This window comes from Leptodactylus fuscus, chromosome 5 (assembly GCF_031893055.1).
Source record: "Leptodactylus fuscus isolate aLepFus1 chromosome 5, aLepFus1.hap2, whole genome shotgun sequence".
NCBI classification, from domain to species: Eukaryota; Metazoa; Chordata; class Amphibia; order Anura; family Leptodactylidae; genus Leptodactylus; species Leptodactylus fuscus.
In genome coordinates, this window is record NC_134269.1 from 149677191 (window position 1) to 149749279 (window position 72089).

Here is a 72089-nt window from a genome sequence, read left to right on the forward strand (position 1 = left end):
CATTTGAAGAATAAAGACAATTTTGCCAACAATAACTGTATAAGAGCAAACAAATGGGTGAAAAAGTGACCATCATATAGGAGATCCAGGAACACTGAACTGCAAATATAGAGCAGATACATGCAGATACCCACTCCATTCTAGGAAGATGGTAGAATGGAGTGACTGAAATAATTTATTCTGAAGTATAAAAATGGTCGGCTATCAAAAAATTATCCACGCTCATGCTATAAGTTTCTTTTGTGAACAGTTGTCTTTAACCTGTGTGACTTTATTCAACCTGAACATGACAATTCCTAATGTTTTACCTTAAAATAGAACAATGGAAGCTTGAGAAAATTTACTACAATTATGTACAATATTAAAAAAGTGTCAAAAACAGTGCAAAAGTAGTTTAAATAATTGCAATATGTATACAAATAGACAACACACATTCATAAAACCGTAAACAAGACATGGAAACGATCTCCTATACACAACACTGCTAGATTTCAGCGGACTCCACCGGATGGCCAAATAATGTTCTGTTTGATTCATAGGCTTCGCTGTAGCAAGAAATGGCAGTTTCGATTTGCGAGATCCACATTTTCTGTGAAATAGATTTAGAAAGCTTTTAACCGTATATTGAAATGGTGTAGATAGTGCGAGTGTAAATGCCCAAACTGTATATACCCAGTACGTTATTTGTATCCCAACACAAGCGCCGCTGTTGTCCATAGGTTGTCTGGTATTGCAGCTCAACCTCATTCAAATGAGACTATACTGCAATACCAGACACAACCTATGGACAAAAGGGGTGCAGTTTCTGTGGAGAAAACAAGCAGACCCTTTATTTTCTTTTTTATCATCCTGATACCACGTGACAAGCAAAGAATAATTTCCAGTCAGTTGTTGATGGTACAGTATAAAGCCAAGGCCCACTGTTATGTAGCATCTTTAGAAGACATACAATAAAACTAACCTTAGCGGATTCACTATTTGCTTGTAAGATAAAGGCAGCAATACTCTGCTGGTAGCGATTCTCATGCTGGATCAAAAATGCATGCTTCATTCCATAAACTGCTCAGAAAGACACAAAATAAGGGATGAAATTAGAATTTGTAGGTCTGTTGTAGAATGATATGCCTATACTAGAAATTATATTATATGCATAATTGTATAATAAGACTAAGATTATACATTATTATAATACATATAATTAAGACTAAGTGCTTCTGCACTCGACAATGTCTTAAAGTGATTTGGACATTTATGGCAGATTTATAGAATTTGTCTTTTTTTTAATGTAGATTGTGAGCCCACATAAGGCTCACAATGTACTTTTTATTCCCTATCAGTATGTCTTTTTTAGAATATGGGATGGAAATCCACGCAAACACGGGGAGAACATACAAACTCCTTGCAGATGTTTTTTTTTTTTTTTCTTTTTGCCCTTGGTGGGATTTGAACAACAGGACCCCAGCGCTGCAAGGCTGCAGTGCTAACCACTGAGCCACCGTGTGCTCCCTGGATCTGTCATAATTGTCCCACAGATGAGGACCACCTTTGGAATCCATATTTATCTTGAGAACCGGTCCTGACCTTCTGTGTCACTGCTGCAGTGAATGGACAGTAAGCCAAGCGTGTTCAGCTTTCTATGGAACTTCCAAGAATTCAACTGTAGAAACTGCTGAATGGTCAGCACAGTGGTTCAGCAGTGCACATTAATGTCTTGCAATGCTGGAAGCCTAAGTTCAGATCCAACCAAGGACAAAATGTGCGTTGAGTTTGTATGTTCTCCCTGTTTATGTGTATTTCCTCCCACAATCCAAAGACCTCCTGATTTAGATTGTGAGCCCTATATGGGACAGTGTTGACAATATATCTGTAAAAGTGCTGCACAATATAAGGATGCTGTGTAAGATAAGAAATCCTTTAATAGTCCCACCATGGGGAAATTAAGTAAGTACGCAGAATAACAATGGAGTACAACTACAGCCATGAGACCTAATCTGCATAATTATAGCGAAGAAAAACTTCAGAAAATATATTAAATAGCAAAATTTTGTGTGCAGTAATTGTATATAAGAGCATATTTTGGTCCATGTGTCCAATTATTAGTCTCCTTTCCCCACTTCTTCTGACAGTGGAATGCCAATTTGTCTTTTCTTTTTGCTGTCCAGCACCTGACTGACAAATATCATAAGAAGCTAACAGAAAAAAACAATTCGCTCGCTTTAGGACTGCCCCTGGTAATAGGGGAGAGAGTAGCTCTGTAGGTGTTGTTCTAGTGTCTGTTGTGTCAGTGAATAGCTGTCAGCACATAATACAGGACTGACCTATAGACTGACCTAGGAGTTCACTACTACGGTAGTATCAGCAAAACAACCAGCAGGAATTTGAGCTCTTGGCAGCTGCTCTCCACTTTTCTAAGAGTCTTTCCTTATTACACACACAGCATTCTGGGTAATAATATTCAGGATTTGTTAACACTGCAGTTTCTTGTATACAAGAAAAGGTTCTCAAGCTTTATCTTCATTTTGAACTTTATGGAATATTGATAAAGTTACCTGTGACATGGAAAAGGTCAATGCTTTTAATGGTCAACCTGTCAAGTGGAATTGGCTGGTCCAGGACCTTGCAATAGCCTCCTTCCTTCACAATGGACTGCAGCTCTGGGTGTAAAGATGGATACATAGTAGTAGCCTCAATGTTTGAAGATTTCTGTAAGACAGTTATGTCACTGCTGTTAGTATTTCACTCGTCATTGTAGATACATAATACTAACAAAATGTATAACTCTTCTAACCTATAAACAGTATAACACCAATCTGCATATGGAAGTATTGCCACCTATTAATTTAATGCACATGTTTATTATGCTGCATAGAATCTGGGAAATCACAATGTTGTTATATTCAGTAAAGAACATAATACATCTTTATTGAACATCAGTCATGTTAATAACAAATATTATGGAGAACAAAAGGAAAACATAAAAAGAAAGTACATGTGGATATGTTATCTCAAGTATTTCAAAGTACTGCCCATACATATAATAATAATAATAATAATAATAATAATACTTCACGTCATCAGAATATATTTTATCATCTATAGTACTGCTATAAGTAATAACAGCAGTCAGACAAGTCAATATCTATATAAGTATAAGGCCCAGCTCACATCTGTGTTCAGTATTCCTATTGGGGAGTCATCTTGTGGACCCCCCCTGGACGGAATACCAAACGCATTAAGTAGTGGTTACCTAAGAAAGACTATAATGGGGTCCGTGTGGTTTGCATTACTTGTCTCTCCATATGAGTCATGTGGACATGGAGCAGAAAACACACGGACCCCATTATAGTCTATGGGGTTCGGGGATTTCCTGAAGATAACCGCTTTTTAATACGTATAGGTTTCCGTTCAGGGAGTCCCCAAACGGATTCCCCGAATGGAATACCGAGCACAGATATGAACCGGGCCTTACAGGAAGAAAAAAGTAGATATATTGTTCCAACCACAGTACTGCGCTTTAGTTTACAAAGGATGTCGTCCTAACATATAAAGCATAAATATCAGTGACAGGAGATTACTACAGTGATGTATTTCAGTTACCCGCTTGTTTCTTTTAATTTTTGTAATCATCAAAAAGTCATCGAAAAGAAGCAGATATACATCCAAGAGACGCGTGCTGTCTGCAAAGAAAACCAGTACAGACACCTTGGTTAAAAGTCTCATTTGGCAGCATATCAGATGTAGAGTACAACAGAATACAGACCTGTCAGGGTAAGCCTTCCCTCGTACAGGAGGTGTCTATTGAGTGAAGAAAGCATGGTCTCTACATTGGTGTCTTTAAAATAGTGCTTCAGGCCCTAAAAAACAGAATGATAATACAATAAAATACTAAGGGTGGGTAAGGCAGATACACACAGCGCCATTAGGCTATGTCTAAAAGAGCGCCCTTTTTCATAGCCATGAATTTGTGAAACTGTGCGATATATGTGAAAGTAACAACTTCTGCACCTTCTTACAGCTTAGTTCACCTTTCCCTACCTAAAGGGTCTCCCTAAAGAGTCTGTGAAAATGTCCATAAAGTCCTAAAAAATAAATAAATAAATATATATATATTTAGTGTAATGTAAATGGAGGACAGAGAAAGAGATGTACAGTAACTGCAGTTTCTCCGTCTGAGTGTGCGAGGGAAGAAGAAGCAGAGGCGGGACATTTGTCTGTCTCTAACAGCAAGGCATTCATGTCATTAAAGAAAGAGTCCATCTACTTCTACCAAGGATAGAGGGTGCAAGGGGCCACAATCTGAAGTTAGTTGGGGGAAGATGTCAGAAGTGATGTCAGGAAGTATTATTTCACTGAAAGAATAGTTGAAACCTGGAACAAACTTCCAGCAGATGTGGTTGGCAAATCTACAATAAATGAATTCAAAGGGATTTTCTGAGACACTGGGGGCTTCTGAGGAAGTGAGTGCAGGTCCTGATCACCAGACAAGCCCGCACCTGCTACACACACCTAGATCATCACAGCAGTGATCCCAGCTGCAGAAGGGACAGGTAGACAAACACATTTTTTCGATTTGTTTTTTTCTTTAAGCCTCTCCCCTGCATTCTTCTATGAGTGGAGAAAGGATTTTATGGACACTGATGGGCTGGCAGCATTGTACGGTAGCTGCATAGGGAGAGTGAAGAAATGCTTGATCACTAGCATTGTGAAGGGTTTTGCTCAGGTTGTGTTCACATGTTGCGTTTTTGTACAAAAATCATAAAATGGTATGTGTTTTTGAACAATGTGCAGGTTTTACAAACCAAATGCATTTTTTTTAAGCAAGAAAACAAAGCCTTAACTGGGAAGTGATGTATCATGGGACCAGATTGTGTTATTGTGCTTTACAGACATACATATATATCCAGATACACATATCCTTATATACTATACGTATACAGATACACATGCATAAACATATATATAGTGCACATATATATGGATATATATATATATATATATATATATATATATATATATACACACAGACAGTGAGAATATTGCATGAGGGGGTGTACTGGGCATGATAAACTGCTAGGAGGCGCAGTGCACAGATGCTGGGAAGGGCTTCATGGAAAAGCACTGACTCTCCCACAACCAGGCAGTGTAAAACAGGAAGCATTGCATGAGCCTTATAATATGAAGATGAAGAATGGTAACAATGCTCCAAATACACGTAAGGGTACAGTTTATTCATTCATATTCCTGCCTTTAGTCACATTTTCTTGGTCCTGGAAGACCCCTATTAAGCATGTTTGGGATAAACTTGTGTTACTGACAAAATGGAAATAGTATAAGGGAAGAATATGTGGACCCTGTATGTCTGCCATCTTTCTTTAATCTTTCTACGAGAGAATAAGCGAACATTTCCAGAAATTATGATGTGAAAGAAAAGAACCAAAGTGTACAAGTTAGACACATTTCTGGCTGTGATATACCTAATGTACATTTACAGCCGCCAAAGGGGAATTATTTTTTTCTCCTCTTTAATGAAGACAGTGAATGGGGGCCTTAATAGTCATACACAAGGATTATCCAACATGAGATGCCATAGACCTTACCGCTGACATCTTTTTCATTATTAAATGGTTATTCCCATCATAGACATTTGCAGCACATTCATTCACTGGGTATGTTTAAGGCTGGTCTTACACGACCGTAGTTTAAGACTGCAAATGGTCTGCAATTGAGGATTTTCAATTGCAGACCATTTGCGGACACATTATATTCAATATGGCCTCTTACATCACCGGATATATTATCCGTGGTGTGCTGGGCCGCAACCGAGTTCCTCACTTTATAGAACATGTCCGTAATGGCCGGAATTCATGGCACTGCACAGACTCGCCCGTAGAACTCTATGGACGAGTGCGGCAGTTTACGGGCATCTGCAGAGTCTATGTTGCTGATCAGCAACTAGTGTTGCTGATCAGCAACTTGCGGACCGTAAAAGCATTACAGTCATGTAAGACCAGCCTAATAAGTAAGCATGGGTCACTGCTGGGACCATCAACTATCTCTAGAATGGGTGTGAGACCCTCGCCTATTTGACATTTATGGCTTAATCTCTGGCCAGTATAGTACTTCTAGTAGGATTCTCCAAAGATAATCTAATCATAGGGTGCCATGGTGCTGGAAACACTGCAGTCAACTGGATTTTGGGGAGAAATTTGGAAACAAGTTTCCAATTCCCCTGCAGTAAAACGACAGGAGAAATAAAGCATTACACCATTGTCACTGAAAGCATTGAGCTGTCTGTATAAGTGCATAGATGTGCGGAGTCTTCAAGAGTGAAAGCCAATGTAACAGATAAACCTCCTAAATGACTGACCTCTCCCATATAACTTCACAATCCACTAACAGGTAATTTTTTTCTGAACCAGATTATTCCTTTAAGACGTTAAATTACCTCTGGGATGAAGAATCTTTTGTCTCTCTCCCATAGACATGGCCACACAATTACATCCTGAAGTTGCTTGAATTTCTGTGACTTATCCAGCAATTTCACTCTTCCTTCAAGATCTCCTAGATAGATTAAAGAAAGCTCCGAATTAGCATCATAGGAGTGAGGAGAAAAGATTTGTGTCTGACTACAGTGAACGGATCGGACTTCAGACACCGCGTGAATGTGGCCAACATTACATCCTTTATCCTTACCCCTGAACAGTGGGCAGCAATAACAAGACAATTGAAAAAAATCTTAGGAATTAACAGATTAATTAAACATGTTAAATATTTGTCTTATGACCTTTAAGGGGATATTCACACATGACACATAGGTTGCAGAACTTTATTAATGTGAATGTAGCCTGTAAAGTCCTGTGCTTGCCACCAAATCATTTTCAGTTGGGGAGATCTCTCCAATAAATTTGCCACATCTGGACATTCACAAATATCATAAATACCATATCATTGTATTACCATTGTATTGTGTTACCAGTTATTGTAGTTTATTGATAACTAGCTGGTACCCGCGACTTCGTCTGCGGTGATTGTAGCAGTGGATATATACAGGCGTGGGTAAGGTTTTCGTACTGTGTATAAGGTATGGGATATGAAATGTAAGTTTGTATCTTGTTTTTGCTGTAATTCAGAGAATATGTGAGACTTTTGTGTTGAAGTTAATTTGGATTTGAGCTGCTATACGGTGTTGTGAGAAACTTTACATAGTGACTTTGGGACAGAAGTATTTGAAGTTAACCCTTTCCCGCCGATGGCATTTTTTGATTTTCGTTTTTGACTCCCCTCCTTCTAAACCCCATAACTTTTTTATTTCTCCGCTCCCAGAGCCATATGAGGTCTTAATTTTTCCTGGGACAAATTTTTCTTCCTGATGCCACCATTATTTATTCTATATAATGTACTGGGAAGCAGGGAAAAAATTCAGAATGCGGTGGATTTGAGGAAAAAATGCATTTCTGCGACTTTCTTACGGGCTTTGGGTTTACGGCGTTCACTGTGCAACCAAAATGACCTGTCCCCTGTATTCTGTGTTTCGTTACGATGCCGGGGATACCAAATTTATATGGTTTTATTTACATTTAGACCCCTTAAAAAAATCCAAAACTGTGTTAAAAAATTATTTTTTGAAAAGTCGCCATATTCCGACAGCCGTAACTTTTTTATACGTGCGTGAACGGGGATGTATAGGGCGTATTTTTTTGCGGGGTCGGGTGTACTTTGTAGTTCTACCATTTTCGGGAAATGTTATTGCTTTGATCACTTTTTATTCAAATTTTTATCAGAATCAAAACAGTGAAAAAATGGCGGTTTGGCACTTTTAACCATTTTTACCGCTACAGCATTTACCGAACAGGAAAAATATTTGTATAGCTTTGTAGAGTGGGCGATTTCGGACGTGGGGATACCTAACATGTATGTGTTTCAGAGTTTTTAACTACTTTTATATGTGTTCTAGGGAAAGGGGGGGTGATTTGAATTTTTAATCCTTTTTATTTATTTTTTTTATATTTTTTTTACATTTTTAAATTTTTTTTTTTGCATTTATTAGACCGCCTAGGGGTATTGACATGGGTGGGCGGTGTCGCGGATTGTCAGAGCGGTGGGGGTCGGCAAACATGGCTGCTTCGGAGAGTTAAAGAGAGCCTCCTGGAGTATCGTTAAGGTGAGGGGCAAAGTGGTAAAGTCTATGTATATGTGATTGTGTGGGGTTAGGGGCGAGGCTGAAGAGGGCAATATGAATTTTGTGGCTTGCTATGGTCCAAAGTGTGTGAGATTGCAGAGATGGTGATGTGAGTTTGGGGTTTGTGGGGGTCCTGGCCCAAACGTATGTGCGCTGTTGTGACGAAAAGTAGCCTATTGTTTAATCGGGTGTATTAACTATGTTTGTGGAAAATTTCAGCCAAATCGGTGGAGCGGGTTTTGCGTGATTGAGGAACAAACATCCGAACATGCAAACATCCAAACACACAAACCCACAAACTCACAAACTTTCACATTTATAATATTAATAGGATATCGCAGAGTGGGAATGCCGCGCATGAGTGTCTCGTAATACATAGCACAAATGGAACACCTTCATCCTTTCAGATCTGTATTCATTTCTATGTTCGCTTTGTTCTAGATGCTATATCCAAATTCACTGAAAGTCATGAATTTCCCATGGTTTTAATGTCCATTATATACCCCGTACTATTGTTTTATATAAAAGGAACTGTTAATATGTGTCATGGGAGAAATAACGCATGCAAGTGTCCTATAACTAGCAAATAATGTCCTGTGATATATTACTTCCTCCTAAGCAGAGAAGTGCATTGTATTCGGAGGTACTTTTAGTACAGGTCAGTTCCATTGTCGAATGCTTCTTTTCTGTTGTTTCTAGTACATTTGCCTACATTAATCCCACTATAACATGGCAGGTTACGACAGTGCAGCTCATGCTCTATCTGTGAGAACTAGGATGGCATTTACAGATCAGTAGATAAAGTTGGCGGACAATTTGCCCTTGAGACATTACAGACCTGAGATACTGGTTTGTGGTGCCTTAAGATATACAAAGGAGTGGAGAATGATTCCTATTATTTATAGAGCTTTTCTAGACATTTTCCATAATACATCTTTCTCCCTGTGATGTAACACAGTGATTTTTCATCAGTCCAGTTGCTCAACTCTGTATTCCATCTATTGCAACCATGGACCAGTATTCATCACTTTTATTATGCGTCTTTGATATTGATCCTATTTCTAATTTAAGCTCCAGTTACTTCAGGTTCACACTAGCACTGTCTCTCCTTTGTTCAGATCTGTCGGTTAACCCCAATGGAAAAGCGGACCACTAAAACAGTGGTTATACACAGAGCCCACTGGACATCATTGACTATAAAAGGGATCATCGAGTATCCATTCTTTTTAAACAGATACCGGCAGATAAAAAAGTCCTCTGGACACTGCAACGGAGTATCCAAAGCCGATGTGAACATATCCTTAGAAACTATTCATTTCTAATACAAGCTAATGTGTACAGTACATTGGTCACAACCATCTGTTAAACCCTGTGCAACCATACTGGTCAAACCCCACCGACAATGAGATATGCAGAAAATCCCTTTAGGGGTAAATTCATTGATAACAGATTAGTGGCAGAAATTTTTGCTACTATAAATTAGTTCCAATATCTAAATGAGGTTGTTCCTGTGATAAATATTCATGAGACAGTCAGAGAACTGTACTGTATGTACAACAGTGAGTAACTTAAATGGGTTTCCTGGGTTAACACAGCTCGATGACTTATGCTAAAGACATTAATATCAGATTGGTGGGGCTCAGACATCCAACACTCCCACTGAACAGTTGTTCCTCATCAGCCACTAGTGACAGATCTACTACAGAGAATGGAGCTGGAAGTGTTGAGTCCTGTGTATTGGCTATAGTGCTTCAGTTCTCAGCAACATAACCCAGCCATGATAGAGATAATGGAGCTGTGTTTTAAGCTCTGGTCTCTGTGTAAGTTCTGGGTAATGGCGGCTGCTGAGAACAGCTGGTGGGGGGCCAATATTGGAAGGATACCAATAACTTTAAGTTTTAAAACTCCTGCAATGTAATATAGGATTGCTTAAGGGATATAACAGTTGTTAACCATTATAGTAATATTGTTCTGATGCAATACATAGGCAGAATACAATGTTGTTATGGCTGCACCTTTACTCCAGGATCAGCAATGTCAATTAGGAAAGGCCAATCAAATTATAGAAAAAAGAAAGAGTGGCAATAAAGCTAGGTTGCAATAGACAATACACACTATACGGTAGTGCAAGGCATATGCAAGCGGTCACAAAGAAATCTTCTATGGTGGTGCTCTACATCCCAGCAGAAATTAGTAGAATGTCCACATAAAAGAAGAAGAAAGAAGTGGGGGGCACTCACCCATTTGAAGTTATTTCATAAAACTTAGTCCTTTATTGAAGAAATGAGGATAAAACAAACCAGGAGGGAGGAATGACATGCAGTGACAGTGAGCTGAATTTGGCGCACTATCGGCTTTCATGTTCTGTGCCCTGGGTAAAGCGCTATTGGTGCCAGGACCGTAGCTCTTCACTATCAGAAGGGCATTTGACAGTCAGTCAGGAACGCCTTTCTGACGGTGAAGAGCTACGGTATCGGCACCGATAGCTCTTCATCTGGGGCACAGAACATGAAAGCCGAAAGTGCACCAAATTCAGCTCACTGTCGACTTTCTAGCGGTATATAAAACTTCATGTGCCCAAAGTGGTGAAGGGTTCTCTTTAATCAATAAAACAAGTTGCTAGCTATCATTGATTTTTTCACTCACTTACGGAACCTTCAACTTTCTCCTTCATTGAATAGACAGACACTTTCTCTGCTGCATCATTGCTTTTTTTCCATATGTTCTTGAGGAGCAGTGGATATCGAGTCAGTCGATGTAATGGTGCTATCAGCAAATCTGAGAGGTGCAGCCGCCTACACTGTTCCTGTTGTTCACACCACTAAAAACACAAAAGATAAGCATATTGCATCACAAACTGTTGACTGAGTAGAGGAACAGCTACTTGTTAAAGATATTAGGAATAGCATGCTAAGCCTAAGCATATCTTGTATAAGGATACTGATGGAGCAACTAGTATTATTAGGATACCACACGATGCACAAGAGAGGGTTCATGACTAATGGGAAATAATAGTTATGAAATGTATTTATTTTTCTTACTTGTATAGTGCCAACATATTCCACAGCTCTTTACAGAAATTGTAAGTCATTGTTCCACTGTATAGGTCTGACAATCTAAATTCCCTATCAGTATGCCTTTGGAGTGTGGGAGGAAAACCATACAAACACAAACTCCTTGCAAATGTTATCTTTGGTTGGATTCAATCCCAAGACTACAGCGCTGCAAGGCAACAGTGCTAACCACCATACATACTTTTTTCCATGGCACATTGGCTATAAAATAATCTCCATACACTGCTGTTTATATAAATCAACTTTTGATATGTCTGTTAAGAGTATTTAGTAAAAACTGGACAACCACTTTACAAAGGACCCTTTTAAACAAAAGCATTGACTTGCTTCTTTTAGTACTTATATCCTCCAAGAAATACCATTTTATCAGGTAAGGTCAGAATGGGGAATTAAATACTGTTAAGTAACATCCAGTTTTCAATATATCCTTACATTTCCAGGAGGAACAACAGAACAATGCAGAGTTAGGCTAGGGCTACATGGCAACTTTGGCTGCAACTCTCATTGTGTAACCAAAGATCTGTGTGATGCCCCGTGACTGCTTCACTAATGTAAGTAAATGGAGTCGTATTGCACCTACTAGAGTATTGCGACTGTGACTTTTAGTCACAAAAAGTATCCTTATGGATTTTTTTTTATTGCAGTTGCAAAACCCTCCAAATTTGTACTTTAATGAAGAAGTTGCAGGACAATGCTGCAATATTTGGTTGTGTGACCAGAGTCACTGCTAAAGTCACCATATAGCCTTAGGCTTATGTGGAAAACAAGTCTTTGCCATAACAGATTATATCAACAGTGTTGGTTTACTGCAGCTCAGTTCCCATTAAAGTACTACCCAGTAGATGAAACTGTGTGCAGCTCCTTCTATCCGCTAGACAACAAACAGAAGACTATCAATGTAGACTGCCACTTGCAAACGTCAAGTGGGGATCAAATTTTTCCTAATACAAATACATTTGACCTTTAAAATCAAATACATTACCTTTATATAGGCTGCAAAATCTTCTCTTTGCTTTAGTGTCTCCAGGTAGATAACAGCAGATGTGTAATTCAAGCAGTATATCTGATGACTTAGGCAGAGATTATCCTTGAAATACTGCAACATGAAAAAAAACTTGGTTATAATGCTAGCCTAATATGGTGACATGACTCACATTACACACACCACTATGGGAGGCCTGGCAAGACATTGTAGGGCCCACCATCCCACACAAACCACTCTTTGGTGATAAGTAGCAAGGTGACATAACTATCATTGAAATGTGCACCACCCTCTATTAACTTAGTCTTAGTTTCCATACCAGGTTATATAAAATGTTCAACATTACCATGGATACTGTGAATAGCAGAAAATCCTAATTCGCATAGTGTATGAAGCTGGAAGCAGACGGTTTTGTGCCCTGTGCAGTGACCAGGCTGGGCTATTTCATGTCTGGTCTGCACCATCTGCTTCTGGCTCCATACATTGCTGGGAGGACAGCTAATCGTTGCGGGGTCCAGGTTTTGGCTTCCCATAGTCTTATATTAATATATATATATTACATTAAAGTCTTAGATAACAATCTGCTGCCAACTGTGGTTAAGTGAGACTGCAGTTAATAAAACCATGGACACCAGGGACTTACTGTATACAGTAAACTGCTAAGCTCCCCCTAGAGGTGGCTGCAGGCAGCCAATATATTATCATTTAAGCCTTGTACACAAATGGTATTTGAATCTCTATATCAGAAAAAGGTTTTAAGTCTTACAGATACATAAACAAATTAATCAGCTTTGAAATTTGGGTCTATTTATATGGAAACACAAACAAAAGAAAAAAAAAACTTATATCACATAAACTAACCTTTGTTAATAAGTCTGCTAGTGATAATGAGAAGGATGTTGTGGATCCCAGTTCTCTGCTTTTAATAGTGTTAAACAGGCTGGTGGCAAAATTCAGGCTTTCCTAATAATAAAAATAATATAATAATATTCCAATTAAAATATTAAACAATTCTAGATCTGTTGGTTTTGTTTTCATGAATGAATGTAACAAACCCATTGCCAAACCTAAGTAACACCATGGCATAGTATAAGTGCAGTATTCTACAACCTACTGCTTCCAGACACCGGGTATAAGAATATCTTCAATGTAAGAAAATAAATTACCTGATTCAGTTCTTCCAAATTGGCAAAAAGCCTGACTGGATCCACATCCATCAGATGATCACTATTCTGTAAGTGCTTTAGTGCATGAAGAAATATCTATAGTATAAAGTGGAAAAGTAGTAAATTAAATAATTAATATAAATGGAATTTTTTTAAAAATCAGACAATGTGATATGAAACCTTTAATTAATAGGATGTTACACAGAAGACACAAAGGTTGCTCTCCCATAATGATGGAAACGAGACTGAACTGCAATACCAGACACAGCCTATAAACAAGAGTGGCACTGTTTCGATCTAATACAATCCCTTTAAAATGTCAGTTTTTCTTTGTAGTCTTTAGTTGAACTAGTCATGTTCAAGTAACAAGTTTATGTTTTGGCTTATTAAAAATACATCAGTAAAAGGTATGTTGGGACAAGAGCAACAGTGTCAAGAAATATATTTTCTATCAATAATCTTAGATTAGGGATCCAGACAATAATCTTTCATCATTTCATCTCTACAACATAATACAATTAATTGATATAACACAAAACTCACCATTTTAAGAACTAGTAAATGTTCTAAAAAGTAAATGCATTCCGAAGTAAAAAGTTCCCAGATGGAAGCTTGTCGTTTTCCGTTTGAAGAATTTAATATTTGCTTATTCTCGATGGTCTGCATATTTCTGAATTCATCCCAGGTTTTATCCTATAGTTTAAGAGAATGAAACAATTGTACTAACCAACTGTGCTAATTCGATTCTGGAGAGTGATCTCTGACATTGTATACACATTATCACTACAGCATCATCCCCTCATGTCTGCCAGTGTATATACATCATTACTACAGCATCATCCCCTTATGTCTGTCAGTGTATATACATCATTACTACAGCATCATCCCCTCATGTCTGTCTGTATATACATCATTACTACAACATCATCCTCTTATGTCTGTCAGTGTATATACATTATTACTACAGCATCATCCCTTCATGTCTACCAGTGTATATACATGATTGCTACAACATCACCCCCTCATGTCTGTCAGTGTATATATTTTATCACTACAGCATCATCCCCTCATGTCTGCCAGTGTATATACATCATTACTACAGCATCATCCCCTCATGTCTGCCAGTGTATATACATCATTACTACAGCATCATCCCCTCATGTCTGTCAGTGTATATACATCATTACTACAACATCGTACCCTCATGTTTGCCAGTATATATACATCATTACTACAGCATCATCCCCTCATGTCTGTCAGTGTATATACATCATTACTACAACATCGTACCCTCATGTTTGCCAGTGTATATACATCATTACTGCAGCATCATCCCCTCATGTCTGTCAGTGTATATACATCATTACTACAACATCGTACCCTCATGTTTGCCAGTGTATATACATCATTACTAAAGTATCATCCCCTCATGTCTACCAGTATATTTACAGTATTACTAAAGCATCATCCCTTCATGTTTATCAATGTATATACATCAGTACTACAGCATCATCCCCTCATGTCTGTCAGTGTATACACATCATTACTACAGCATCATTCCCTCATGTCTGTCAGTGTATATACATCATTACTACAGCATAATTTCCTCATGTCTGCCAGTATATTTACAATATTACTACAGCATCATCCCCTCATGTCTGCCAGTGTATATACAGTATTACTACAGCCTCATCTTATCATGTTCATTACTATATATACAGTATTACTAGTGTAGCATCTCATTTTGTATGTCATTGTATATATAATATTACAGCATCATCATATCATCATGTCCATTACTGTATATACAGTATTATTAGCGTAGCATCTCATCATTATGCATGTCATTGTATATATAGTATTGCAGCATCATCATATCAGTCTGTGTCTGTTGGAAGACCAACAAAATGTAATATTTTATTAATGTACCTTAATATTATAGAATTCGTATTCAGTGAAATCTGGAACCGTGAATGAAGACAGGCAGTTCTCCAGGTCAGAACTTTGCTTTTGTTTTCCTTTAATGAACTATAAAACATTATAAAATAAACATAAGTTTCGGTCATTATTTATTGACACATGATACAAGGGAAATGCTATCTGACAAGTCACTGAATGTGATGGATTAAAGAGGGTGTCCAGGATAAAAGGCAATTTCTACACCACTCTAAACACCCTCCCCCGCCTACTTTCTAAATTACTTACTTTAGCAAAAATGTATATATACCCGTATCCCTGGGGCGGTCACTTGACTGCCTCAGACATATTTTCTGATTATCTGGTGACGTTCCGTTTCATTGTTTCCGGAAACAGAATGTCACCAATACTACCCCCCACCATTATTCCATTTCATACCATGTGTGATATCTAAGAATGCAATAGATGAGTATTTTAATGTGGGGCAAAGACTAATTTACAATTATAATATAATCTAAGCTGTGAGCGCTATATAAATAAGTGCTGTGTGAAATAAGAAGTACAGCACAGGACTAGAACCATGGTCACCCAGGAGTTCTCCTCCAATAGAAAGCCTAGAAACAATGAAAGCAGTACCAAAACAATGTAGATTTCTTGAAATGACTGGAAAAATAATGGCATACTCACAGATGCTTTCTTAGAGAAAGGCCATTTTGGTTTCTTGGCATCTATTTAATAAAATAAAACAGTTTACTACAACATGGACATAGATATGTACAAGATGTTGGGGCAGATTTATTAAGATTGGTGTTTCATGCACAGGGCACTGGCGCCTGGTGCAGGGCATGCTGATTTATTAAGAGACTCCAGCCTAGCCTCTTCGTATATAAGGTAGACTTCCATGTGCAAGAACTTATGCAGATTTCCTGTTCTGATGTCAGAAAACTTCCTTGAGTTATAATTAATATGTTGCACACAATGCGGCGACCAAGGCACAGAATGGGTGTTGCGGTGCAGATTTGGTGCAAGAAAGGGCCTTGCGCCAAAGGTGTACCACAATACCATCAGAAAACTGTTGTATACGGATCACTAAATTCCCTCCATTGTCTTTTAAAAGCCCCCTTTTTATCTCATACAACCCCTTTAATGTAGTCACTTGTGTTTTATTCTCAGATTTCAACTTTACACTTAAGTAAAGTGTTTTCTTAAATTGCATTAACTCATCGTGATAGAGAGTAGGGTTGTATATTCAAGTATGTTATGTTATTTATTGAGGATTTTATGGACTTGGCAAAAGAAAGTACCACGTTCATTCTGCGATCTTTGAACTATCCATTGAGCTACTAGGCTGGCAGTTCAACTCTTGTCAGCAAAACTGTCTGTGATCTCAGTAAATTCTAGAATAATTCCCCGGACAAGTAATACCTTTTATCAGATAGTAGATTACATGGGTCAGCTCTGGAACTTCCTCTATCGTGAGTTTGCTGATACTGAGGGGATGGGGTAGGGGCATACTGCTACTCCAACTGGCTCTTCAGTTCAGACATTTGACTCCTAGGCTATCATTATTCAATGGATCTGGATAATAAGTAGTATCTACCAAAAATTACATCTCAAGTTATGGCTGTAGTCATTGACATTTAATGTTTCATTAGTCATACCACTGTTAGGAAGCCATGGGGTCTGATACATATAGTCAGAAGCACCATCTGAAACCAGTAGATCTCCTGGGAAAACTTCCAGTCCAGGTATACTTAAGACCACAGAACTACGTCTTCGTTCACTCTGCCTTTGGAAACAGAGAAAAATATTATTTCATTTATTGATATAACAGCAGTATTATCCACAAGTCTGTTAACAAATTCTATAAAAATACTGTGAGATTTTACACTGTGTGGGGGCACTGTGTGACATATTGCATGGAGGGTCCACTGTGTGACATTATACTGTGTGGAGGGGCCAAAATAGGGTATTATAGTGTGTGGAGGGGCTACTGTGAGACAATATACTTTTCAGATGCCACTGTGTGGCATTATAATGTGGGGAGGGGCCTCTATAGGGTATTAATGTGTGTGGAGGGGCTACTAAGAGACATTATAGAGTGTGGAGGGGCCACTAAAGGACATTATAGTGTGTGGAGTCCACTGTGGGACATTATACTGTGTGGAGGGTCCAAAATAGGATATTATAGTGTGTGGAGGGGCCACTGTGTGACATTATACTGTGTGGAGGGGCTATTTTGTAACAATATGATATATGAAGGGAGCTATTGTGAGACATTATATTGTATGGCGACCACTGCGGAACTTTATAGTGTGTAGAAGAGCAACTATAGGGCATTATAATGTGTGGAGGGTCTACTTTGCGATATAATATTCTGTGGAGGAGCCACTTAGGGACATTATGTTATGTGTTCCCAGTGTTCCAGTGTCCGCAGTTCCCAGTGTTCCGCAGTCTGTGTGCGCCCCTGATTGTATGGATATGCAAATGAGCATGCAAGTGCTTTGGGGTGGGGCCTGATTTACCAGATTTGGTGTCTCTTCCTGTGTTCTTGACATTTGATGACCTTCCCGTTATTCCTTTCTGGTACTAATATTTGACTTACACAAAAAGGAAGCTATATCAATGCAATACGCAGAGAGTAGAAAGCACAGCACCCATCTGACAATAGCTAAGACCATTCTAAGAAACTATATTAATACGAAATTGATCCACTTAATACTTTTCACCAGATCTTGTCAGCAAGGGGTAGTAGAAGAGTACAAAGCAAGAATGTAAAAGTTCAGGTTTTTCATTAGGCCGAGACTGTGAGTAATTTCTACTTTGTTAATTCTCCCTGATTGACATGTGTTAATTAACTTTATACAAAGGTACATGAAAGCTTTGCTCAGAATTCTTCACAAAAGATTTCTATGAATAGGGATTATTGTGTGTTTTTTATTTATTAAAATTCCATCTAAGATGAAAAGACCTAGAATTCTTACCTTTTGCTTGATAGCCTTCACTTGACACTCTGAACCTGTTATCTAAAATCTACTTTTATAACAACTTACATAATTTTAAGATCAGCCAAGTTTGCATATCAGTTTAATTCATGTTGTCTATAAATGTATTCAGGTCAAGGTTCAGGGCAACTGTCTCTGATGTGACAGCTGATAAAATGTGATATGTTACTTTCTAGTCATTGGGAGAATCATCCACTTTCAGACCCAGGCAGTTGTCTCATCCGGATTGATGGAGGAAAGAGATGAAGAGACATCACCAGTCTTACCAACTGATTTTGCCTCATGGCATTGCCGGTGCCACACGTGATTGTTATGTATGCCATATCCCTAATACAAAGAAGACTGCTTTCCTTGGGCATATAATATCATTTGTGTAACATAGACATATACCAGTGCTAATTTAGTATTTTATAAATAGCATGTACTCACCTCTTAAAGGGTTTCTATCATTGGCTCTAGTAATTTTTAACTAAGCATATATTTGCATAGTCTTTAGAAAGGCTATTCCAGACATACCTTTTGTATAGTAATCCTCTCAGCCGTTTTTGAATTAGCCCACTTTTATTGATATGCTAATTAACCAGGCTGATGAATCATCATCATCATTATCATCATCATCATCAGTCTTCCCTGTTCTCACTTCCCCCCTGTTTACACACAGCACACAACACACAGTGCTCAGTGAACTTCCAGTGCTCTGTGCTGGTTAATTAACATATCAATAAAAGTGGGCTAATTCAAAAACGGCTGAGAGGATTACTAAACAAAAGGTATGTCTGTAATAGCCTTTCTAAAGGCTATGCAAATATATGCTTAGTTAAAAATCACTAGAGCCAATGATAGAATTCCTTTAAATGTCCCATTGCTCTGGGTTCATTCAGACCCCGCCGCTCTGGTCACTGGCACTTTAGTGATGACATCACATGATTGTAGCAGTCTTAGTAGTCATGTGCTGTACATATACATGTGACCGCTGAGGATGGTGATTGGCTGCAGCAGTCAAGTGAATGTGATGTCATTGCTGCAGGACCAGAACAGCGGTACTGGAGAGGAGGGAAATTAGCAACGTGACTATAAACTATTTTGAATGTTTGAAAAACCTTAGAGACCCCTTTAATGATTTTTGGTGAAACATGAATACAGGATTAATAAACTAAAAAAAAGCATTTAACCTAAACTTTGGAACTTGGGTGATAGGCATAGATAAGCGAGAACAATGGAGGCGTTAAATACCTTTACATTCCCTAACAATAGCTCTGAATTGATTCATCGGGTTACATGAGGCAAATATTGTAACTGTTCTTACTAAGCAAACACAATTATGGATTAGGTGAAAGAATTAAGCAAAATCCACTTCCAATCCGTACTCTTAAAGGCATAGAAACTAATTTCTGGATTTAAGTGTCTGTGCTGTTCAATATGTGAAGAACAGTACATCTCAAAAGAAAACAGGAAAATCCAGTTGTCAAATAAGCATAAGACTTTTCTGTTGTATTTATATACTGAGTAAGTCCTAAGGACACCCACACCTTTGAAAATATAAACCACCCACCCGAGCCATGCAAGTGTATTCTGCTGTATGGATCAAGAAGACTGACATCAGATGAGTCAGTTTTGTGTTTTGTCCATTTTACTTTCCAATGGTCTAAATATTTGTAATGTGAGATGTTAAAGTTGCCTGGAATGACATCTTATTGTGCAGGTTCTAATACAAGTCTGATAGTTTTTAGTATAGTAAAATCACAAATGGTTAAAGAAATACTGTGCAAAAATAAAGATATCCTGTACTTTGCTTTCTCTATTGCAGGGCCTGAGTGATTGGTGACTGACATAGAAATTTGCTAATCTTTACGTCCCCGTGAAATTCACACCTTCCAGGCCCTGAACTAGGGATAATTCAATGGATCAGCTTCATTTATGCTCAGAGTGCTCATTTAACAAATCACCCCTGAGCAGAAGCCTAGTGATACGTGACAGTATAGACTATCTGGATGACCACTGACCCCTTATACATCAGGTTAATGGAATGCTTACAATGTGTAACATAAGTTTTTTATGTAATGGAGCCTCAATATTCTCTTATCCATACAGCATACAGTATGGTGGTGACTAGGCTTCTCATATCATCATTCTCATATATGGATATGTTCAGCAGACCAGTCTCCAGATATATTATTAGCTGTTATTATTAGAGTATATGTTCATAGCATAGCTGTACCAGCATGTACTTTGTAGACCTCAGGTACTGAGAAGGTGTATGATAAGAGATTACATGCTACATAATGAAGACGTGATTATAAAGATACAGTTTTGTATGTCATATTGTTTCTTAACCTATTATACTGAACACTGTCTGAAATGATAACGCACTGAATTACCTGTAGGGTTAAATGAATCTGCTTATAAAGTATTATTTTTCATTATTTTGCAATATTGTAGAACAAAATCTCCATTGTTAAATCTAAAGGCTTCAAAACTAAAATCTCTCACCATCTCCTTATTACACAGTCCAAGTATGGGGCCAATTGTTGGGAACATATGTGCATTAATTCCATTAATTAATTCGCAATAACTAGGCAGTGTATATGGTGGCGATCAGCTGCCAAATGAGCAATACCTGTGTGTGGACTGGTTGCATGTTTTATGCAGCATAAAGATACCAGATTGTTACCAACATATCACAATGTGTAAATGTGGATGTGATTCTGTCTGAACAGGGAAACACTGAATTTCCCCATGGTGGGACTATTAAAGGATTATCTTAAACTGTAAAGAGAAGGAAACACTGTGGTATTGATTGTTTGTTCCCCATGTAGTTTTCATTGACCTGCTGATAGGCACATGTCCATCTGACATGGATAGGTGTAAATGAACCTTAAAGGGGTTGTGTCACTAGACACCGAATAAGGGATAAATGTCAGATTACTGGGACTCCTTGTGATATCAGGAATGGAGAACATAAAGCCCCCCTGAATCCTCCCTGTGCACCTATGTGACAAGCATTCCATTCACTTCTATGGGTTGCCAGGCCCACATTCTCCAGCAGTTTACTGTAATCTTATGTAAGGAAAAGTAACTTCCCTGCTGCATTACATGAGCTCAGCTAAGCTGTTAAAACAAACTTGTTGCTTCTTTTCCATTCCAGTAGAATTCTAATTATTATAGCTCAGAATCAGTATAAGACAGACAATGCATTTTAGATATGTAATTCTCCTAGGCCCCAATACAAAATCTACAACTCTTATAATACTGGTGTCTTCTTATGTAGAAGATGGGTCTTAAAGAGGCTGGCCACTATCAGACCAATATTGAGAGACATATGTCATTGTTAGTATAATAAAAGTTGTACAATGTTCCAATATATTTTCTGTATCAATTCCTCAGGGTTTTCTAGATCTCTGCTTATTGTCAATCATTCTGTTACTTTTAGTGGATAAAGTCAGACCATGGTCATGTGATTTACGGTCCATGGTCATGTGATGTACACAGAGGTGCACAGCTCGTTACCAGGCAGATGTCTGATTATTGTGCTGTGACTATAACGACATGTACACCTGTGTGATCACCACATGACCATGGATGTACATTACATGTTTTATCCACTAGAAGTAACAGAATGATTGGCTTCAAGCAGAGAGATCCATGCGGAATTGATACAGAAAGTATATTGGAAAATTGTACAACTTTTTATTATACAAACAATGACATTTATCTCTCAATATTGGTCTGAAAGTGGACAACCCCTTTAAGGCACCAGGGGCCAGGTGTGACTGCAGGTACAGTATCTGTAACCCCATAGCTAGGCCACCTGAAGTAATATATTTACAAAGTAACTAATCTTTTCTGTAGTTTATATCTCTGTATAAGCCGTGAAAGTGTATTTAATGGGTGAGATAGCATAACAGACCAGAAATATGATATGCTGGACTCATTTGTGGAACACACCCCATCACTTGTATGTTTAACTCGCTTATCATTTTCTATTGTTTATTTGTATGGATAACTGTATTAACAAGAGTTATATTGAATAAAGGATACAACGGCAAAGAGCATGTGCATACACATGGATACACTACTAATCACAGCTATTGTACAATGTACAAGACTATGCCGTTGAACTATATGGTCTCTTCAAATAACTGATCAGTGTGGGTACCGGGCACCCCACTGATCTAATATTGATGACCTATGCTAAAGAGAGGTCATCAATATCTTAGTCCCAGAAAACCGTTTTACCTATTAATGCAACAAGTTATCAGATTTATACTGAAGATAGCTACATCTGCACATGAAGTGAACTAAAATCTATGACAGTGTATAGAGAAGACTTATACTGCATTTATTGATGTATATGCAGCCAAGCAATGGTAAGGCTCAATGAATGAGCATTACGATATGAAGAACTTGGTGCGGCTGAGAATGAGGGGTGTTCTCATGGTTTGTTGGTTGCTGGCAAGATCTCCAGCACTTACGCCGAATGTAATGGCTGCCAGCTGTATGTCTGTTGTGTACATAAATAACTGGATAGTCCGCTTCACATTCAGACAGCTATGTGTTTTATAATTCTGGCAACTGATCAGCAACAAGTGCAGTCTGTTTGATGACGGGAAATATTTTATTTGCAATGCTCCTTCAGCTACCATTTTACTTCTGTGTGTGTAGCCTGTTTATTGTCAGTGATTTAATCCACACAGCTCCTGTAACCAACAACACATTGGTTCCAACTGCGTCTACCAAGAGCATTCATATCCTGAAAACGGCAGTGGTGGGTATATTATATTTTCCTCCTATAGGGGCAGTACCTAAACTACTCTGGATGCTTAGGGACAAATTTGACCGGAGGTAATAACTGCATGAAGTTTAATGTTCCCCAATTCTTTCTGTAGGTTTCCTCCTAAATGCTAAACAGATAGACTCCCTATAAGGGTCCATTCACATGGAGTTTCTGTGCGCGGATTCTGACGTCAAAATCCGCACCCAGAAACTCGGTGTGAAAGGACCCTAAATCAGGTGCTAGCGTGTATGAGACAGATTAGATTGGGACCCCACTGGCGGCACGGCCTGCTGTGAGACATTAGTATCCTTGTACATCACAGCTGAATGTGTTGGTGCTATATAAGCTGTGGGAACTTAGTGTATTAAGACATTTTGCCACACAAGCCAAGACTTCAACATCGTTTTCTTAGATTCAGCAAACATAAAAATACTGCGTGACAATGTATCTCATTCCAAACATTTAGTGACATGCACATTGGGCAGGTGTGCCGTGACTCATGGAGAAAAAAAAATCATGTTTTTTTTCCACTTACCGTGACTGGTGGAACGCCTTCATCTGAAAGACAAAGCAAATATGAAATATTTATCAGGTCTGATTTGTTGGCAGGGGCAGAAATATTTGGTTTTTAGTAGAGGAGGCAGAGAAGTACATGCAAGGGAGATGTGCTCTGCCGAATCTTGGCAATTTGTAGATTGTTACGACTTTATTGATCTCTATTCATTACTTGTGCACTTGACATTTGTATAGCAGTCTTGTTTGTGGTAAGACTACTATGGTTCGGTTTGACAATAAATCATTATGACATGATTATGTTGCCAGGGTATTGCAGTTGTCACAGCTTTCTGCTGTCTAGCCAAAAACTAAAACAGAGCTGGCAGTTAATAAGAAAGTAGGACGGTGCCAGAATAACTGAGCAGTATGTGGTCTCATTCTTTTGTCTACCTGTCACATGATGACCCACTTTATTAGAGACACAATGTTCTGCATTCATCTATTCATTCATTCTCCATATATCACTACAAAGTGAATAATATATCATTCGACCTGTACATAATTCATAAATCGTGGCCGTTACAGTAACAGTCTGTCTTTGCCATATAAAGTGATGTATATAAATTGTAAGACCTAATATTGTTCCTATCTCAATGTAACGCCTGAGTTCCCAAACTTATTTCACAATGAGATCCTTAAGGGGGTCGCCCTGGCAAAAATGGACAAAAAAGATATTTTTTAACTTCGCTGAGAAATATAAAAAAACCAACTTTCACTAGATGCCTTCCAGCGCAGTCTACTCCTACCGGTGTAAGTCCCCGCCGCATATAAACTGCTGAGGCCGATCGGTGGCCTCAGCAAAGGGCACATGATGTCACTACCTCTGACGTCCCGGGGTCTCTTCCTGAGGCTGTTGAAGCAGCTGATTGGACTCATCGGTCACGTGACCACTGAGGCCAATCAGCAACTTCAGCAGAAGGGATTTGGGACATCACAGCCAGTGAGCAGTTTCACATTGAGAAGACACCAGTACAAGAGGACCGGACCACATCCCGAACAATTTAACAGGCAGTTGTGGCCAAAATTTTGGTTGGTCTACCTGACCGTGGTTTGGTTTTTACAGCGCCCCTGAGTTTCCATTTGTTAGTCACAGTTTGAACACTGCTGACTGGCATTAGCAAATCATTGGATATCTTTTTCTATCCCTTTACTGTTTTATACAGTTTAACTACTTTTTCTTGTAGATCCGTGGAAAACTGTGTCAACTTCTGGGAATGTCACAGACCAAATTCACCAGGGTATGTGAACTTTTGAACTGGGTCATTCTGATGTTATGGTTTGTCAATATGTTTAAAAAAGAGAAAACACAGAAATTTGACAATAAATGGCTTCACCCAACCAATAAGCATGAGTGGAGAAAAAGTTTTCATGGTATCATTCATATTCTCTGAAAAAAGGCAACCCCCCAAGAAAAAAAAAAAAATCTATCGGGTTATGTAAACTTTTTAGCTGTTCTTTCTGGACGTTCAATGCCATTTCCTAATAAACATAGCGAAAATGAAGCAAGAAATGTTGTACCTTGGCACAGTCGTTGAGTATTTCAGGACCTGCTTTTGGTTCCGTTGCATTTATTCCATTGTAGTTGTCATCAAGAGACTTTTCATCAGCAGGGTCTACAGAAGGATCATAGGTATTCACATGCTCTTCTATGTTTTGGGGCACACAAGACACATTGTCCTGAGGAGATGACATGACCAGTGTAACATTATGAAGTGATAGACATGCTCTATATTCACAAGGCTATTCTAACTAACTTACCATAACACATTCCTCCTTGTGAACTGGAAACTTGGAGACATCAAAAACATCCTGTAATGATGTAAAATTTCCTATAGTATTTTTCCTCAGTCTCCTCAGTGTAGGGGAAGTCGATATCCTGCCGGGTGCTTGTCTATCAAACTGGAAAGGTGTACTGTAGTTACTATCTGTCTCCAATAAAACAAGGGGTGGGATATTTGTTTTTTTGTGCCGTTTCTTTTCTGATTTAGTCCTGGTATTTTCCAGGATGAGCTGTTCATTTTTTAAACTGGGTTCAACATTTATTCCATTTAGACTTAGTTCCTCAGTCTTTGTATGTGAATCAGAAGGAGAAGATAAATTCACATCAAAAACTTCAACATTATTGTCTTCAGTTGTGTATTCTGTAACCAAAATGTCTTCTTCGTCCATGTCTTGGAAACAAATGTGAACTGGCTGTTGTATTTTTCTCATATTTCCATCATATTCCTGAATAAAGGGAAAATGCCATAGATGAGCATGATGAAGTGAGAACTCTCATGTTAACTTACTAATTCTATAACCTGCATCTTCTATGATGCACATAAAGGAATTTCCTAAGGGCACAAATATCATATACATTACATATTAGAACAAGTACACTAGCCTACTACAACCTACTTTAGGCATTATATATCAGTGGTTAGCACTGCAGCCTTGCAGCACTGGGGTCCTGGGTTCAAATCCTGCCAAGAACAACATGTGAGTTTGTATGTCCTTCCTCTGAATGTGTTGGCTTCTTCCCATACAAGAGGTGAAGAATCCAGCATCCACGTTAATAAAATTTGAAATTCTTTATTGTCTCAAAAAATTAAAAAGCATTCGTCCAACAGACCAGAGGTGATCCCCACCCCAACACACCGAGAAACAAGAAGTACTGATAGGGAAAGATATTATATACAGTATATATATATATATATATATATATATATATATATATTAGCATTATATATATATATATATATATATATATATATATATATATATATATATATATATATATATATATATTAAATGACTCTTTGTAAAAATTGGAAAGAACATAATTATAGCAGCCCGAGAAATTGGAAAGAACGTAATTATAGCAGCCCGAGATGAAAGGCGAGTTGTGTTTTGCTATTTATACAAACAGCATGTATTAATGACTATGGTATGTATTACTATTGATTATTGTAGTATAATATAACAAGCAAGTCTTTGTACATATAATTAATGCTTGAGAAATTGGCACACTTCTCCCATAGCCTGTATTCTTTTTCAACCTTTCACAAACACAGCACACAGACATATCCTACCCAGACATGTAGAGTCTAGATACACCGGCTTAAAGACAATACTGTGCAACCTGCACAGACATCATTTTCAATACAGTACAGTTAGTACAGCTCATGCTTGACAGAGAACCTGGGGCAAGTAGGTCTGGGGCAAGTAAGATTTTTGTATAATAAGTATTGTGTATTGGAGTTTAGATGACAAGTGAGAAGTAACATATTTATTTAAAAACATAACTTTGAAACCAAACCTTTTATTTCATGCTATACGTTTTTTGCCCAGTGAGCATTAATAGCAATGTATGCAATGGTATTGCAGACAATTATATTTGTCAGGACATTTTTGTAGCTTACACTATCTGCACCACAGACCTGGTGTGAACAGAATCAATGGTAGAACTTCTTCACGCATTGATATTTCATACTGTGACATAATTTATTTAGTGGCAAACAACAAATCTTCTGTTTTTTGAGAATAATTCAATTTTCTCTATGCTCTTCTGATGTCAGATGATGCTTGTGAGTCCTATCATGTCTAAATAGACTATTTAATAAAGCCTAATTAAATCCTGCAAAATCATAAAGTACATGAAAGGAAAAATTATTTCTAATAAAATCTTCTAGGTCTAGACGTCATATTATAATGTAGCTCACATGGATCACACTTAAATTTAATAAGTTGTATTCCCTAAAAAGTAACTGTTACATTTTTAGTACAAGTGAATATACTTTGCAAAGGGGCAACACGGTGGCACAGTGGTTAGCACTGCAGCCTTGCAGCGCTGGAGTCCTGGGTTTGAATCCTGCCAACATCTGCAAGGAGTTTGTTCTCCTGTATGTTTGTGTGGATTACCTCCCATACTCCAAAGACATACTGATAGGGGAAAAAAGGATCATTGTGATACTTGTATGGGGCTCACAATCTACTTAAAAAAAGAAACTTTGCAATATAACTTATCAAAGAAAAATGCTTCTCTTTCCACTTATCAAGCTCCTTTTCTTCCCTCCTCCTTCTAAGGCTAAAGCCCCACAAGCTTTAAACTGCTGTATTCACTACTCAAGTCTGTCTTCAGTGTAAACATGCAGTACTTTACAAACATCTATGGAGGGGGGAGAGGGAGGTGGAAGAGGGAGAAACAGGAAAACAGGAACATACGGTATGTCCTACTTCACATAACAGTACGTTTTGTGTTTCATCAGGGTTCTTTATTTACATCAATACTCTTTAGTATTGTTAAAAATCTGCTAACAACTTCCTCTCAGCTCCTGCAAAATATTTGTGTTTTTCATGTGCTTCCCTTTTGTCCCCAGCCATCACAATAAGACAATATTACAAATTTTCCTATATTAGCTTGTGCTATTTACTTACAGTCTACAAAAATTACATGACAATTCCTCTTTAAACTATATCGTATACTCGTACATTTAGCTGCATAATAAGTAGCCTATGTTTCCTTTCCAGTTCCACTGTATGTGTGCGCCAATTGTGAGGCTAATCCGTGCAGGTGTTTTGGCGTGATTGAGGAACAAACAGTCAAACACACAAACTTTCACACTTATAATATTAGTAAGATAGGATGCATACAGATTGTATAGTGTAGTCCCAAAGATATTGTCTTAGCCACCTTACTGACAAGTGGAATACATACAAGGGGGTGGACAAAAAAATGGAAAAACTTGACTTTTTGGAATCATAATGTTTAAACATGTTCAAATCAAAACTTGACATATTTAATTCTTTTTTGTTTTTTAATTCTGTTATTTGATGGGTTTTTTTTAAACAACCTTTTTTTTAACACAAATTTAAGGAAATTGATTATAACCTTCTAGAAATGACAGACCTCTCAGACTTTCAAGGAGGCCAAAGTGTTGGTGCTCGAATGCAGGCCCTAGTGTAACAGGAAGTGCCCGAATGTTTGGTGTTTCAAGAGGTAATGCCTCAAAAGTAATGACTGCTTTTGAAAGAAGGGAAAACGTCCTCAGCCAAGCACAGGTCTGGTCGAAAGTCGAAGTTGTCTGAGAGAGACCGTCAGACTCTAAAGCGAATTGTTAGAGCGGATTGCAAGACCACAGCTCCTAAAATCACTGCAGAGCTCAATAGACACGTACAGAACCCAGTTTCCACAAAAACTGTTCACAGGGAGCTTCACAAATCTGGATTCCATGGAAGAGCTGCAATTAGAAAACCTCTGCTCTCAAAGACAAATGTTTCAAAGCATTTAGAGTGGTGTAGAAACCACCAGAAATGGTCCCTCGAGCAGTGGCAAAATGTGATTTTCTCTGACGAATCATCGTTTACCCTTTTTCTGATTTCTGCCATGTTTACATTTGGCTCCCAACCGTCAAACACGGCGGGGGTTCAGTGATGATCTGGGGTGCTATTTCTTGGAAATCCACAGGCCAATGATTTCCCTTCATGGACGAATTAACATCCATCACTATTTAGGACTTTTGGCCGACCAAATTCATCCTATGGTTCAAGAACTGTTTCCAGAGGGGGATGCCATCTTTCAAGATGATAATGTACCAATCCATAGAGCAAGAATTGTTAAAGAATGGCACGAGGAACATTCTAATGAAGTTCAGCATCTCATCTGGCCACCACAATCACCAGACCTCAACATTATCAAACATTTATTGTCGATTTTAGAGATTCAAGTAAGAAGTCGATTTCCACCACCATCGTCTCTAAAAGAACTGGAGAGTGCTTTAACTGAAGAATGGGCTAAAATTCCTTTGGAAACAATTCACAATATGTTTGAATCAATACCTCGGAGAATTGAGGCTGTATTTGCCGCAAAAGGTGGACCAACACCATTTTAAAAGATATTTTGATGATTTTTCAAGGTGTTTCCATTTTTTTGTCCACCCCCTGTAGGTTTTCTATGCAAAAGCATATCATAAAAATAGTGAATTCCTGCAAAGTCTAGATTTGGCGGATGAAGTTTAAATGGAATCTGAGCTTTCACATAAATTATTGCCATATTAAGGCTGGGTTCACATCAGTGCTGGATTCTCCTTCAGAGACTTTGTTGCAGAAAATGACGAAAATTGGCAGAGAGAAAAGTCCTAAGATATGTTGTGCGAATTTGTGTTTATATGGAAAGATCAGGTGTTGTTACTTATGTTAAAGGGATTCTACCATTAAAACATGTTTTTTTTCTAATGACCACGTCGGAGTAGCCTTAAGAAAGGCTATCCGTCTCCTACCTTTTGATGTTGTCTCCGTACAGCCCTCCGACGTGCGAGTGAACTCATCCAGGCTGTACGGACCTTACTGAGCATGCGCAGTACACTCTGTTCAGCAAATACTTGCGGAGCGTACTGCGCATGCGCGCAATTGCGGCCTCGCAAATATGGCCACCGGCCAGCATGCGCAGTCGGCTCTAACAGGGTTTCGCTGCCAGAGCCGACTGTGCATGCATCACCCATGACGACGAAAGAAGAGGACTCAGAAGGGGAGGAGGCAAATAAGGAAGAAGGCGTGGATGAATTGCCCAGTTCCGGCAGCAGTGAGGTCGCCTCCATCTTTTGTCTTGTTGGTATGTCATATTCATTTTTTTGATCATTTTTTCACTTATTGTGTTTGTGAATGTTTTTATAGATTTTTTCTATTAAAAGCTATGTTTTACACTTTGAATCCCCTTTTGCTTTGCTGGACATCATTCAGTTTGTTTTTCCAGAAAAGTCCTCCACTGCTTTGAGTTTCAATCGGGTTTGACGGTCTCTGTTTCTAACCTCTTTTAGTGATCTGGCTCTCTGTTATTTGGTTCCCTGGCAGACATGAACAACACAAACCACAGTACTAGTGTGAACCTAGTGTAAGCATTAGGTTGTTTTGTAACAACTGCCAATCATACAGGGTCACCTTTTATGAAACACATATACTGTAAAAATAGCATTGAAAAGTGCTGTACTATTTTCATTGAAATACATCTCCTTTCCATTATCATGCCAGGTTATACAATCTACAGGTTGCATATTTGGTTACCCGAATTAGAGTGGCAGCTTGGTACCTGTACATTATCTACACTTATCACTAGTAAATGACTCCTAATATCTTTTCATGTCAATCTCCTGGTTAATGACCCATTGAGTCATTCACTGTCTGTTTGCCTTCATCGTCTGCTTTTTAACCTATGTCCATCTATCTCCTGCCTTGGTGTCTGTTTGCCTTTGATGTTTGTATTTCCCCTTTGAGCCATATATTTGTGTCATCCAGTCTAGCAAGATAACATTGCCAGTTGTGATTTCTATTCTTGACATGCCTTCTAGCACTATTACCTGTTTTCTACCCACCAACAAACTACAATATGATTTTTAGTCTACTTACAATGGTCATACAATATTTGATACTATTGTGCCAAAAAGACAAAAATGTTGTGGGTACGATACAATTTTTCTGGTTAGCCGATAAGGGTATCATACCTACAATACTTGTGTCTTTTTGACACATAAGTATCAAATATTGCATTTTGTTTTCTGGCTAATACTACTTTTTCCTATGCAATGGTCATGAAAAACAAGGGAGAAAAATATGTAATAAACTGGGACAGATTTATTAAGACTGGCATTTAGTCTTAAATCTTTATAAAGGCCCCAACAGGAGAAAAGCACACCTAATTTAGGCTCCAAACTCTTCATAAATCAGGTGGACACCCATGTGCCAGAATGGAAATCTACATCTGACTGATGTATATTTTCTGTATAACTCATGCAGAAAGCTGGTGTGAGACATAATAAATGTGTCCCTGAGACATCCCTGGCCTGCTCTGCTCTTCATCCCCTTGCCATCATGTTCCACCTACATCCATAGAAAATGCCAAATGAGTGGGAATCTGCTACATCTTTTGAGAGGTCTTTGCACCAAAGATATGCCACATCATCACACAGCTATAACAGAGAACTGGCATAGATGTCTTGGTGGATTCCTACCCCCCCACTGTATAAAGCCGCTTGCACACGACTGTGCAGAGTGGAGTATTGGTCACATATATGCACTACCACTCCACTCAATGCCTATAGGACTGGTGGATATAATAAATTGCTGTACGCTCTCCATCAGACTCTATAATCAGTAAATGGAGTGGTGGATCCAGTAGAGACCTGCTGCATTATACAAACTGGGGAATTGGGACCCCCATTCTTATGATTGGTTGGGGTTCAGACTCCCAGTGAGTCTTCTTTTGTTTATGAGTTAATCCCTTTAATAAGCAGTATTCACAATAACCAGGGGTTAAACAGTTTTTAAAAAATATGGGTCAAATAACAGGAATGGATGTTTAAAATCAGCCCCGTTTATCTGCTTTATATGCCTTGCAGCATTGGGCTTTTGGCTCCTAATGTGACAAAGCACAACACCTGCAATGACTTTGTATATTCTCCTGTGTTTGTGTGGTTTCCTCCCACACACTGAAAGATACTGAGAAATAAACTGTCTTTCTGTGCCAAAACTGACCTTAGTGGGTGTTGGGATTGATCACCTATATGGCAGCCTCTTATTGACCTGCTACACAACTCTCCTTGAAGTTTGATTCCTGTGTATAAAAGGTGTATTACAATTGTGGTGTAAACTCTGTGGAAAACAACATAGCATTTTACTGTCACAGCAAAATGGATGGGATCCTGTTGAATCTCATCCCCACTTTGTGTTAAAATACGCAATGCAGACAGATGGTGATTTCCAGTTGGAATTCACAGCATGTCAATTATAACACTGGCGGTTTCCCCATAGGTGGAATTGAAGCAGGAAATCTGCAGAGGAAAACTCTGTGAACTTTCCATCAAAAGTGCTATGGGAAGAACTGCCATGCTTTGTCACTATGGTTTTTCCCGCAGCGCTTTTTTTGCTGCAGGACACCACATATGGCCTTAGGGTTGGTTCACACTAGCGTATGTATTCCGTCTGGGGAGAGTTCGCATGGAGACCCCCGGACGGAATACTATTGCAATTGCAAGTGCTGTGCTTTCAAAGCGCACGGACCCCATAGACTATAATGGGGTCCGTGTGCTTGCTGTGCACTGCTCGCACGAATGATTCGGACAGAATACATATCTAGTGTGTACCAACCCTCAACCTAAAGATAAAGACACAGCTTCTTTCTTTAAAAAAAATAAATAAATAACAGCATCCCACGTCACGTCCATAGTTTTGTGCCCCATTACAACCCGGTTGTGACCTAGCTACAGTTCCTACCTACTTAAGGCAAACATAGAGGTTGGTTTCGTCATCTTAAAGGGGCACAGTTAAGTTCACACACAGTTTTTTTGACCTTAGAATCCAGTCGGAAAAATGGCTGGCCACGGCATCCAGTTGCGGCATTCAGCTCTGGATTAGGCCCAAATTAATGGACCTAGTCGGAAGGGAGTGTCGGACCATGGACGCTGCAGTGGATTCTGCCGTGGAATCTGCGGCAACAAAGGGGAGCTCGCTTCTTTTTTCTGCGAGCAGCAAAAAAACAATAGCGGAAAAAAGAAGTGAACGGCTCCCATTGAAGTCAATGAGAGGCGTTTTTTGGAGCTGAATTCTGAGGTGACCTTCCAAATTTGTATGGCAAAATAATAGGTGCATTGGTTACCTGACTCCTCAGATTTCCCCAGCTCTGTTCCAATCCCTGGGTTTAAGGAACAGCTAAAGCACCTGGTATTAACAATGGCTACATGAATCCTTTAAGATACTTTTTATTGCCAAACATAGAATCATTAAAATAACATGAAGAGTAGAACGAAAATCACAGCCAGTGACTTACAATATGCCTCGACAAGAGACCATTATATTACATAATCCCTTCGGCAATGAAAAGTTTTTCTCACAGAAAAGAAAGTTTTGCTGGCTCTAATACAGAAGGGGACGCAGGGTGAGCGCGTATAGTACACCTCATTGAGCAGCCATAAAAGAATGACTTAATGGGTTACCATCTAAACACACCCAGCTTAATCTTTTCTCTTTACAACCAGGAGAGGCCCATTACGGTGTATCACAGAAATACTTGTTTACTAGCCATGTCAGTGCGCTGATCTCAATACCTACATGACTAATGGCATGCCACTCATAGTTTACATCTGCCTTCTATGTAATGGCTGCTTAACGTGAATTTCACAAATATGACAGTAAACATTATTTCTGATCCACTAGATTATATCTATAGCAGATCTATTCAGTGCATTAGAAAACCTCTTAAACTGTACACACATTGAAGTGGAGTCATTGCTGGATTACTAGGGATAGAGTTACCATAAAGGGAATCTGCCAGAAACATAATGCAGGATAAACCGCTAACAATGCTGTGTTAGGATCATGAATGCATCACAAATCTGTCAGAAATGGTTGCAGTAATCCACATCTAAATACCAAAAGTAGAAGTTTTTATCATGATGCAGATTAGACTGAAATGAAATTGAGCATTTTGGATCCTGCTTTGATGACTGCCCAGCACTGCCTCTTATCTCCAATTGCCATCTTCTTCTTGATAAGAGGCAGTGATTTTAGTGGGCTCTTGTAGGCATCTGTTGCACTTTTTCATAATTTACATACATTTTCTGTATGAAGACCTCTCAGATTTTCACCAGCACTGTTCAAAACTCTGTGGCTTAGAACCAGCTAGACTAGAGAAACTGGTATTAACAAGTGATGCATGAATCCTTAAGATATTTTTTTTTCAATTCTGCCACATGTGAATATACTATACCTGTGCCTAAAAATTGGCAAAGATGCAGCCATGTCATTGTGTTTCTTTCCATTTGCATGCTTAGTCTGCTTGCGTAAGGAATATGCAAATAAGACGTCATTGGGTGTAAAGAGGAACTTGCTCCTAGCACCACTTTTTGGTAGATAGCTCCCTAAAGATTGATATCTAGTTTTCAAAGGAACCTAAGGAGTAATCTGCCAAGCCAGGATAACGCCTCCAAAGAGGAAGAGAATCCCATCTGCAAACTCGCAAGCAACTCAACTTGCCAGAGTGCAGAGCTGATAGAAAGAATGGCTCTGTCCGCCTTCTTCACATGGCCACATATAACATAGTTACCCATTTATTTGAAGGCGTACCACTCAATAATCTACTGCTTGTAACATCCTCTGGAGAACAGTCGATCGCTTTGGAAGATCTGCGAAGCTGCAGGCAAGCATTCATACTACCCATGCAACTATAGTAGCAACTCTCCATCTTGGCTTACAAAAACTCCTAATGATTTATGTGGTAATATGGCACCATATGGTACTAATATGATATTAATACTATAAAGCCAGGGCCCCACATGGCGTAAACGTCGCAGTTTGCCCACCACGGAAAAAAAACGTGGAATTTTTAGAGGCATTGCTTAGTGGAGGGGATTCTAATAAATTCCATCCCCACAGTGCGGTAAAATACACACAACGGATATGCTGCAATTTCCAAAACCGTTGCAGTTTTGGAAATCGCAGCATGTGAATTATACTTATGGAAGCCCTTGCGGTCTCCTTATAGGTATAATTGAAGCAGAAAGCGCCGCAGGAAACACCACAATGTGGTTGCAATGCGCGCTGTGGGCTGCTAAATGGGGTCTTAGCCTAAAAATACCCCTGTGCAGCTTCCCCAAGTGATGATAGTTGATTCATTGGGTTAAAAGCAGCAAAAAAGATCAGAAAATCCCTGGGGCTGCTTCATTCTGAAAAAGGTTCTCCGGGTGTGATAGTAATTTCATTCTTTACATAGGGATAGAGTTACAGTTTCTTAGACGAAACTTGTAAAAGTACCCCTCACACACCCATTTGTCACCACCCAAGTGAACATTATCTTAGCCAATATCAATGCCCTAAAGTCACCTAAAAGTGATTCCATTGATGCACCAAAATGAAACCAGTGTATATGAACTTGGAGTAGATATTATACATATGTGATCTACAGGATACAGGACATGCAATAAAAAGACAGGAATAAGATACAAAACTATCAAATAAATATTCTGGCGCACAGGCAGGTGTGTACCTTCCCTTTAAATGTACCTGTCACCACAGAATACACCAAGCACATAGTGACTGGAATGGTACAGAATACTATATCACATGCTATCATCCTGCAAAAGATTTTTTAAATTTTTGTGTAGACATGTACTGTATAAATGAGGTTCACCCGCACTGGAAAAAAGTAGCGTTCATCATTTCTATCATTATTCTTTACTATGAAATGCTGTCTGCACCATCTTTTCTATATGCCCAGCTCCACGTCAGTATAAGCTGTGATCATTAGAAGTAGAGCTCCTTTCTATATACCTCCAACCTCTGTACGTGTAATGGCGCTCGTTTGACTTACGGTTTTAGGCTTTCACCATTTGCTGTCACAGGTTGCGGCTTGTTCTTGACTTCTCTATAGTAAATCCCCTGTCTTCAGTCGGTGAGGGAGCAGCAGGCACACACCCGGCTGTTGCTGTGCATTCCTGTAAGTCTGGGAAAGCCTCCTCCTCCTGATCTGTGACAGGGCAATGTGCCTGCGCTTTCTGCTCACTCCTTCCAGGCTGAGCCCATTCACACGATTGTCCCGTTTTCTGCAGTAATCAATATGTTTCTAGATTTCTTTCAATTACTGCTATATACGTCAGGGAACAGGTTCATCAGGTATACAATGACTGAAAGAACTGGTTCTATTTCACAGTAGCGCACTTCTCTTGTCCATCCCCACCCTTACAGGTGAGCTGTTCATTCCAGGACAGAAATAGACTTTTTCTTCCAGTCTTTGCCAGTGTTTCCAACACTAAAGCAACAAGATCAGCACGTTCCACACCGAGCACAGAGCTAACCTCCACAGGTGTCATACTGTGAGCGGCAGGGCAGTGTGAACTATGGACAAGGAAGAAATGTTCTACACAAAGTATCCAGAAGACACAAGAAGTGATATCATGCCGCTCTCCCATTACTATTCAGCTTTTAATTCCCAGATGCAAGTATATCACATAAGGTGAACGGCCAGGAAAAGTTCATAGAGAATTGTAAGATGTCTCTGGAGGAAAGTATTTATAACATTTGTTTAAAAAGGAGACTACACAAAAAGAATGGTATTTCTCTTAGATAATAGCAAAATGATTTCTGCAAATGTAACATTTAACACCTATGAGAAAGAAAAAAATTGACGCATGTCCCGTGGATCAGCTTTTTCATGTTTAGAATACCATACGTAGAATTACCATAGAATAGTTTGGTTTAACGCCAAGACAACCCTTCATGTGCGATGTATTCTCCACTCACTGCAGCCACAAAATGGGGCTGTCGTGATAGATGCAGGTACCAGAGGTGGAACACATCTATCAGTTATATATGCAATATGTTATCGAGAAGGAGAAGCTAAGCATTTCCGCTATTCATTCATATCCTTGCTCTTCCAATGCTCAAATATTGTCATCCAGACATGTCAACTTACCCGAATTTCCTGGTCACTTCATGACCCAGCTGCTGTGAATACGAATAAGGAGGTTATGGGGACATCTGCTAAAAGTTTAGTGTAATTTAGTGTAAGTTTAGTTTAGTGTAAGTTTAGGTGTAATTGTGGGTTGTAATTCCCAACCACTTCTAATGATGGTGTATGGATGTTGAGCCACTGCCTCCATTATTCCTTATTGGAGGTTTTCCTTTACTATCTTCACCAATGTATGCATGTTATTAAGCTCCTTGCAGACGACCATATGAATGATCAATGTGCTATCCAGGTTTTTCCCGGATAACACACTGACCAATTCATTTCTATGGGCCCATACACATGACCGTGAATTACATCGTCCCATGTGTGGACTGACAGTCCTAGCTGCAAAATATGGAACAGATCCTATTCCTGTCCAATTTTGCAGCCGTGCTTCCACAGCTCCCATTTTGTTGAATGCAATGCGCTGCAGAAGCATGGACGATGCATTAGTGGCAAATGGATGAGGCAGTGGATGACAGCAGTGGCTCAAGCAGTAGAGTGGTTACAATTACACATAATTAGAAAATAAGTAGAATAAAGCTTAAAATGTGTTTTAGTAATTTTTAAACTTTTTAAGTAAATTTTTTTTTAAAAAAATGAGATTTTACATATTTTAGAAATTAATAAAACATGGTAGGAAATTAAATTACAAGAAATCCATTTTAATAATACACTTTATTAAGTAACAGTCATAAAAAATAGGAAGTAACATAGATGTATTTTGTGTTAGGCTCCGTTCCCACGGAGCAACGCGCCGTGCATTCAGACACGCATACACGTGTCAGAGTGTGAGTGCTCAAAACAGATCCCATTAACTGCAATGTGTGCCGGCTTATGGGCGCTACACATTGAAATCAATGGGAGGCTTTTTAACCCATTGATTTAAATGTGTAGCGCCCATAAGCCAATACACATTGAAGTGAATGGGATCTGTTTTGAGCGCTCACACTTTGACACGTGTATATGTGTCTGAATGTGTGGCACGTTACTCAGTGGGAAAGGAGCCTTAGGCTAAGGCCGCACGGGACATCACGCAGCAATAAAACGTTTTTTTTTAAACAGAAAGTTCACCATTGGTACAATTGACATGCTGTGGTTTCCAAAACCGTACTGGTTTTGGAAATCGCGACCTGTCCGCACGGCAGTTTTTACCGCAAAGTGGGCATGGGATTCGCTACTGTAAAATTCTGTGACTTTTCCTGCAGAGTTTCCGCTGTGGGAGATCGCAGTGTTTCCGTCCCATGGAGCCCCGGCCTTACCATATTTCCAATTTTCCTTTTTTCACAGTTTTTTTGTGTTCTTCCTAAACACACAACGAAAATGAACATGTTTATAACAAAACAAGTGTAATTGCAATAATTTTCTAGGAGAAATACTTAATTTACTGTATATACTCGAGTATAAGCCGACCCGAATATTAGCCGAGGCCCCTAATTTTAACACAAAAAACTGGGAAAACTTATTGACTGAAGTATAAGCCTAGGGGGGGAAATGCAGCAGCTACTGGAAAAATTTCAAAAATTAAAATGGTCGGAGTTTTTGGGTGCAGTAGATGCTGGGAAAGGGGAAGGGGAGGGGGTGTATTGGTTGTCTTTGTGCCCCTTCCCTGAGCTTGAGGACTGTTTTTTTCCCCCCACTTGGAATTCAGTCTGGCTGAATATAGGGTAATATATAGAGTAGAATTTCTACCGTGGGTATTTCTCTGTAATCTGTAGATGGGCGTTAAAACAAACTTTTTTTTTTTTTTTTAGCCTAGGAAATGAAACTGCAATCTTTATACCACTCATAGACTGCAGTACTACTGGAATGTGTAAATTGCAAATTCCCTATATAACCATTGAAGCCTGCCACACGGAAGACATGGAAGCCTCCAGGCTGCCATAGTAATAGGATGGCTCCCACAATCAAGTCATGGGGGGCTGTCCCGTTACTGGACATCAAGGAGAAGGTGAATTTAATCACCCAGATGCAGTGGTCACATTGGATTTGAGTAGTTAAATGCCTAAGAAATTTAGAAATAATTTTAATATGAAAAAAGTTTTCTAAATTGTCTGGCTAACTATTAAAAGTACTGAGCTGTCTATAAAAGAAAATTAAAAAAACATACTTCCCTTTTATCAATTGCCTGCATTTTGGTCCACCACTCTCCCATATCCACTGGTCTCGATATGGTCCGGTTATCGCGCCCTGATCTGCCTCAGTCAGTAATTGGTTGAGCAGGCATCTCCTATGCCTAACTAGAAACCAGAAAGTAAAGTCTACGAGGGATTGGGCAGGTCCAAAACAGGACTGGTTAGAGGGTGAGTATGGCTTAGTAAGATTTTTCTACAAATACTGTACTTTTAATTTTTTTTTTTTTTTTTTTTTGCTGTACAACCCCCTTAAATTTCAGCATATTTTTAATGGTCACCAGCCTGGAAAATACTTTACAGGAGGCCGTGTATGTGATCTGAGCTCTCCATTGTCAAGTAAATTATACATTCTGAAAGACCTATTAGTTAGGCTAAGCACAGGTTTCCATGCAGGTGTCTTAATACCTTGAATGGAGAACCTTGATGTTAATTCCGCACCACAGATTTCATGCACACCTGTGTATTAGAGAAAACCTTCTATGTCATCCAGTCTATTTAGTCTTCACTGTTTCATTAGGAAATACCTACCAACCTGTGCTAAGGCTTTGGGAAGTCATTGTAAACCTGAGTATGTAAAGAAAGGGTTTGGTTAGAATGCTGCTCAGTTATATTTAGAGAACACACCAATGATCTCAGTTGTGCATAGGCTAGGTTCACACTCCCATTCCACTTGAGAATAGTCCTTTCCGTGGGTAATCACTTATTAAACTGGCTTAGGTTTCTGCTCTTTGGGTCCCCAAGCGGACCTGAAGAACAGAATGCCAAACGCTATTGTGTACCTAGTGTTAAATGTTGACAGCACTATATTTCCTAAATGCCTCCTTCCCTGGAATTGTTAGGAGTAGGGCTGGAGTTTCCACAACTCTGTGTGGAGGCAGCCAGTCCTTTCGTTGTGACTGCTCCCGGCCTTCTACTTTCAGGTCTCAGACAGCAGGCCGGGTAGTGGTGAGCAGGGGTTGCCGTTCCCCCCTTAGTCGGACATTGAACTTCTGGGCTGGGAGTCAGACGGCGGGCCGGGGCCTATTTAACATGGCTCTGGCTCCGGATCGCTGCTGGCTATGCAGTTTTCTGCTGGAAGTTAGCTCTCCCGTGCCTGTGTCCTGTTCACTCTGTTTTTGACCACCTGATTTGCCTTCTGACTCTTCTTCTGCCTCCTGTTTGTGTATCATGCTTAATCCTGTTGATGACCCTGGCTTGCCTTTAGACCTCTGCTCCTTGACCCTGAATTTGTACTGCTCTGCTCTCCTGTTACCGACCCGGCTTGCTTGACCTTTCTTTTAGATTATCCTCTGTACTGCGCTGACCTCAAGTTGATGAACCGGACTGGACGACTACGCTTTGGTGCCTTGCTGACACCTTATGACTACAGCCAACCACTACCTTCTGGCCTTCAGGCTTTCTCTACTTCAAGGACCTGCTGGTAAGTGATCCCACTGGTTTCTGATTTACTGTGATTTGTGGAACGCTGCTACATCTAGAGATGTAGCAGAGCTGAGTGTGCGCTGAGCTCTACTACATCCAGAGATGTAGCATAGCTGAGTGTGTGCTGAGCTCTGCTACATCCAGAGATGTAGCAGAGCTGAGTGTGCGCTGAGCTCTGCTACACCAGAGATGCATCTCTGGTGTAGCAGAGCTCAGCGCACGGCCAGCTCTGCTACATCTCTGGTGTAGCAGAGTTCAGCGCACGGCCAGCTCTGCTACATCTCTTGTGTAGCAGAGCTCAGCATACACTCAGCTCTGCTACATCTCTGGTGTAGCAGAGCTTAGCGCACACTAAGCTCTGCTACATCTCGGGTGTAGCAGAGCTCAGCGCACACTCATCTCTGCTACATCTCTGGATGTAGCAGAGCTCAGCGCACACTCAGCTCTGCTACATCTCTGGATGTAGTAGAGCACAGTGCACACTCAGCTCTGCTACATCTCGGGTGTAGCAGAGCTCAGCACACGGCCAGCTGTGCTATATCTCCAATGTAGTAGAGCTGTGCGCTCAACACTGCTAAATCTGAGATCAGACCAGAATGGAGACAGCTGTGGACCGATCTTAGACTCCGCCTCCTCCAGCAGAACCAGCGTTGATTGACCGAATGCTGTACTCTGTATGGCATTCAGCCAATCAACACTGGTCAATGCATTCCTATGGAAAAAGTCAGCTCCCGCATATTGCAAGCTGACAGGGATCCCGACGAGATAGAGCCCCAAAGAGCTGGGTGAGTGACATTCCCACCTAAATAAAGGTAATCCCTAGCTAACCCTGCCTGTACATCTATCCCTGTCTCACAGTCACATAGTTCACAGTCTCATATGACCCAGATATTAAATCCACTATTCGTATAAATTGGAGGTCACCTGATTTCGGCAGCTAATGGGTTTTTTATAATTTTTTTCAATGCCTCCGTTGTCGTAGTCCCTGTCCCACCTCCCCAGCACAGTTATTGGTGCAAAAAAAGCGCCAGAGAAGGTGGGAGGGGATACAAATTTTTAGTACGTTTGCCTTGTGGTATTCGATTGGAATCGAATACCTCGAACGGCCTGATATTCGATCGAATATCAATTCGATCGAACGCCGTTCGCTCATCTCTATTAATAATAACCTATTCTAAAAAGTGGTGAAGTGAAACAAATCTTTCAGTAGAAAGACAATAATAGAATCCAGAATGTCATGTTCATTACCTTTAGTCAGGGGGACAATAATGTTGTCCACATACACATTAGATTGTTTACAGATCCCAACAAACTTAGCAGCACAATTGCAAGGGCCTGTTGCTAAGTAGATGTTTGATGACTGCAAACATTAAACAACTTTTTTCCAAGGCTGGTGAGATCTTAAAAGGGTTGGTAAGGATCTGAAGATATCAGATGGGTTGTGGTCCCCCACCTGTGCGACTAGAAGAACACTGTATACAGCTTCTGGTGTGTACACTGTAGCAGTGGTGCCTGGGACTGCAGCCCCACTCCCATTCACTTGAATAGGAGTACAGCTGCTTCTGGCCTTCTACCTAATATATGGCTTTTGGTGGCCACATCAGTTGATCAGTGCCTGGTAACAGACCCAAAACCATACGATGCTGATCACATCCTATCCTATGGATAAGTCATCAGTATAATTTATCTTCAGATCCTGGGCAACCTCTTTAAGTTTTCTGGATTTTTTTCTGATATGTTCCAGAAATTTTTGTAAATACATGTTCTGGAATTTCCATATATTAAGACTTTATGGAGCAGGTTTACTAACTTAGACAGCCTTAAGACTTAAGAGTGAGGTCGAGGAGAAGTGAGGGAAGTACAGAGCTAATACCATTGTGCAAGGCCACTATTAAGTGGGGACAGTGATGGGACCGCTATAAGGGGATTACTGATGGAGGCCACTGCATGGGTGCCTCTGATGGTGGCCTCTATATGGTGGCCATTGATGGAGGACACTTTATGGAGGACATTGATGAGACCACTGTATGGGGGAAAATGTTGGGTGCACTGTATTGAGGCCACTGATAGAGGCCAGATCATTATACTGTATGGGGACACTGATGAGTGCAATTATACTGTATGGGGAAGTGATGAGGACCATTAAATTGTATGGGGGCAGTGATGGATGTTAAATATCCTGGGTGTGGATACTGTTGAGGGCCAATATCCTGTGGGAGGTTTTAAACTGTGTGGGACATTGGGAGAAATATAAAAGGGGTTAGGTACTGCAGTGTAGCTCCTGGCATGTTAATATTACCAGTAGCTATTCTGTCTTGGAACAGTTGATCTGCCACAGATGTAGTAGTTTTTGGCTGTCCTAAGCATTGGCCATCAACATTAGAAAGGTGGATAACACCTTCGATATACAAAGACATAATTCATATTAGGGGGAACATTGGACACTCTGAGTGACGGAAAGCAATGTGGTGGGCTCCAAAAGGCAGTGTGACTTTGTATTACAGGGAGAATGGCCTAAAAATTTTTATACCATTTCTCTTCCCTTCCCTTCAGAATCTGTTGTTAAAAATTTAAATACCACCCCTGGGACAACCATGAGCCTTTCTAGTAAAAGATTGTATAAAAAAAACCCAAAAAACTTGAGAGTCTTCAGTAGTTGATACCTTTTTAATGGCTAACTAATAATGATGACAGATTACAACGTTTCGGAACATCTAGGCTCTTTTCTCAAGTAAATTTAAAACCATTTCTGAAGGATGCATATTTATATACAAATATGGGCACATAGGGATAGAATTCCAGGAGGAAGGGGGGTAGAGGGTTGTTAGTAATTGTTAGAAACCATGTAAACACTTACAGGTCCTTATCAGTTCTCAGGGTCTCAAGTCAGTGATTTCTGTAAAATGACATAAAACCAAGTGACAAATTTAGCCCCCTCTCCAGTGTTTGAAGTAGGGTAAACACTGGAGAGGGGGCTAAATTTGTCACATGTAATCTGTCATCATTCTTAGTTACCCTTTAAAAAGGTATCAACTACTGAAGACTATCAAGTTTTTTTTGTTTTTTTTTATATTTCCTACCTACTGGCTAACACGGTACGAGAACAAACATTTTTGTATGTGCCAAATTCTCACAAGCAACTTTATAACTGCGCATGAAGGGGTGCAAGAAACACTGAATGCAGATTACTGAGATACCAAGTATTCTTGTACTGAGATTTCACCCTGTATAATATTCTTTTTACTATGGAATTACTTTTTGCATAATGTTTATGCTGTTATATGACTATGTGCCTTATCCTGCACTGATATCACATCAATATTTCAGTGTAATTATTCCGGTATTATTATTATTATTATTATTATTATTATTATGTGCTTTATTTATGAACTTTGGTGTAACTATATGTGTTATGTCTGGGATGTTACATTACTTTGTGGATTATACCTGTACTTAAGGAAGAGCTGTTGCTATAATTTCTTGCACTTGGGGGAAAAGTTTGGGTTAGTCCTATATTTAAATTCTTTGACCAAGTCAAAGCTTTTTGGTACCTCATCTGTCACTCAGCACCTGGGGCACCTGCTCCTATTGACCCCCCAGCTATGTCCCCTGCTTATTCTTCCCAACTTTTGGAGAACAGAAAGATGGACAAACGTTGCGGTGCACTGCTTGTGCAGTGGCAAATTTTCATATCTTGAGCCACATGCCTAACCTGCCCACTCCCATGCATGCCTTCTTTGACCACCACCCAGTCCTTTTCTACCTCCATTTAGTAATAATGCCCATTCTGTAACATATGTTAGTGAACTCCAAAATGTAATGCTCTTCTAGTGCCCTCTACACAGTATAATTCACACACACAGTATAATACGCCCGTAGTGCTCACTTACACCGTATAATGCATACTTAATGCATACTTAATGCCCAACACTATATGGTGCCCATTTAGTGTCCTCACAAAGTCTAATGGCCCCATAGTGCTCCCACAGTACAATGCCCCATTAATCCCCACACATAGTTTAATTACCCAGAGTATCTCCTCACAGTATAATATCTCCATAGAGTACAATATCATCTCACAGTATAGTGCTCCCACACATTATAATGCACACTATAATGCTATAATGCTTGTATCTTGTAGCTTGCTTCTTAGTGGCCTGTGCATGGTGTAATGCCCCATCGTACTCCACACCATGTAATGCCCCCTTATGTCATCTTACAAAAAACAAATCCACACTGCATCCCACTCCTTTGTAGTAGATATCCTCAACATCTAGGAACAGCATCCAAATCAGCTCAGAGTGAATGGAGTGATGCAGCTCCCGGCTTCTTCTTTGTGATGAACTCTATTTGCAGATACTGCGCACGACAGCTGACCAGCACTCAGGTCTGTCCTCTCAAATCTGGGGCGACTATAAGATCTGCTGTACTGCATATAACTGTGTGTATTATCTTTGTACTATGACACCCTGATGTGCTAGTGTGACATTACTGAACTTTGGTTTACCACCTGTGCTATGCTGTGAGCAATATGGTGGACATTATCCGCATACTATGTCATCTCCGTGTACACACTTGTGCATTGGGAAAAAAAAATGGAGACCACTGCAGAAGGTATTAAAATCTTTTTAGAGGGCCTTGTGACTACTTATTGTGCTCCTGATCATAAGTACTCAAAGGCTACACTATGGTGTTCAGACTGTACTTATAATGTGAATGATATTGCACCATTTGCTGTTTGAGATTTCAGGGACACTGCAAGTGGTCACTTTTGTAGATTTTTTTTTTAAATTCAGCACCCACTATTGTGCCAGAAAGTAATTCATAACATCAGAGGCGTAACTTGATTCTCCTGGGCCCGGGTGCAAAGTATGTAATGGGGCCCACACTTACCATGTGCTACTTACAATACTGATGTCTTCCTATGATAGAGAGAAATTTGGGTCCCTTGAGGCTCCAGGGCCTGGTATTGACTGTTACCTCTGTATCCGCTGTAGCTCCAGCCCTACATATTATATTACACATGTAGCTTCTACATAGATTAATGTGTATGTCGTGTCCACAAATACACAGGAATAAAGGAAAATGTCTTTAGCTTATGACTGGTGATTTTCCTGTTGTTAAGTGTTGTCCAATTCTTTATTTCCCTTTGCACCTTTCTTTATTTAATGTCAACTTGTCATTTTATGTCAACACAGGTGAACACATTTCTATAGAGTTTAATCTGGACATACAGAAACAGCAACTTGTTCTCATCAAAGAAAGGCAATGTAACTTCTATAATCTGACCAAATCATCTGAAGATTTTAGACAGGGTTTCAGCTCTCTAGGACCTTCGCAAAAGCAAATATAGCACCACTGATTTTCACATCAAGGACCTTCCTCCATATTAGCAAAAATAAGCTTGCAGGTCCTTCACTCTTAATATCCTCACTGAAATAAAGCATTATCAGAGGATTGCAACACTTACTCACTATTGTCCCCTGTAATCAGCTATTATCAGAGGACAGCACTCACACGACCCATGTTAGACAACAGAAGATCTTAAAAGTTGCATCTTGCAACTGTCGTGTAAACCGCACTCCACTTCAGACCTACGGTTTACAATACCTCGAGACCACAGATACAAGATGTCTGCTCTCAGCACAGGCGGTGCGATGACGTTACAGCATCGTACCTCCTGCGCTGAGACACAGATGTCCTGTGCGTGGACAGGGAGGAGGTGGTGATTCCCTTCATCAAAGGATCGTAGGTAGGTGAACGCAGTGGTGTTTAAATTGTATAAGGGGATCGTTAGAAGGGGGAATTATAACTATAAGGGAAGATTCATTAGGGGGCATTAGGACAATTAGGTTTCCTCTGCAGACTTTTTGCTTTCATTATACTGATAGGGAAACCGCCAACGTTTCTGTAGGTATAATTGACATGGTGTGATTTCCAAAACCGCTACAGTTTTGGAAATCACAGTGTATCCGCTGTGCGTATATTTCTGCAATGTGTAGAAGAGATTCTCTAGAATCCCTTCCAGTTTTCTGGAACAATAAAACGTTCCTGTTTTTTTTTCTGCGACATTTCTGCCACGTGAGGCCCCGGCCTTCAGGAGTTTTCCAGCTTATTTTTTTATGATCTTTCCTCAGGATAGATACAGTTTCAAAGTGTTGATGTGTTTAATGCAGCCCCATAGAGTCCATGGACCAGCGGCCGATGCCTCCCCCTGCACCCTGCAAGCTAAGCCACTGACCATGCAGTCTGTTATAGGAGTGCCGGTATTTTACAATGCATTACAATGAGCCCAGTGTCAAACGTTATGTCTTAAGTCAATTTGACCTGTGATTTGTGACATACTTATTTGACCTGAAAGAAATCTTTGGACTGAACCTCTCAAGTCCAAAATTAAAGAAATCTCTACCATTTGAGGGATATGACAAGCATGCTCTAAGGCTTCAGCTATTTTATTCTTTGTGGATACTGCTTTTTTCCTTCTTTCACTGTGTTTGGAGAGCCTTAATCTCTCTCTCTTAACACACTGTTAGGTAAATTAACAATTACCACAAAGGTAAAAAGACAAAAAAGTCAAGTTAAGGCCGCAAAATAACGTGGCGTATACGCTCTTAACTTCCATTGAAATGAATGGGAGCATTTTGAGCGTTGAGTGTATACGTGCCAGATCTTGCGCAACATTACATCGTGTGAACGCACCCTAATGTTTGCTGCAACAGTGTATTTAATGCATTAAGTTTCAAATTAAATTTTTCCACATTTTTATGATCATTTATTTTGCTGACTTTTATTCCACAATCCACAGCTCTTTACAGATATTGTCCCATATGGGTCTCAATCTTTCTTCTCTATATCACAGACTCCTTGCATATGTTGTTCTTGGCTGAATTCAGACCCAGGATAACTGTATAATAAATGGCCATTCTATGCTTCAGTTTCATTACTGTGGTGTTTTTTTCATGTGAAAATGCTGGGACACAACAAATCTGTATTCGATAGTATGTCATTTTATATGTAGAATACTGGAACTGTAATTGTATGTACTTGAAAGAATTAGCTAAGAATAATAGTAGTAGTAATTTACCTTACTTCTTTCTTTATTGGAAAATCTAAATTAGTATTGCACAAGTCAACCTCTTTGCTTATTATTAGTGTCTCTCCATAGGAATATTGTAACCAGTTTGCAATTACATGTTACACTTACAAAGCAATGCTGCCCCCCACTGTTATCTTTTGCACTTAGCAGTCTGATGATGTTTTAGATACAACTTACTGTATGTCATTGTAATGTAGCTTGATAACTTGAGTTGGCCAGGTACACATACAAATATTCTGTTAAGAAGAATTGCATTGAGAATACGAGTGGAGGTCGCAGTGTCACATGTAGCTCACAATAGACAACATATATGAGTCAGTACTGTTGCTGTATTATGCCCATTAATTAATTAGATGTACATTCATTGTAAGCCCATATGGTGTGGGTGATGAAACTAATCATATAAATATATGGGGTCACCCAGCTAAAGCAAAATCAAATATAATGAAGTATAATAAAAGGTAAGTATCAATCACATATAGATGATATCATATGGGAGAAGGAGTACATATAACTGTTATACAAAGAGTGCCTTATACAGGTAAAACACATCAAAGCCTGACTACATGGCATAACCAAATGTAAATTAACTCCTTGTGGAGTATGCTTAACACTGCGACCTCCACCCAGAGCCCCGACACGTGTTTCGCACCCTGCTTCGTCAGGGGGCTACTGGAGGGAGGCCAGAGGGGTCCCTTTTAAAGAGCAGTACCTGTAATCCCCAGTCAATGGCGGCATTGGAATGATGTCACAATGCACAGTCACATGACAGTCATATAAAGGAAAATATATCACAGAGTCATAAATAACAAATATATACCCAAAATGTGATTGCTAAATAGTTGTAAGAGCTAAATATCACATACATTTGAAGACCACTTGCCTTGGAATCGTGCATAAAGTTATAAACAGTGCATATACACACATAGAGCCTAGTGCATGCATGTGCAGTTGATTGCCAAACACCATACGCCCACATTCATGCATATGCATAATGAGCGGTTCATCGAAAAAAAAGAAAAAAGAACACTGTTGCAGAATCAGCGGAAAGAAAGAGCCAAATAAAACCTCACACTAGCCTATCTGGAAACAACATTTTATGTATGATGATTTTTGTGATGAAATTTGCACTGTAGAAAAATATGCAATATCTACTTTCTTGATATTGATCTTGCAATGCCCTAAACACAGTATTAAAATCAGTATATTCCAGAGGTACTGAACTACATTTAGTAAAGGTCCATTGACCAAGTTCTGCTATCAAGTAAAGGTCTGGGCTGAATAGCAACTGAATACATCCAGTATTTCCAACAATCAGCCACACCCCAGGCTTAGGGTGCATTCACACTGAGTAAACGCTAGCTTATTCTGTAGAGTAAAATTACACTTGTAAATTTTGCTATCCCATTGACTTCAATGACATTTTACAGGCGTATTTTTACAGGCGTATTTTTTACAGGCGTATTTTTTACAGGCGTATTTTTACACTTGTAAAAAAATATCATTGAAGTCAATGGGATAGCAAAATTTACAAGTGTAATTTTACTCTACAAAATAAGCTAGCGTTTACTCAGTGTGAATGCACCCTTAAACAAGAAGAATTAAGAAAAAATATTTCCTAATGTGGCATTATACTGTGTGTGTGGGGCACTAACATGGCATTATATTGTGCTGGGGGTGACCAATGTGCCATTATACTATGCAGGGGACAATTAATGTGGCATTATACTACGTGGTCTGGGTTTTACACCATGATCCACCAGTTGAGTATCCCTGGTATATACTTTGAAATCTACATCTAAAATGAGCAATAGTTTTGGAATCCAATATGTTTCAGAGATTTGATAGACCCATTCATCTGATTGGTTTTTGCAGAAATCCATCCTGCTACATCCATCCATCATTATACAGAAGCCCTCCATACAGATGTAATAGAAGGCATTTAAGTAGAAATTTCAAGAACAAATCTGCCACATTTTCACATACTGTACTCACTCATTTACACAATTTAATTAATCTAAAGGAATATCCATTTACATGTGGCTTTCCATTTTACCAGATGCAAGTTGATGGTTGAAGAACCATTGAATGAATGATTATCCGGGGAACAATTGTTTCACAGATGTAGTAGGTTTAGTACATATTGGCTGTTACATATTCAATGCAAACACAAAAGATCTTTCCCGGAAAGACGGATGATCTCTTTTCACATGAAGTTTGTCACTGGCAGCCAAAGCATTTATTTGTTGATAAATTTCATACAATTAGTTTATTGTGTATATCCACCTTTATTTGTTATAGTGAAGAAGTGTCAATAAAATATTTCTAAAATCTAAGGATACTTTATACTTACCCATTCACACTGTATTTGCGAATTCCAATGTCAATTTCATTCTACATCTATTTACTAATATAACCCCAAATTATGCCATGGCATGTGTAGAAACAGGAGGTGTGTAAAGCTTGCAGGTTAGCAGGTTTATTCATGTAAATAAAATGTCATTTGTATCAGGCGTAGTCAAGCCATTGTTCGCTGCTTCCTACTTGCACTGCGTTTGATTTTTTTCCCACGGTAAAGTGCTTATTATAGATGTCTAGAGAAGAAACAATCATTCTGCAATTATCCGATGCTGACCACAGACTGGAAGATGTCTTATCATTTGTTTATGCAACAAGATTATTAATGACCATGGATATAAGAAGCATTAGGAGACGACAAATACTCCTGGCATGAAGCCAAATTCTCAAAACCATTAAGGCTGGTCTTTTTTGCTGATTGGCAACATAGACTCAGCAGACGTCCGTGTCCTGCTGTACTCACCAATAGAGTTCTATGGGCGAGTCCGTGCAGTGCCGCAATTCACAGCCATTACGGACATGTCCTATAAATTGCCGACCACGGTTGCGGCCTGGCCACACCACGGATAAAATATCCGGTGGTGTAAGAGGCTGCATTGAATATAATGTGTCCGTAAATGGTCTGCAATTGAAAACCCTCAATTGCGGACCATTCGCTGACTTACATTATGGCCGTGTAAGACCAGCCTAAGGGCCACATTCAATAGAAAGTCCAGCATTCATATGAATACTTACCTAACCTACTGCTACAGATATAGATCATTCCAAATTGTGCACATGATATTAGAGAGCAGTGGAAGTAGTAGAAGAGGCTTCAGACTGTGGCCTGTGAGGCAGTGGCATGTGACAGGCAGGGTGCAAACTCCTTCCCAATGCCAGGAGGAGCTGCGATGACAGTATAATAGTCTTACACCATCTACAGTATATACTAATAATTAGAGATGAGCGAACAGTGTTCTATCGAACACATGTTCGATCGGATATCAGGGTGTTCGCCATGTTCGAATCGAATCGAACACCACGTGGTAAAGTGCGCCAAAATTCGATTCCCCTCCCACCTTCCCTGGCGCCTTTTTTGCACCAATAACAGCGCAGGGGAGGTGGGACAGGAACTACGACACTGGGGGCATTGAAAAAAATTGGAAAAAGTCATTGGCTGCCGAAATCAGGTGACCTCCATTTTAGACGAATAGTGGATTTCAAATCCGGGTCATATGAGAATGTGAACTTTGTGACTATGAGACAGGGATAGCTGTACAGGCAGGGATAGCTAGGGATAACCTTTATTTAGGGGGGAATGTTATTAAAAATAACTTTTTGGGGCTCTATCGGGTGTGTAATTGTGATTTTTGTGAGATAAACTTTTTCCCATAGGGATGCATTGGCCAGCGCTGATTGGCCGAATTCCGTACTCTGGCCAATCAGTGCTGGCCAATGCATTCTATTAGCTTGATGAAGCAGAGTGTGCACAAGGGTTCAAGCGCACCCTCGGCTCTGATGTAGGAGAGCCGAGGGTGCACTTGAACCCTTGTGCAGCCTCGGCTCTGCTACATCAGAGCCGAGGGTGCGCTTGAACCCTTGTGCACACTCTGCTTCATCAAGCTAATAGAATGCATTGGCCAGCGCTGATTGGCCAATGTATTCTATTAGCCTGATGAAGTAGAGCTGAATGTGTGTGCTAAGCACACACATTCAGCACTGCTTCATCACGCCAATACAATGCATTAGCCAGTGCTGATTGGCCAGAGTACGGAATTCGGCCAATCAGCGCTGGCTCTGCTGGAGGAGGCGGAGTCTAAGATCGCTCCACACCAGTCTCCATTCAGGTCCGACCTTAGACTCCGCCTCCTCCAGCAGAGCCAGCGCTGATTGGCCGAATTCCGTACTCTGGCCAATCAGCACTGGCTAATGCATTGTATTGGCTTGATGAAGCAGTGCTGAATGTGTGTGCTTAGCACACACATTCAGCTCTACTTCATCGGGCTAATAGAATGCATTGGCCAGCGCTGATTGGCCGAATTCCGTACTCTGGCCAATCAGCACTGGCTAATGCATTGTATTGGCATGATGAAGCAGTGCTGAATGTGTGTGCTTAGCACACACATTCAGCTCTACTTCATCGGGCTAATAGAATGCATTGGCCAATCAGCGCTGGCCAATGCATTCTATTAGCGTGAACTGAGTTTGCACAGGGGTTCTAGTGCACCCTCGGCTCTGCTACATCAGATTGCTACATCTGATGTAGCAGTGCCGAGTGTGCATCAGATGTGTAGTTGAGCAAAACTGACTCAGCACTGCTAAGTCTGCATTCGCATAGGAATGCATTGGCCAGCCTTCGGCCAATCAGCGCTGGCTCTGCCGGAGGAGGCGGAGTCTAAGGTCGGACCTGAATGGAGACTGGTGTGGAGCGATCTTAGACTCCGCCTCCTCCAGCAGAGCCAGCGCTGATTGGCCGAATTCCGTACTCTGGCCAATCAGCACTGGCTAATGCATTGTATTGGCTTGATGAAGCAGTGCTGAATGTGTGTGCTTAGCACACACATTCAGCTCTACTTCATCGGGCTAATAGAATGCATTGGCCAATCAGCGCTGGCCAATGCATTCTATTAGCGTGAACTGAGTTTGCACAGGGGTTCTAGTGCACCCTCGGCTCTGCTACATCAGATTGCTACATCTGATGTAGCAGTGCCGAGTGTGCATCAGATGTGTAGTTGAGCAAAACTGACTCAGCACTGCTAAGTCTGCATTCGCATAGGAATGCATTGGCCAGCCTTCGGCCAATCAGCGCTGGCTCTGCCGGAGGAGGCGGAGTCTAAGGTCGGACCTGAATGGAGACTGGTGTGGAGCTATCTTAGACTCCGCCTCCTCCAGCAGAGCCAGCGCTGATTGGTCGAGTTCCGTACTCTGGCCAATCAGCACTGGCCAATGCATTTCTATGGGGAAAAGTTAGCTTGCGAAAATCGCAAACTGACAGGGATTTCCATGAAATAAAGTGACTTTTATGCCCCCAGACATGCTTCCCCTGCTGTCCCAGTGTCATTCCAGGGTGTTGGTATCATTTCCTGGGGTGTCATAGTGGACTTGGTGACCCTCCAGACACGAATTTGGGTTTCCCCCTTAACGAGTTTATGTTCCCCATAGACTATAATGGGGTTCGAAACCCATTCGAACACTCGAACAGTGAGCGGCTGTTCGAATCGAATTTCGAACCTCGAACATTTTAGTGTTCGCTCATCTCTACTAATAATGCATCACATGCATATCAGTATTGGTATGGTGTATGAAAGAGACTCAATCCACAAAATAATTCTGGCACTCCTGTAGTACATAGGTGAATTAACTCCAAAATGTATTGGCAATCAAAAAATATCAGTATAATGGTTCCGTCTACGTGACCTTCTTCAGACCAATGAATATCATGTACCTATAAACATAAAGAGAAATGTACAACTAAAGACCAGTGTTATTGCACGGTTATAGTGTAAGAATGAGGAGGAGAATATAGGCTCATTAATATCACAAATTGTACTAAATGGTCATCATCAGTAACACGGGAAAAGTAAAAACTAATCCAAGAAGAACTACAAGAATGAGTCTACAGGTATGGTATCCAGTTATCTAATGCAGAAAAGAGGTTATGATTTAGCATTATGATTGTGGGGTGTAGCTAGATGGGTTTGCAGAGGCAGCAGTCGCTAAAGGGCCCTAGACCCTGAGAGGGCCCCAAAGGTCTCTGCCATATGATATATACGACCATTCTAAATAGTACTTATTAGATAGAGGCCGCACTACTGACTTTGCATTGTGGCCCAAAAGCTCTGATTGTGCTTGGTAAAATCCCATACTACTGAAACAATATATTCTATGTACACTATACATTGTATGCTGACCATTTGTATTTTTGAACCCTTACTGCAAAGGAGAAGATTAACAAACAATGACAAGCACCCCACAACCCTAAATGAGATTAAGATTTGTCATTCACACTTATTATCCAGAATTCAGCTCCGATTTATTTATTTTCATTTTTTCTAATTGTAAACCCACTTTTGATGCTTTGCTATTGTGTATTGTGATTGTAAGCATTAAACGTGTCATAGAATGTGAGCTTTTCTATATAAAAAAAAAAAAAACTTTGCAAGTCTTCAGTAGGTGATACCTTTTTTAATGGCTAACTCATAATGATGACAGAATATGACGTTTCGAAGCTTCCTCTGAGCTTCTTCTTCAGATATAACTAAAAAACACTCTGTAGAGGCTGCATATTTATGACTGGGCACAGGACTGTGCCCAGTCATAAATATGCAGCCTCTACAGAGTGTTTTTTAGTTATATCTGAAGAAGAAGCTCAGAGGAAGCTTCGAAACGTCATATTCTGTCATCATTATGAGTTAGCCATTAAAAAAGGTATCACCTACTGAAGACTTGCAAAGTTTTTTTGTTTTTTATATTTTATAACCACTGGCTAACACGGTACCAAAACAAACATTTTCCTTTTAGCTTTTCTATAGTAATGTTTTACCACTAGGTGGCATAAAGTACGAAGGGAAAGAATTTTGCAGAAAATTTCACAAACCAACGTCCTACTGATGTATAATGTACTACAAAACCAATGCTACTGTATACATACTTGTGTACAGTTTGTCCTTTAAGGGAGTGTGCCATCACCAAAATCACCTCTAAATCACATACACTCATTGACTAAAAAAATAATACACACAGATAGAAATGTTGGATCGCTGCAAAACTTGGCATGTAGTTATGTTTAAGGCAGATATGTAAATGATTACAGCAGGTCTTATGTTCAAGTCTTGCCACAAGAGGACAGAGTCAGTGGTGGATCCAGGGTTTGTGGGGCCCTGGGCAATTGACTTTGGCGGGGCCCTACGCGCAGCGCGCCGCAGCAAATTAGGCCCCACCCACTTTTATGTTGACTCCGCCCATTCTCATTCATTTTTCATGTGATTCCACACAGTATAATCCTCCTACAGTCACCCGTAAATTATATGTCCCCCCTCCATCTCTCCCCATTTTCATATACACCCTTCATCTACCCCTAGTTTCATGTCCCCCCTCTATCTCTGTCCCCAGTTTCATGCCATTCTCCCCCTTTATTTGCCCACAGTTTCATGTCCCCCCCGTCTTTGCCCCAGTGTCATGCCGTTCTCCCCCCTTCATCTGCCCCAATGTCATGCCATTCTCCCCCCCTTCATCTGCCCCAGTGTCATGCCTTTCCCCCCCCATCATCTGCCCCAGTGTCATGCCATTCTCCCCCCTTCATCTGCCTCAGTGTCATGCCGTTCTCCCCCTTCATTTGCCCCAGTGTCATGCCGTTCTCTCCCCCTTCATTTGCCCCAGTGTCATGCCATTCTCGCCCCTTCATCTGCCCCAGTGTCATGCTGTTCTCCCCCCTCCATCCACCCCAGTGTCATGCTATTCTCCCCCCTTCATTTGCCTCAGTGTCATGCCGTTCTCCCCCCCTTCATCTGCCCCAGTGTCATGCTGTTCTCCCCCCCTCCATCTGCCCCAGTGTCGTGCTGTACTCCCCCCCTCCATCTGCCCCAGTGTCATGCCGTTCTCCCCCCTCCATCTGCCCCAGTGTCATGCTGTCCCCCCCTCCATCTGCCTCAGTGTCGTGCTGTTCTCCCCCCTCCATCTGCCCCAGTGTCATGCCGTTCTCCCCCCTCCATCTGCCCCAGTGTCATGCTGTCCCCCCCTCCATCTGCCCCAGTGTCATGCCGTTCTCCCCCCTCCATTTGCCCCAGTGTCATGCTGTCCCCCCCTCCATCTGCCCCAGTGTCATGCCGTTCTCCCCCCTCCATCTGCCCCAGTGTCATGCCGTTCTCCCCCCCTCCATCTGCCCCAGTGTCATGCCGTTCTCCCCCCTCCATCTGCCCCAGTGTCATGCCGTTCTCCCCCCCTCCATCTGCCCCAGTGTCATGCCGTTCTCCCCCCCTCCATCTGCCCCAGTGTCATGCCATTCTCCCCCCTCCATCTGCCCCAGTGTCATGCCGTTCTCCCCCCCCTCCATCTGCCCCAGTGTCATGTCGTTCTCCCCCCCTCCATCTGCCCCAGTGTCATGCCGTTCTCCCCATCCATCTGCCCCAGTGTCATGCCGTTCTCCCCCCCTTCATCTGCCCCAGTGTCATGCTGTTCTCCCCCCCTCCATCTGCCCCAGTGTCATGCCGTTCTCCCCCCCTTCATCTGCCCCAGTGTCATGCTGTTCTCCCCCCCTCCATCTGCCCCAGTGTCATGCCGTTCTCCCCCCTCCATCTGCTCCAGTGTCATGCTGTTCTCCCCCCCTCCATCTGCCCCAGTGTCATGCCGTTCTCCCCCCCTCCATCTGCCCCAGTGTCATGCCGTTCTCCCCCCTCCATTTGCCCCAGTGTCATGCTGTTCCCCCCTCCCCTTCATTTGCCCCCCAGTTTCTTTGGGCCCCCTCCATCTTTGTCCCCAGTTTCATGCTGTTCTCTCCCCACCCCCTTCATCTTCCCCAGTGTCATGCCATTCCCCCCCTCCACTTCATTTGCCCCCCAGTTTCATGGGCCCCCTTCATTATGTTCCACCTTAATATTTAATACAAAACAAACACTTACACTCACCTTCTATCACTCACCTTCCATCGTTCCCCCGACACTCCTCTCTCTCACTCCAGTCACATACGCGATGCAGGAGCTGTAACCTCCTCCTTAGCTCCTGCTTAGCTGCGGCCCGGCTTGCGTGTGTAAGCGTGATGTGACGACGTCATCGCGCCTACACACGCAAGCCGGGCCGGAGCTTTAAAGCAGGAGCTGAGCTCACAGCTCCTGCTTTAATCGCATATGTATTCAGCTCATCGGCGTACGGACGCCGATGAGCTGAAATCGTGACAGGCAAGTGCTGGGGGGCCCCCAGAGGCTCTGTGGGCCCCGGCACTTGCCCGACTGCCGAGCTGACCGGGACCATTTTATTAGGGCCGGGCAGCGGGGCCCCGCTAAGCGCGGGGCCCCGGGCGGTTGCCCGGCTCGCCCGGCCCTGGATCCGCCCCTGGACAGAGTAGTTCTTTTCCCACTGCCCTAAAAAAAGGCACTCAGAGGCTACTTTTGGGTAGTGTACCCCTTAGTGGGAGATCATTGACTGCTAGACATGGCTGTACAACACATTCAAAGACATATTGCCCAGTTGACAAACTTTGAGAGGGGACGGACCATCGGAGTGAGAGAAGCAGGATTGCCATTTTAACAAATTGCCTGCCAGCCAGGTTACTCTGACTTTGCTGTTAGGAAGGGTTGGAAGAAATGATTACATGAGATGAAACTATCCGCAAAAAAGACTTTGTGCGGCCCAGACAGATCACCAGTAGAGATAATAGTTCAAGCCACTGACAGACGTGAACGGCTCCTACAGTTCCCCTGCCCCCCTCCAGACACAGGTGGCACCTCATTGCACATGTGTTTCTGCCAGGACCATTTTCAGGCACTTAGCTTAAGGAAATGTAGTGTCATGGTGCCAATGTGTCCTGCCATTGATCGCCAGTCACTGTAACCTTTGGTTGCACTGGTATCTTGCACAAGCAACCTGGAATGCTGCAGACTGGTATTGTATTGACTGATCCAGCTTCTGTTCGGGATCCAACAACAGTTGGGTTTGAGTAAGGAGACCTTGTGGTGCAAAACACTACCTGAACTGCTGTATGATGATCTGAGGAGCCATAGCATATGCCAGTCGGTCACTCCTAGTTTGATGTGAGGGGCACTAACAACTCAGTGTGTTGACATCCTCCGGCCGCAATGCATTTTTAAGCAAGACCAGGGTAATATTTGCCAACACAGAGTAAGGGTTTCCCACGAATGCCTCCACCACTCTGCAGAACTTCCTTGGCCTGTCCGATCAGATTTATGTATCGAGTGTTTAGGATCTATGGGCTGAGCTGTAACTGTGCATCTGTGGTCAGATGTGCTGCAGGGTACCATATAGAATCTGTACACCTCCATGCCCACTTGTATCTCATCTAGTATTTCGGCTAGAGTTGAACAACAAGGATATTAGAGCCTCATTTCAAGTCTACTGGATTGGATTCACTTACATATATCATCATTACATTCACACATGGAAAGTTTCAATTGATTCCAACATCTCCTTCTTGGTGCATTATTTTTTAGGCAAGCAGTGACCGCAGGGGAGAACCAATGTTTTGACAGGTATGGCCATGCACTAGGTGCACCGATCAACTAATCTGAGAATGAGAAAGCGGATTGTTGGTATCAATATAGAGCTTTGTATGTTCACTATGTCACTAACAGCACCTTCAACAGCATGTGAATGGTTTAGAAGTGATTTTGGTAGTGGTAGACTCCTTTTATATGATAGCGGGGAATCGTAATGTGCTGTGCTTTGTTACATAGGGCCTAAATGTTCTTTTTTGTGTAGCATTTTACAACCAGCCATTGTAAATAATCTTGCTGAATAAGCTGGGCTTTAGCTAGGTGCATATAGGCGACTCCACAAACATATGCTATAAAATATTGGGAAAATGCATTTTTTTGTACACACATACTATACAAATACAGTAATGAAATAAAGAGAATGAACAACATTATGTTTAGCAGTCAGTCACAAAACAACTGAGAATGTTACCTTGTAATTCTGCAGTCCCCCCGCCCTTCCCCCGGTTCTGTTGAATTTTATAGTTTTTCATAAATGGCAAATTGTGAGGGACTTCAAATTACATCGTAAAAAAAAGATCCCGAGGGTATTATAATGAATGTACATAAATGAGGTAAACAATTTCTGTATCCACAAACTGGAAGAATAGCGCAATAACATTTCAAAGAGACAAAAAGAAAAAACACAAAGTATACATGTGTGGCAGAAAAACTGTGTTTTTAAAATTGTAGAAAGTGCAGAGCTTGGGAAATAGCTATATAAAAGCTATATAAAACCTATTTTCATAGTAGACATTGGATACTTTAATAAAAGAGAATCAAGCTACACCATTCAGCCATATTGTTAAATGGGTATGCTACAAAACGTAATATAGAGGGACAATGGTGTTTGACAGCTAAGACTCTCACTCACACTCACTGATTCTGACAAAGTGGGGTGTATTAACCTCACTGTGAATGTAGTAAGTAAATGAAAGCAGGGGTGCCTCTGTGTCCAACAAAGGGTTTGGCCATGTTTCCTGCCACTGCATTTAGGATTGGTGGGGGTCTCACCCAGGGGTGAACCTGCCCTTTTCGCCGCCCGAAGCAAACGATAGAAAGCCGCCCCCCCCCAGGAGGAGGGGGCGGAGCGGGAGGGGCAGGGCTTAGCAAAGGGGCGTGGCTTAGCGCAGAGAGCAGGCACGGAGAAGACCTGCTCTCTGCCTGAGCGTGAGGGGAGGCTGCTGGAGCAGCGCTGCTCCAGTGGCCTCCCCAATCCACCGCTCGGTGCTAAGCCAGTCCAGGACAGCTTGTCCTGGACTGGCTTGGGTAAGAAAAAATGCCGCCCTCCCTGGAGCCCTGGCATAGTGCCGCCTGAAGCGGTCGCTTCAGGTCGCCTCATGGGAGGTGCGGCACTGGTCTCACCAGTCACACAACAGTCTTATGGATACAGAATAAATATGTTTCATGACATAACCCTTTCTAAACCAATGACATGTTGATGGAATAAGGGTACATTTACACATCAAATTTTCTGAGGAACTTTCTGCAGCAGATACAATGACATTTTCAGGGATTGATTAGTTACATTTTCATCCTTTCTCTCTTCAACCACCCTCATCCCAGTGAAGCCTCACCTATGAAACCTTTGCACTGAGCCCACCAATGTATTAAAGCAGTCCTGGTAGCTCGTGCCTTCTAACAGCAGCCGAAGAAAAGACACATAGTAAACCAAAGCCATGGCCATCCAAAGTTCATTGATACATGTGGAGAGCAAAGACTAGCTTATCTTGTCCAAACCTACAGACAAGTTACCGTAGTGCAGATTGTTTTACAATTTATTTCTGGCTATGGCACAGTTGTATCCAAACTCATAGTATATCATACATTGTTGTATTTGGGACTATATAACTGCTGACTGTGCCCATGCTCACCTCTGTCTACCACGAAGTATGTATCTAAACTGGGCCCTGGACTAATGGAAGAAGGTGGCATTGTCTGGCCATTCATATTTTATTTTACATTATGTTGTCAACTGGTTTTGTCATTTTGCATTTACGTAGATGTTATGTTAAAGCGAGTCTATCACCTCCTAACAAGCAAATTCTACTACCACTGCACGTTACAGGGCAGATTACACAGATAAACAACAGACCATTGATATATTTTTCGCTTTTGTAGATTTGAAGAAAAACGATTTTGAATTTGTATGTAAAAGAGTCAGTTGTTGCATTGGGGGTGGGCCTTCAGCCTTGGGAGCACTACTGTTGCTGTGTAAGTGGGATAGGTAATGTCATAACAATGTTAGGCAGAATGGCGCAGGCAGGAGGTGCTTGGGGATAATGCACCATGCAACATTGCATGGAATACTGAATGCTTTAAAAAGTAGTGAGCAATGAAACCACACAGACCCCATAGACTATAATGAGGTCTGTGTGTTCTCCGCGCAGTGTCCGCCCGAATCATGCGGAGAGAAAAGTACTTTTTTTCTCTGCATGACTCGTGCGGACAACGCACGGAAAATACACAGACCCCATTATAGTCTATAGGGTCTGTCTGCTTTCATTGCTCAATGCCTTTTAATGCATTCAGTATTTGTTCAGGGGTCCCCAAGCAGACTCCGCGAATGAAATACCGAATGCAGATGTGAACCAGGTCTAACAGACAAACCGTATTTGGCACAGAGTAGATCAGGTAGGGGCCTGGTAGAGAACAGGGCAGGGAGGACGCATCAGTGAAGCCACAATTAGTTATGGAATTGCTGATTTTTTTTGGACGCTTTACTGTAAATAATGCAGAATTTACCAGTCAGGCTTTCATTAACTAGACAGAGATAAAGTACATTGTGGGGGCTGTAGTAAAGTTACAAAAACTGCAAACCTAAGAGAAGAGACACTAAAGACACTAAAAAGACACTAAAGACACTAAAAAATTGCATATTTGGAATCACTATTTTCTCTAAGCTGTTCATGCTGGAATTCAAGTAGTTAAACAATCTAAACTCTGCAGCAGATAGAGCGGTTATTGGGCTTGTCAATCCTCATTAGTACATTTAGTACTTTTATAGTTAAAGACAAAGCATTCCAGGCAGTAGGTGCAGCACAGGAGGAGTCTTAGAAAAGGGAATGAGAAATTGTAGGGAGGAGAAGGTTGAAAGTGACAGGTGACTGAATGAGAGGTGAAATGTGGCAAGATGCAGCATGCTAGAGAACTAGTAACAGCCTTTTACTGTAGAAGAAACAGGTAGTTAATGTAAAGGCTAACAATGAACAGATATTGTTATCTATTGGACTGAAACAAGCATGATTAACCCCTTCCCGCCGATGGCATTTTTTGATTTTCGTTTTTCGTTTTTGACTCCCCTCCTTCTAAACCCCATAACTTTTTTATTTCTCCGCTCCCAGAGCTGATCACCTGGTGGCGCTGCATAGAAAAGGTCACAGCAGGCTCTATCTGCTCAGGAGGCTGAGGGCCTTTGGGGTCCAGGGGGCAATTATTAGGGCCTTTTTCAACCCTGTGGTAGCATCAGCCATCTGCTTCGGAATGGATTGCTTGGGGAGTAGCCTACTAGCCAGGGATAGACATAAACTTGACAGACTGATTAGAAGGGCCAGCTCTGTCCTGGGGAGCCCCCTAGACCCAGTATAGGTAGTGGGTGACAAAAGGATACTGTCCGTGGTGAGCTCCATGCTGGAGAACAACTCCCATCTAGGGTTGAGCCGATCTTGAAATTTCGGGATCGTTTTTAAAATACGATTTCCGATCATTTTCCATTCGAACCCGATTCTGATCCCAATTCCGATCCCAATGCAAGTCAATGGGATTTTTTTTAATATCGAAGATCGGATTTTAAAAACGATCCTATTCACTACACAGCATGGAGTCCACGCTGTGTAGTGATTAAAAAAAAATCCCCCGGCTACTTAGCCCCCCCTGGTGTCCGCTTACGTGCACAGATCCGCTGTCGCTTCCCGTTCTATAACACTAGCCTAGGGAGGTGGGGGCGTGCACGGCGCTCTGAAGGCATGTCAATGAGAGAGAAGAGGAGCAAGAAGGAGTGGCAGCACTTCTATGCAGGTAAGTTGAGTAGATAGATATTATCTACTCTTCTGTTTCCTCCCTGAATTGTCAATTCCTCCCTGCTGTGCCAAATATTTGGCTCTGCTACATCTCAGATGTCGCAGAACTGAGTATACGGTAAAACAGGGACGAAGCAGAAGAGTGGCAGGCTGCAGTAAATCCATAGGAATGAATGGACACAGCCGACACGCAGTGGGTTAAGCGGCCGGACGCGTGTCGTTCATTCCTATGGGCGCATGCTCTTCAAAACGGGAGTTTCGAATAGCACTCGCTCATCTGATACTATAGCTTTTCCCAGAATGATTGGCCAGTAGCAACGCATTGTGAGAAATAACCTCCGACCTCGATCCGCTGGAAAAGATCGAGATCGGAATTCCGATTGCAATCGTGAAATTTACTCGATCGTTGATCGGAATCCGAACATTTACGATCCTGATCGCTCAACCCTACTCCCATCCCATGTATGAGACTGTGATAGCACTGGGCAGCACTGTCAGTGACCGACTTCTTCATCCCAAGTGTGAGAAGGAGCACTATCGGAGGTCCTTCCTCCCAAGGCTGTATAATCAACATCAGGCTAAGCAGAAATCACTCTGCACAGAGAACTAAATTATCCTGAGTCTTAGTTGCTATAACTTCTAGTATATTTTTTCTATCTGCTATTCTGAGGGGAGGGGAGCTGTATATTGAGTCAGGAACAAAAAAAAGTGGTTGTGTACCATGGGGGGGGGGGGGGGCAGGGTTATAAATGTAGGTCACATACTATGTACATATCTTTTTTTCTTACGTGAGGCATCTTTTTATAGTTCTTCACAGGCAGCAGACAGGCTAGTTTCACCCTTGGGTTTGTACCGACCTTGTTCATCCCAAAACAAACCAAGGATCTGAGCCGCCAAAACAAAACATGAAACAAATCTTGAGAAATTCATCCATCTCTATCTTTAACTTGGCCCAGAAGAAAAGTCTAAAAAGTGCTATTTTATGCATTTTCTGGGAACCATAATACAGTATGTAAATAATCCTGTGCAGGTATATAGATAACTGTATATACTATGATAGGTCAGGTATAGACTTTACTGTATACTTTTACAACTTTTTCATCCGTCTTCTGGTTGCAATAAAACGTGCATGTTGGGTCTTTCATTTTAAGCCCGGCAGTATCTCATATTATCTATGTAAATATTTCATGGACTCATTTATAAAACCAGAAATAAAAGCAGCATTCACAAGGATTTACTGAATCCCGCTGCCATTCAGTTCTTCCTGCTACAACTCTCACGGGTGTCTGATCTAGTATGTGTGTGTGTGTGTGTGTGTGTCACACACGGATCAGCTAAAAATAGACAGGACAGCCTAACAACCAGCCTGTCATTGGCTCGAAGTGCAGAGCGCTGCTCCAATCCGGGCTAAGCAAACAAAGCCAATACACTGTGTGTGAAACTCTATCCTGCGTCAAAACAGCCCAAGGCTGTAGCAATGATTCAGGCAGAGATTTAAGCAAAGCTGTAAGTGTCATGGACTTTTAGGGGAAAGAACAAAAGCTGCTTGTAAAATGAAGGGGCTCTCGAGTGCAGACAGGGGTTAATTTGCTCCGGAACAACAGTCAAGGGAGGAAGGGACAGCAGCTGCTTCTCCCTCATTCATAAGTTTTAAGACCCTGGACGCCATTTGCATCATATTAGCCTTTCATATAATGGTAGAATGTGACATGTGTGCGAAAGTGCGAGCTATGCCTCTTGGAAAGTAAACTAAACTAACCCTTTAAAGACGTATTCCTGCAGTGTTGTAGAAATAAAGCCTAATAATGTTTAGCCGTAAACTTTAGTAACTTTCATATTATACTTTACAATTCCATTTTTCAAAACTATTTCCAATGTTTGTGAGTAGAAGATCCTTGTAGTCAATGACTAAAAGCAATACAGACCTAATACTTTTAAGAGTATAGCCACAGGTGACATAGAAATATAATCATTTTAATGTATTTTTGGCAGATTTGCTGTGGATTTAATCCGATGCCATGTAGAAAGGATTCGTGATTCAGTATGTTGGTTTTATTAATATTTTTAAGACAAGAGACAGGTACGTATACTGCGTAAGTGGTCTTTTCTGTATGTTGTGCATTATGTGAATGAGATTTGTTACTAATGCAACACGCTTAGGATTTTCGACAGCAAATGCGAAGTAAAAATCTGCAACGTATCCACAATGTGTTAACATACAGCAGTTGAGTGTTTGCTATCATTGTATCCATTCTAGGAAAGGTTTGTGAACCAAGTACCACAACAGAACTCTTTTCTCACAGATAGTTTTCTATTTAGGTTGTTTAGTGCACAGAGGATCAATTGTTTGGCTCACCATGATGCATCCACCATACTCAAACCCGACCGTCAACTGATCCAAAAATGAACCAGTTTTGTCTCTAAAGATGATACACTTCCAGCCTGTAGCAGTCCAAGTTCCTTGTTCTTGGCACTACTGCAAACAAAGGCAACAATGGGTGCTGTGACACCAACTTTTCGTTTAAGTGCCTGGAAATGGACTGGGCAGAGACAAGGGTGTGTTATGAAGGTGCAACCTGTGTCTGGATATAATGTGGGGAAGTTAGCTCAGTAGCAGCAGTGGTGCGGACCCAAACAGTCAAGACAGGGACACAATATATGAAGAAAACTGGTTTATTAAAAAATAGGAAAATAAATAAACTTCAGGCACGAAATGAGCAAAACAAAATACAGCCTTAACTTCAGGAAAAAAAAAACAAAATAAAAAAACCTACGCATCTGAGCAACTAACTAAACACACCTCCTTTCACCTCATGGAACTGCAGACTCAGTAGGCTTTTCTGGCCCAGGATCTACACCTTGGCTGAGGCCAATTCCAAATCTGCCCTGGACCACACATATGTCAGAAAGCGGGGCTGATATATCTGGACTCCAGCACTCTGCATGTCACCTTCTCACTCTATCTATCTATCTATCTATCTATCTATCTATCTATCTATCTATCTATCTATCTATCTATCTATCTCCTATCTATCATCTATCTATCTATCTATCTATCTATCTATCTATCTATCATCTATCTATCTATCTATCTATCTATCTATCTATCTATCTATCTATCTATCTGTGTGTGTGCTAATAAAACAGTCTTTATGACCATTTATTTTGGTTATATGGTAACTTATAGTTATTCACAAATTTGAGAGACATCCATTCACTGAATATTCTCAAGAAGATATCTACAGTACATCAAACTATCATTGATTATAAAGGATGGATCTCCTTACAAACTTCTGAACTAAAGCAATATAACATTTTGGATCGAAAAAACATTGAACATGTTTTAGTGTGGAAGAATTTCCACTAGGTGGCGCTCACTCGCTTTTCCGCTGAGCAACATAAGGCTAAGTAGTCTGAGTATGTTCTGTGCAGTGATCTAACAACAGATAGGAAAAGATTATCAGTGAGTGATCTATCCTGAGGCCAAGGGTGCAGCTCTGTGTCTTGGCACACAAGGAGGGCGCTTTCTCACTCCTCTATAAACAGGACGTTCCAGCATATTCACAATTACTAAACAGAATGGAGGAAGAAGTCATGGCCCGCACAGCTAACCTTTACTGGGATCTATTGTCGCTCTGCAAAATTTATCTTAGTACATATTTTCATTAAGATGTATCAGCCCACTTGCCACTTAATAGTAACCTTATGCAAATTCCTAAACTAACTTTAAAGGAGTTGTCCAACTCTTTTATAGGGTAGCTGAAGGAACCATGAGTATAATAAAACTTCACTCATCTCTCATCTTTCCAAGCAGACAGGTCCAGTCTTCAGTTCACAGGTCCCCATCTTGCTTGTTCTAGGTGACCACTGTGGCCTCTTTACAAATGACTCCTCATAGCAGTCATATGCTATTTGTGAAGAAATGACTGCTGAGGCCTGTGGTGACACAAATGGGGCATCAGTGGGGAGGCCTGTATACAGAAGACTGAAATCGAAGGCCCAAGGAATGGCGCAGAGGTAGTATTCACTACCAGTCCCTGAACCCTGAGGGGACCCCAAAGTTTCCTATGCTCCATAAACTGTAAGATAATGGTAGATAGGGGCACCATTATAGATTTTGCACTGGGCTCAGGAGCTTCAGGCTGCACTCCTGCACAGTAGTAATGTATGCTATTAGAAAAACTTATTGAAAAACTATTGAAATTCATGTTTTTCAAACAATGAAAAGGCTATTTAGAGTTCAATAAACCTCACAATAGCTGTATCTGATCCCTGTTACTTACTGCCCGGTATCTTTGTGTTTTCCTGCTTGGGCTTTCAGGCTGGTTCTGACACCAGCTCAGTTGATCGGAACCAACAACCGGCACTAAGCTTTCTCCTCCTCCTTTCATAACATGTTCAGTGGTATTTCATGTATATAGGGGGTGGCAGACTCCATCATTGTCATAGTAAAGCCAGTATCCATATATATGTAATGCCACTAAACATGGTGAGGAGGAGGAAGGAGGGTTCAAGTTCCGCTCATGTGACTTGGGCTCAAAACTAGCCCAGAAACCAAAAATTCAACACATAAATAACTCCATGGATATCCCTTTTAACTCAGTTCCAGATCACGTATTTTGAAGGAAACAGTGGGTGAACTTTAGAAAAGACAATCAATACTAGAAAATTTATCGCATCTATAGTATGTGGTCAGCAAGCGATTTGTGATGTTGGTTGGCAGAACAAGCTTCTAATATTCTATGAAGAGTCCATTTTGTCTTTACATTATCCATTTTCTCGTTACAACCCTATTAAAGTTCATTATGCGATTGTAAATGATATAATAATAGCATGACATGGGATGGCAGGGTTAAAGGGGTGGGCAGTAACAATTTACACCATACAAAGGTGTAACCAATATATTTGCAGGAAATGAGGGAGGAGTACGACTGTTTGTATCTTTTTATAAAACAATTCCTAGAATGTAGACTAGAATTGCAAAATACATTTACACTGGATGAATGCCAGCTCTTTCCAGAAAGGATTGTGCAGTCTGTTCTAAAAACCTTTCCTCCTGGTAAATGTAAACCTATGAAATGTGTAAGGATCAGGGTCTCTTCATAAAGAAAACATTCATATGAGGCTACACCTATACATAAATAGTAAGTCCATCATAGGATGCCATTAGAAGTACATACTGTACCTTCCAGTTCTATGTAAACTGTAAAAACTGAAAAAGGTCTTCTAATATACCTCAAATATCTGACCCAGCAAAAGCAAAACATGTTATTCTCTGCCCTGAAATACTTGAGGAAAATTGTAGTGAAAATAATTTTCTTACGCTAGGTTCACACCTGCGTTCTTCTTTCCGTTCTGTGCTTTCCGTCTTCTGCATGCCAGAAGACGGAAAGCACAGACCGGGTCCGGCCGTGAGCGGTGGTGAGCGTTTTATGCTCTCCGCCGCGAAACCGGATTTTTTTATCCGGACACAGAGTACTGCATGTCCGACTCTGTGTCCGGATTAGAAAACCCGGTTTCGCGGCGGAGAACGCAAAACGCTCACCGCCGCTCACGGCCGGACATCTCTCTCACCCATTCAAATGAATGGGTGAGAGAGACTCCTGCAGGTTTCCGTCTCCTGCCTCTGTTTTAGGCAGGAAACGGAAACCTGCAGAACGGAGTTCACAATGCTGATGTGAACGAGCCCTTACTGGTACCTGTATTTGAGATTTATCCACCATTTCCAGTTTTCAATGGTGTCTTATGACCATTAAAATGACTCACACAGTTATGTGTCCAGAAGAAGTCAGTTTTTCCATTCATTCCTATGAGACTCACATTAAGGCTCTCACAGCAATGAATAGAAAAACGGATTTCCTGCCCACACATAAGACACTGTGTTAGTTGTAGCGTCCGGTAACAGGATTACATTACAATTTACATCAGGTTCCAAATGTCCAGAAAATATTTTTTTTTTGTGGGAATGCTATGTTCTTTAATTCAATTTAATTTAATTTAAATCTGATATTACTATTGCTGCGAGCTTAGCATTATAGCATCAGCAATAATTGACATTCTGCAGATTTGCATCCCAGGTTTAAGTTGCAGCCTGTGAATGAGATTTAACAGTGGGCAGGTCTTCAGTGGCTAACCCGTTGCGAGCATGCATTGTGTAATCCAATGTGTTCTTAAAGGCTGGTGTTATTTTGCTGCAGTGACACTGGAAGACCGTGAGACATTGCATTAATTTCTACGAGTATGACACTTGATGCAACGTCTGCCAGGGGGTCATAGTCTGCTGTCACAGCCTCAAGTGGACCTTAGCCCTAAATATGAGTCTGAACTATTCTTTCCTAAAATAGCAACATGCTGTGATTCAGTGTCTAGGACTCTGATGTCTCTTAATGGTTAATCCTTTTCCACATGGGCTGGGAATTCAGAATTAAACCTCCATGATCTGGTGTCCAGAGTACTCAGGCAGCTGTTCAATTTGCAATGCAAAGTCTCTCCTAGCAGAAGCATTGATTGTTGTAAAGACAATGGCGGGGGCTGCGTATGATAAACATCAGTCTGATACCATGGAGCCCAGCCATTCTGCAGGAAGGGAAAATAGGGGGATTTTGTTTTTCCTTTGTAAGAGGTTAGCTTTCAAGTTATATGTAGATTCCCGGATTCACTTTCACACAAGTGCCAGCCTTGATCAGTCCATGTACAAATCCCTTACCAAACAAGCTATAATATAATACACAAGTCAGAATTGGTCATTTACTGTTAAGGAGAATACGTCATGCTCTTGGGAGTTGCAAGCCAAGAATTATCAAACCTGATAGCTTTGTCTTGGTTTTAAAGAAGGCACTCACACACATTAATGGCTCTCTATAGCAACACTAAAACCTAGCAAATGAGCCTGCACAAGATCAATCTCTTGAAAGCTAACTCCATTATAGTATCATACTGTTAAAAGTGACGCTGCTTTGTAGCTTCTGACCTTGAGTAAAAATAGCCGATGGTGAATTATCACTGATGGCATAATGCATATTGAATTCCCAGTATACTGATGCTGAATGATCACATTAATATATAGTTTATTAGTCTATATCTCAAACTGGTTACATGCAGGGACTCTTGAACATGTACAGATGGAAGAGATGACCTCATGCAGCCAAATTCATTACTAAGTATTGTGGTTGCCATATTTAGCGTTTTTCTCAATTTTTGTGTATGTAACAATATATACAGTAATACTTAATATATACAGATAACAATAAGAAAAAGGCTAGGACATCAGACTTTTGGCAAGCTCCCAAGGACAGTGCTCCCAAAAGTAAGTCAGATCAAGTAGTTAGGTAGAACAATTATTCATGCCTAGCACTCTACTAGACTAAGCTCACATTAGCGTTTGGATTCCGCCTGGGGGAGTCCGCATGGGGACCCCCCCCCCCCGGATGGAATACCAAACGCAAGTGCAAAGCCCTTTGCTGTAAAAGCGCACGGTCCCCATAGACTATAACGGGGTCAGTGTGCTTGGCGCGCGATCTCCGCAGGGAACATGCAGAGAGGAAACTACTTCTCAATCTATTTTTTTCTCCGCATGTTTAGTGCGGAGATCACACGCCAAGCACACGGACTCCACGGAAGCGCGGACCGCAAAATAACACCAGAATAAAACCTGTTCTATATTTTATGGCCCAGACTGTCGGCCTACACACAGGACCGTGAAATTCATGGTCGTATGTACAGGACCATAGAAAAGAAATACACGGATAGCACACTGACCCACACCACAGTCGTCTGTAAGGGGCCTAAGGCTAAGGACCCATGTTACGGAAAAGCTGCTTTTTTTGCTGCGTTTTTTGAGCCAAACCCAGGGTGGCTACAAAGAAATGGGAAATACAAAGAGAACACTTCCACTTCTCCCAAATATGCAAAGTTGGAGTATTTCTCAAAGGGGGAATGATCACTTCAAATGGCAATATCTGGTTTTATACCACCTAAAAAAAAATCTAAAACAATGGTTCTAGTATGAGAAGAAAGCCAAGATTCCTAGCTTCTAGAACTACCTGTAATAGAACTTGAGATATCACTAGTTAAAAACAGGGTCGGGAATTTGAACGTAATTGCTTCCTGACCTTCGGCATACTATTACGGAGGATGTCAGGTATTTAAATATGATGGACAGTCAGGAGCTGAAAAGCCGCCACAGCCACTGGGTCTTTGCTGTATTAGGCTAAGGCCCCATGTAGCATCACACAGCAAAAAAGTGATGCAGGAAAAAAAAAACTAACAGCTGCACAGTGCGGTTTCCACCAATGGTTGGGAGGCTGTAGGGTCATACCATATAATGCCAGGATGTCACAGAAACATGTCTGCTCTGGATAAATGTTTAAAATGTTTCATAGTTTTGTTGCATAGTGTTAGATGAGGTACGGGATAGTTTATAATCCACATTTTACATATACTACAAGGACAGTTTATTCTAGTTAATAGAACACAAGAATTTTTTTCAATTGCTTTCTGCCTCACTGGATGTCTTGTTAACACTATTCTCCTAGTACTAGTAGCTAGCTCTTTGCAGGTGTCATTTGTGTTACTTCATTCACAAGTTGCCATCAAGATATTCTATTTTTGTGTAACCACCTGGGATAGACTAGAATGTGTAGAAATGATAGGTACTGTAGTTATTATCTGAAGTCTCATCTCACTTAACTATTGGGACTTGTTTCCTGGAATTCTCACATACCTGACCTTACTGCAGAAATATTCTGACATTTCAACTCCTTGAAATGTGTATATAATGATATTTTGCCTTGGCTTATGTTTGTATGCCTGGTAGATTTTTCTGTGAAACACTTCAACATTTCTTTTCAAATGTATATATAGTATGTATTTTGGGTCGTTCAATTGTGGGATGCGACTGTAGGATCCAAATGTGAAGCAAGATTTACGTGTCTGAACAGGAGTATGGGTTTATAGTTAACACCATGTTTATTTCAGTGCTATTTTTTGATCTGCTCACAACACTGAATATTCTTTGCATACAGGAATTTTTAGTTCCAGAATGTTTCTAGCTATTTGTTTAATGTAGTGAGTTATTAAAACCCTATATACTTTGTTTTAGAGTAGACTTCCATGTCTACACATATTATTACAGCTGTCTTCTGTCTAGTTGCCTTACTTTGATCCAGAATGTTACTACGCAATTTTGGCCCATCATTGTATATTTAAGCCCTGTCCCCTTTTCTTCCAATCTATATGTAAATATCTGGCAGGCCAAAATTTTTAGCCCAAACTAGACGTGCAACAGATATGCCACATTGCTCCAAAGATGTATCACTGGTGTTTAGTGGTAACCACAATAGTACATTTTGACCAAAGTGTTGCTCTAAGACATGAAATGTTATGTACATTAAAGCTAGGTTTACCTCTGTCAGAAATTCTGGATGAAAAAGTTCTGAAAGTTCAACTTTTTTTTATCTGACAATGTTTGTAAAAGAATAACAGACAACATTATAGTCAATGGGGCCCCTCTGCATCTGTTGCTGCCCATTTTTCTGTTCTTTTGGTCCTGTATATACCGCAATAGAAGGAGTATTCAAAAGCATTTGCAATTGTTTCATTTCGACAGAGAGACTATTGAGGTTAAGGACCCGCGTGGTGTCCCACAGCAAGTAAGCACTGTGGGCAAAACTGTGGCCAGCAACACATTGCAGTTCTTCCTGCAGTTTTACTTTCCGCTTCAATTATACCTATAGGGAAACTGCTGGTGGTATA

At 40.8% G+C, this 72089-nt stretch overlaps 1 protein-coding gene across 1 annotated transcript; it reads right to left on the bottom strand.

Annotated features, from left to right (window-relative positions):
* Positions 1-264: 264 nt before the first annotated feature.
* On the bottom strand, positions 265-36396 carry PLEKHG7 (pleckstrin homology and RhoGEF domain containing G7). Its single transcript, XM_075274489.1, has 18 exons — positions 35987-36396; positions 25411-25878; positions 25171-25329; positions 23633-23655; positions 16980-17107; positions 16006-16046; positions 15331-15429; positions 13945-14094; positions 13402-13497; positions 13097-13198; positions 12236-12349; positions 10826-11000; positions 6446-6561; positions 3761-3854; positions 3598-3677; positions 2550-2703; positions 962-1059; positions 265-589 (listed from the first exon to the last, which is right to left on the bottom strand). The coding sequence occupies exons 2-18, from the start codon at positions 25861-25863 to the stop codon at positions 485-487; spliced, it is 2187 nt and encodes a 728-aa protein (XP_075130590.1). The 5' UTR covers positions 25864-25878; positions 35987-36396; the 3' UTR covers positions 265-484.
* Between the last annotated feature and the right edge of the window lie 35693 nt (positions 36397-72089).

Excerpts from the sequence above, each read along its gene's own strand:
- PLEKHG7 (XM_075274489.1), bottom strand. The coding sequence starts at position 25,863 with ATGAGAAAAATACAACAGCCAGTTCACATTTGTTTCCAAGACATGGAC. Across the intron at positions 15,430-16,005 it reads CTTTCTCTAAGAAAGCATCT|TTCATTAAAGGAAAACAAAA; the intron begins GTGAGTATGCCA and ends AATGTTTTATAG. Across the intron at positions 12,350-13,096 it reads TAGCAGACTTATTAACAAAG|TATTTCAAGGATAATCTCTG; the intron begins GTTAGTTTATGT and ends TTCATGTTGCAG.